Source organism: Haliotis cracherodii, unplaced genomic scaffold (genome assembly GCF_022045235.1).
Source record: "Haliotis cracherodii isolate W230 unplaced genomic scaffold, xgHalCrac1.p SCAF_7, whole genome shotgun sequence".
In the NCBI taxonomy this organism is placed as follows: Eukaryota; Metazoa; Mollusca; class Gastropoda; order Lepetellida; family Haliotidae; genus Haliotis; species Haliotis cracherodii.
The window spans coordinates 8107647-8179735 of record NW_027266330.1 but is presented as its reverse complement, the minus strand read 5'-3'; the positions used below and the strand labels follow the sequence as shown (position 1 = coordinate 8179735).

At 41.8% G+C, this 72089-nt stretch overlaps 2 protein-coding genes across 2 annotated transcripts; one reads left to right on the top strand and one right to left on the bottom strand.

Moving 5' to 3' along the window:
* Positions 1-19871: 19871 nt before the first annotated feature.
* Positions 19872-26860, bottom strand: LOC139448373 (uncharacterized). Its single transcript, XM_071229912.1, has 3 exons — positions 26726-26860; positions 22310-22499; positions 19872-21259 (listed from the first exon to the last, which is right to left on the bottom strand). Exons 2-3 carry the CDS (start codon positions 22445-22447, stop codon positions 20243-20245), a joined length of 1155 nt encoding a protein of 384 aa, XP_071086013.1. The 5' UTR covers positions 22448-22499; positions 26726-26860; the 3' UTR covers positions 19872-20242.
* A 3037-nt stretch (positions 26861-29897) lies between these two features.
* On the top strand, positions 29898-67320 carry LOC139447175 (uncharacterized). Its single transcript, XM_071228377.1, has 14 exons — positions 29898-29992; positions 42901-42953; positions 43801-43855; positions 44204-44260; positions 48207-48267; positions 50572-50659; positions 51750-51839; positions 52461-52496; positions 55510-55588; positions 57878-57925; positions 58497-58579; positions 59456-59532; positions 62003-62073; positions 66286-67320. Exons 1-14 carry the CDS (start codon positions 29900-29902, stop codon positions 66424-66426), a joined length of 1032 nt encoding a protein of 343 aa, XP_071084478.1. The 5' UTR covers positions 29898-29899; the 3' UTR covers positions 66427-67320.
* The last annotated feature ends 4769 nt before the right edge of the window (positions 67321-72089 follow it).

The following is a 72089-nucleotide window of genomic DNA, read 5'->3' as shown; positions in this document are numbered from 1 at the left end:
TTTAACCACTGGGCTACCCGACCACCCTATCATGATAGTAAGGTTGCAATATGATAAATGGAACTGTACATGAAAACACAACACTTGCCCCTAACCAAACAATGTTTAGTTCATTTGAGCTTATAGTTTAAAAACTAGCTTCAGACCACTAAAATGTATTTATATACTGCCCATGAAGATCGGGGTTAGAATAGGTCTTCAGCAACCCATGCTTGTCATAAGTGGCGACTTATGGCATCGGACGCATGGGATCGTATCCCAATTGCGTCGATTGATGCTCATGATGTCAGTCACTTGGTTGCATGGTCCTGGTTGGATTATTTTCAGATCGCAGTCATATAGCTTTAATAGTGTTGAGTGCTGCGTTAAACAACAGAGAATAAATTGTACATACTGGCAAAAATTAGTATTTTGCAATTAATTTTCATAACTTACACATATCAGGCTTAAATATGATTGAATCATGTTATATTGATGCATAGCTCTACATGAGAATTGTATAATGGTACAATGTTCTGAACGTTTAGTTACCGATTCACCCCTGATGACCATGCCCTGAAGAATGGGGGTAGAATAGGTCTTCAGCATCCCATGCTTGTCGTAAAAGGTGATTATGCTTGTCATAAGAGGCGACTAACGGGATCGGGTGGTCAGGCTCGTTTACTTGGTTGATGCATGTCATCGATCCCAATTGCATGAGTCGATGCTTATGATGTCTATCACTAGATTGTCTGGTAAAGACTTGATAATTTACAGACCGCCATCACATAGCTGGAATATTGCTGAGAGCGGCGTTAAACAACAAAACAGGCTTAAACACAGCTATAAATACTGGCACACAACACCTTCATACATTAATGTGTCATCAATATTTTATGTCATGTACTTGTGTATCTTGCTGACTGTTGTGTATATAATTATGTAAGCATGTTACAGTGCTATGTTTGTGGTGCTAATGGAAGTCCCTATTGTGTGTTTGAGTAAACAACACAAATGTGTGACAAGTAAACGTGAGCCTACTGGCCAACAGGACAACTAGTCAAACCGTCATCTGTTTATTAGACGTGATGAAGCAGAGTTACCTCCCTTCAAATGTGTTAAACAGGCTCTATCCCAGCATTAAACACCTCCGTTCCTCTCCGGAAAAGTTCAGAGAGCACCCAGAATGGGCTATCGCTGTGAGGAGCTTGGAGTATAAACATTGATCAAAGTTACCACAATGTGCATATTTCAATCTCATTAAAATCAGATCTTAGTTCTCGCTAAATTTTTATGAGATTGAACATATTTAAGATCAACTTGTTTTTATTTAATGAATAAATCAGAATTTGGGGATATTTTTGACAAAAAAGGAGTATTTGTGCCAAACACAAACTGTTTTATTCCTATTCATGTAAATAATTGTATATTGAAGTTGTGTTTATATTACTGACCAATTTGAATTATCTCCCCTTACTATGAACAAATATTAAATGTTTTCATTTGAGGATATATTAATTCCACAGACATACATGTTTGACCTTATGTTTGAGGGTAACACTGTCTTCCATTTTGTGATATATTTATTTTGCGTTTTCAGTGTTTTCAATAATGTGTCCCTCTTCAGGTGTGTAATTGTACGGTGTTGAAATAATCAAATTACATCATATTTATTGTATTAAGATCTAAAAACATTTTTTTGTTCTTCAAACGACTGAACAGACAATCTTGATTGCAGACGTTGAATGTATATGATGAATATGGATGTATGTTGAATGTGACCCTCATTTTGACCACAGTGAAAATTTGTTTGTCTGGACCCTGTCTATCAGGACACCTTGTATTGTGGACAATTACTGTTTGGAATGAAGGTAAAAATACAAATGTTAATTACTTGTACCAGTAATTTGTTAATCCAGAAAATTGTTACATGGATGGTTAAACAGAAATATTTGCAGTCCGAAATAACGAGGTTTCACTGTATCTTCCACGCCTGACTGGTGTCAGAGCTTGTAATGAACACTCAGCCATTCTCTAATACTGAGTAATTGGTTGTTTATCTATTCAATTTTGTTTTGTTGATTTTCTCACTCTAAGGTGCACACTCTGAAATAAAAGTCATCTCTGTTTACAGGTTGTTTCGCATTGTATGTTGTGAGTGTGTTAATATACATCCCCTGCTCTGACATTGAAGACAAATATGTGGGTGCTTCTATCCTTCTCTGGTCACTGTCGACCAATGAAGATCTAGGGTAGAATAGGTCTTCAGCAACCCATGCCGTAAGAGGCAACTGATACTTGTAAGAAACGACAAACTGGATCGGGTGGTCAGAACCACTGACTTGGTTGATGCATGTCATCCTATCCCAATTGTGTGGCAGTCTGTAAATAATCAAGTCTCGACCAGACAATCCAGTGACTGACATCATGAGCATCAATCCAAGCAATTGGGATACAATGACATGCATCGACCAAGTCAGCGAGCATAGCAATAAAAGTTTGAAGGTGGTACTTGTTGCTGTGCCCACAATGACATGCATCGACCAAGTCAGCGAGCATAGCAGTAAATGTTTGAAGGTGGTACTTGTTGCTGTGCCCACAATGACATGCATCGACCAAGTCAGCGAGCATAGTGAAGGATGTTTGAAGGTGGTACTTGTTGCTGTGCCCACAATGACATGCATCGACCAAGTCAGCGAGCATAGTGAAGGATGTTTGAAGGTGGTACTTGTTGCTGTGCCCACAATGACATGCATCGACCAAGTCAGCGAGCATATCGAAGGATGTTTGATGGTACTTGTTGCTGTGCCCACAATGACATGCATCGACCAAGTCAGCGAGCATAGCGATAGATGTTTGAAGGTGGTACTTGTTGCTGTGCCCACAATGACATGCATCGACCAAGTCAGCGAGCATAGCGATGTATGTTTGAAGGCGGTACTTGTTGCTCTGTCCACAATGACATGCAACGACCAAGTCAGCGAGCATAGCGATGTATGTTTGAAGGCGGTACTTGTTGCTGTGCCCACAATGACATGCATTGACCAAGTCAGCGAGCATATGGATGTATGTTTGAAGATGGTACTTGTTGCTGTGCCCACAATGACATGCATCGACCAAGTCAGCGAGCATAGCGAAGGATGTTTGAAGGTGGTACTTGTTGCTGTGCCCACAATGACATGCATCGACCAAGTCAGCGAGCATAGCGATGTATGTTTGAAGGCGGTACTTGTTGCTGTGCCCACAATGACATGCATCGACCAAGTCAGCGAGCATAGCAATAAATGTTTGAAGATGGTACTTGTTGCTGTGCCCACAATGACATGCATCGACCAAGTCAGCGAGCATAGCGAAGGATGTTTGAAGGTGGTACTTGTTGCTGTGCCCACAATGACATGCATCGACCAAGTCAGCGAGCATAGCGATGTATGTTTGAAGGCGGTACTTGTTGCTGTGCCCACAATGACATGCATCGACCAAGTCAGCGAGCATAGCAATAAATGTTTGAAGATGGTACTTGTTGCTGTGCCCACAATGACATGCATCGACCAAGTCAGCGAGCATAGCGAAGGATGTTTGAAGGTGGTACTTGTTGCTGTGCCCACAATGACATGCATCGACCAAGTCAGCGAGCATAGCGAAGGATGTTTGAAGGCGGTACTTGTTGCTGTGCCCACAATGACATGCATCGACCAAGTCAGCGAGCATAGCGAAGGATGTTTGAAGGTGGTACTTGTTGCTGTGCCCACAATGACATGCATCGACCAAGTCAGCGAGCATAGTGAAGGATGTTTGAAGGCGGTACTCGTTGCTGTGCCCACAATGACATGCATCGACCAAGTCAGCGAGCATAGCGAAGGATGTTTGAAGGTGGTACTCGTTGCTGTGCCCACAATGACATGCATCGACCAAGTCAGCGAGCATAGCGAAGTAGGTTTGAAGGTGGTACTTGTTGCTGTGGTATGGTATCTCAGTGGGCTAGCACATGCAACTATCATAGTCCAGACTAGTTCAAGCAGCTACATAGACGTGCATGCAGGTCGCTATATGAGTGAAATAGTAGTGAAGACAGCATTAAGGTTTGAAGGTGGTACTTGTTGCTGTGGTATGGTATCTCAGTGGGCTAGCACATGCAACTATCATAGTCCAGACTAGTTCAAGCAGCTACATAGACGTGCATGCAGGTCGCTATATGAGTGAAATAGTAGTGAAGACAGCATTAATCCCAATTTCCCCTTACCAAACCAAGTAAATTTCAGAATTCAAAAATTCAAAACACACGACCCCTCACTCCCACATCTTTCAAAAATCCTGGCCGCGTGTTACCAAAAGACGTTAAAGATGGTACTTGGTTCGGTGTTAGTTTACTTTGTCTGAGTGGGGTATTCATGTTATACTGCGGCAAGGTATCTCAGTGGGCTAAAACAAGGACTAGTCGGCTCGGAGTCGGTATACTGTGTGAGTGGGGTATTCATGTTATACTGCGGCAAGGTATCTCCGTAGGCTGACTCTATAAAATCGGCATCAGTGCGTTCTAGTACAAGCACGCACGCACGCACGCACGCACGCACACACACAAAAACAAAAACAAAAACATGTTGCTTTAGGAGTGCAATAATCTTGGACGCAACATTAAATCACATTTCACCTCGCCTTCATTGCCGACGTGAGATTAATCATAAGATCTATCTTCAGGACAGGGATGCCGGCATCGTTGTTGACGGTTCTACGTTTCCAAGAAGGAACATTCCGGGGTTGGTCAACTGCGTGGGCAAGTTTCACGGACGTCTCTCTCGTTATACTTCGGATGTCCTGGGCCAAGGAATGTGTAGCGGAAATACCACCTCCGACTGTCGGTACTTGATAACGCATCACCCACAATTGCTAGAGGTTTTAGTCAAACGGTCGTATTTGCTTCAGTTATCCGCACAATTCGATGTCCCGGTCCTCAGCCGTTATTTGATTATTATGTAGTTGTACTGGGATAAACATTTGAAATCCGATGTCCCTTTCCGACACAGTATAACGGATCATAGCTCATGCTGTCAATCAAGATCCGGGGTAGAATAGGCCTTTAGTAACCCATGCTTGCCGTGAAAGGCGACTGTGCTTGACGTAAGAGGCGAGTAACGGGATCGGGTGTTCAGGCTCGCTGACTTGGTTGATGCATGTCATCGTATCTCACTTGCGTGGATCGATGTTCATGATATCAATCACTGGATTGTCTGGTCCAGACCGCCGTCATTTTGGTGGATTATTGCTGAATGCAGCGTTAAACAGCAAACAAACAAACAACTCATGATGTCAATCAATGGATTGTCTGGACAAACCGGCGTCATATAGATGGAATATTGCTGAGTGCGGAGTTAAACCACAAACAAACAAACAACTCGTATATTCTTGCAAAAAATAGCATTTTGCAATTAATTTCCATACACTTTCACATACGACGACCTTTCATCCGACCAATCAGAGCATTGCTTACCAGATTATGAAAGTGACAGTCGGAATGTGATTTCTAATCATGCAACCTCGAAAACTTTAACTCCGAACGATAGTTACGGGTTTAACGACTGAATCCATGCAATCTAGACCATCTATTAGCAATTCCAGAATGTTCTTTTGTTCAGGTTTCAAACTTGTAATCGAGAATTTGTCAAAATATGTTTCGAAGCCTAGTCGCCAATTTGAAATTAGTGCCGTAAAGCACGAGTTCGCGCAAGGTCGGTCCGATCCCGTAATGGGATGTCCACAGATCTTTGTTTAGCGGTAGCGAGAACTAAGATCTGATTTTAATGAGATTGTGCATCAATACAACATAATTGTATCATGTTGTATTGATGCATAGCTCCACGACATGATACCTGTATCATGGTACAATGTTCTGAACGTTTTCGAGTTACCCATTCGCTCCTAATGACCAGTCTAAAACACGGCTGTGCAGACTGGCATACAACACCTTCATACGTTCGGGTCGTCAATATTGTATCCCCACATGGGTACAATGTGTGAAGCCCATTTCTGGTGTCCCCTGCCGTGGTTGTGCATGAATATTGCTTAAAGCGACGTAAAACCATACTCATTCAATATTTTATTATGTAGTGATATTTTCTGACTGGTGTGTATATAACCATATAACACACATTAAACACACATTGAGCTGACACCGCAGGACATAATTGAAATTAAGTCCTTATCAAACACCATTACCAGGATGGAACCCAAAATACTTAAACTAATGAGTCATATTTAAACTTTGCAATTTTGTCTTTTCCAAGTCACATTCGTTGCAGTTTATAAAAGAGTAAAAGATTAAACAATCATAAACAGGATTTACAGTTCAAATCAATACATATTTTCCACCTCTGAAAGTATACTCTGCAAAAAAGAAACGCAAAAGTAGTAAAATCGTAAATATCTCACAGAATGTTGCCGACATCCATACAAAAATTAATGCTGAAAATGAATTGGTCATTTCTGCATGGATTGGGATTTATTTGTGTGGAAAGAATGAGGTAAGGCAATAATTTAGTGAAAAGATCGCTAAAACACAACTACGCGAGAGCTTGGCACCGAAACACACCAACATGATAAGCTCGCGCAACATCACTTATTGAGCTATAAAAATGTTGGGTTTTCATTTGCATGCCATCACAATCTTACAGCAAGTGAACAGCGAAAACATGCCACGACTGACGGAAGCCCAACGCAACAACGCCATCAGCCGACTTCAAACAGAAGAATCATCTTTAACTGTAGCCATATGTTTCCACGTAGCACTAAGCACCATGAAAGACTGAGACTATCACAACGTTAGACACACGTGACATTCCCAGATCCGGTCGACCACTAGTCGCTACAAGAGCTCAGGAAAGATTAAAATGGCTACGTCACTTACGTGAAAGAACCACCACGGCCACCTCTACAACTACGGCAATACCTGGATTGCATTGGATATCAGCCCAGACAGTGAGTAACCGTTTACGCACTAAAAGTATTCGCGCTTGACGACGAGTTCGAGGTGTCATTTTGACGGATCGCATCGTCGGCTGCAACAACGCCCGACCTTTACACGGCAAGATTGACAACAGCATTTGTCACAACATCCAGGTCTCTAGATTTCAATCCAGTCGAACATTTATGGAATACACTGGATCAAAGACTGCAAGCAGCTCACCAACAACCGCAGAACCTCCGACAGTTGGCACAGGCACTGCAGGCAACATTCCCTAGGCCTCAGTTCGAGATCTGACTGTTTCCATGGGACGACGTTGCCAGTCAGTTTTGGTGGTCATACAATATAAAAAGAGAAAAGATTACCTTCACCTTAAAACAATTTACTGTTCCATGTGTGTCATATGGAACCTGGTACAATGAGAATAATTTGCAAATTCTGTACAATCGATTACCATCTGTTGATTATTTATGTGACATATACATCTAAAATCACTCACGCCGAAGACCCGGGTTCGATTCCCGACATGGGTACAATGTGTGATGCCCATTTCTGGTGTCCCCCGCCGTGATATTGCTGGAATATTGCTAAAAGCGACGTAAAACCATTCTCACTAACTCTAAAATCACTTTTGCGATTCATTTCTTACACCTAGTTACATTTTACTCTGAATATGAACACCAATATGATTATGAATCCTTTGCAAATTGTGTTCACTTTCAGAAGGTTCGCTGTGAAGATGAGGGTTTTTACAATTAACTTTTTGGGGTCGGTGACATCTCAAAAGTTACCGAATTAAGTGATTCATCCTCCATTGAATCTATGGACGGCACGCTAAATGTCTTTCGTGTCTCCCAGGCCAAGCTTTCCTCCCACATAAAGTTGACACACTGTTATCCCACTGGCATGTTTATCAAACTCACAATTCATACCATGCGTGATTTAATGCTAAATAGTTTTGACCAGGCCGAAGTTACAACATATGTGTGTATTGATTCCTGGAGCCAACGTCATCCCTCCTCTTTTTCTCTTTGCAACATCTCAAGAGTCCTTTAATGAACTGAGCTGAAACGGATGCTGACAAAAGAGGGTTGAAGTTAGCAGGGGGCATCAAAGTCAGAAATCCAATATAAATGTCAGTGAACATCTTCAAAGAAAGTTTTCTCGGGAGGCAATTAAGGGCCTACAAAGCTCAATCCAAGGGAACAGATTCTTACTACATCTTCTTATGCAGGCGTTATCTCGATAACAGTTGTTGGGAGCATCTTAATACGTTCAGTTTGTTACAAGTCCCCGTAATTTTAATAGTCTTGTTAAGGATTTCTATGTAAAAAAATACATGAAGGCGGGAGGAAAAGATTTTAAAATTCAATGACCTGATATATAATTGCATTGTAAATATTACAATATTTCGTGTGTAGAACACATCCACTTTTTGTGGTTATGTCCTTTTGGAAACATATAAGTTCATTTCTTAAAGCCATTGTTGGCGGAAGCAGTAGATAACGAACAGTCCAACTGTCTTAACTCTACAGTGTAAGACAAACTTTTATTTCCTGTTGCGGAGTTGTAAATGGCTCCAGAGTGACGGTCTGGTGTGCATAACACGCGATTAACTCGGTATTAAAATTAAATTGAATGAAAATAAGTAGTAGTTGTATTGTCTGAGAATATGCAAATATTTATGTTTATGGAAATTAATTTTTTGGGTCATAAGCTAGTTCACATGAATCTTTTAAACCTGCTAATTAATTTGTCAAAACGAATCATTTACTACTTTAGAAATAATAAATACCTACCAACTTTCAAATTTATAAGGACCTCACTGAATTTTATAAGTAAACAAAGTATACTTCCGTCATTAATTGTAACATAGATCACTTTATTAAGCTTTGGTCAAGCTGTCATGCTATATTTCTTTGGATACATTGTTATTCAAAACCCTGTAAATGCTTCAGAAAAAATAAACCAATTATTAAAAAAAAGTAAAACCAAATGGTAAAGAAAATTAGTTTTGGTCACTCGCTCAATCGTATAAGAAGGGCTAGTTTCGAGACGAGGACATGTCTGATAAGTTTCATTCAAACATTACAGAGTTTCACGTAACGTTTAAAAGTTGAACATTTCTGGTGAGGCAAATGCAAAGTTTTTATACCACATCGTCTTTATGTCCATATTCACCGAACCGAACACTACTCATGATCAGGCAATACACGCACGGCGTTGTCTGGCAATGTGTTGGCTCACATGCATACATTGTTATTTAGCGAGTAACATGATGTGACTTGATCCAAGATATCTGACAGTCGAAATGCTTATCACGAACTACGGTTATAAGGAACTAACAAATAGTGGTCCCTTTGAGGTCGTTATAACCATACTTTACTGAACTTTTGACGAGGTTAATCATTTGCCCTGATTGGTAGGAAAATAATTATTAATCCAATTAGAGCTTGGCCAAAAGGTTCCAAATGTGATTGTCTTCGACCACTATAGCATTATTGACTTCATTAATGTAAGGCAGGTCTGTTTCCCTGGCAACCGTGTGGCATTAGAGAATCTATTTTGACCACCTGCCTGCATATGATGCAATGGCTTGATGAAATTAAATGTGTAGCTGAGCACATGTACGGGATATTATGCGGGTAATGGGTTTGTTTACGACGACACAATAGGTTGAGATGTGTACACCTACATTCAGCTTAGCTGTTAATGCTATGTTTTTTACTAGATAAACAAATAATTCGACCCGTGAAGATCCGGGGTGGAATAGGTCTTCAGCAACCAATGCTTACCGTAAAAGGCGACCATGCTTGTCGTAAAAGGCGACTAACGGGATCGGGTGGTCAGGCTCGCTTGGTTGATGCATGTCATCGATCTCAATTGCGTTGATCGATGCTAATGATATCAATCACTGGATTGTCGGGTCCAGACTCGATTATTTTACAGACCGCCATTATATAGCTGGAATATTGCTGAGTGCGGCGTTAAACAACAAACCAACCAACCAACAAGCCAACCAACCAACAAATAATTGACAGATGTAGGAGTTTTACCTTTTTGTGTGCAAATCAAGAAAGACATCTTCATGTACTATGATAGTACAATGTGTATATCTCTCTCTGTGCAAAACTGACTACTTCTACTCTTTCTGGTCAGTTATGCATACACTCCCAACCAGAAAGTCTATATTTCTAAAACAATTTAGATAAATTTGCTTTTGTTAATATTGTTTTAGGCTTTATTGTATCTGATTTTCTATATATAGAATAATGTAAATATATAATTGTACACTAGTAGAAATTGTCTATATCTGATCATGTTGTTATTTGTGTCACTCGAAAGGTGAATGTAAAATAATCAATATTTACTATGAATATCATAATGACATCATACCATGTCTGTACCAAGAATTAAAATATACCGGCTCGGAAATAGAAATAAATATCAAACATTATGAATACATTGTATTATTCTAGCGTAATTCGTATTTTTGATATTCCTAATATATTGTTATTTACGATACGAAAGCACACGAGAGTAACAATCTCTTTATCTTATAATGTCGTTCTTCAAATAATCGAAGTTAAAGATAAATTGAAATTAACTATCGTAGCTTTAGAAAACGCGTAGGAATATAAATCCTGAGTGAACCGCCCGATGTATGACATAGTGCCAAATGATCTGCAGTCAGGGCTGTTTTTGTAAGCACTAACACATCAGAAAACTACCATCTAAACATTTATAAAAAAAATTGCAATTTTGTTTGGAAGTAACACCCACATCTATGTACAGAGCTTCCTAAATTTGAATAGATGATCTCATTGGCACATTCATCGGATCGTGATACCAAGTTTATCGGATTGGTTTATCGTATCATGGCACTATCCATTTTAAGCCCAAACCCCGTACATACCTCCACTTTCATTCAAAGTTCACGTGTTACAATGATGAATGATGGGTGGAATACAATTATCTCCACCTTGTCCCAGCAGTTGGACTCAATATGCTGATTCAAAGTGCTGATCCGGTCAATTGTGAAGCAAACGTTACGCTTCATAATACTTATGCAGACCAGCCAGCTGACTTGTATGTGTTTTTACTAAAAGTGGACTCGTAAAGATCCGGGTTAGAATTCGTCTTCAGCGACACGTGCTTGTCGGAAGCATCTTCCCGAGGCAAGGGAGTTAACTGACTTTAAAAGCGGAAACTGGACTATCATAGCCAGTTAACTCACTTACACAAGATGGTCGTAAGAGGCAACTAACGGGATTGGGTGGTTAGGCTCAGTGACTTGGTTGAAGCATGTGATCCCAAATGCGTGGATCGATGCTCATGATGTCAATCACTTGGTTGTCTGGTCAGATCGACTATTTTACAGACCGCCATCATGTAGCTGGAATATTGCTGAGTGCGGCGTTAAACAACAAACAAACAACGAGAACATTAAGGTGCCAATGTCAGCGAGATGTGAATCATAGCTATTGTGTTTGTGTTTTCTTTTAAGATATCTTTGACTTTGTTCTCATCTCTTTGAACTATATTTTGTTTATTTCAAATTCTCCAAAACTCAAGGATCATCGATGTAAGAATTGCATCAGTGTGTTAAACCAATGGCTGTCTTCGTGTTTCTTGAATCAACTCAGACTGGGGTTGATCGTAGCTCTAACTATAGGTCAGAAAGGTGTTTGCTACATACTGTATAAGTGCGCAGACAGCAGTAATTAACCTGCCATGTTACAGATAAGCATCGGCTATTCGAACAGCCCATGCTCCATGTCTGAATGTAGTTTGCAGACTGCTGTGATTGAGTCTATATATTGCTGATAATTGCTTAAAGCAGTACTCAAACACCCCAGGCTTTAGTAGACGCTGCTGTGATAAAGTTTTTGCTGATTATGACACAAAGCAGTTGTCACACACAGTCCAGACTTTACAGATTGTCATAAACCTATTGCTACTTTGGTATCAGTCAGCACTCCCTTTCTCGCCACAGGATTAATCAGTTGTAGGCTGATATTGGTGACTACGTGAGAAACCAGGATTGCTTCATTCTGTGATAAACAATTGTTGTTTCTTTCTTTGTTTTGGGTTTAACGCCGCACGCAGCAATATTTAAGCTACATGCCGGCAGTTCGTAAATAATCGAGTCTGGACCAGACAGTTCGATGATTGACATCATCTACCGGTCTTCGCAATTGGGATACAACATGCATCAACCAAGTCAGCGAGCCTTATCACCCGATCCCATCTTCCCGAGGCAAGGGCATTAACTGACTACAAAATTCCAGTGGAAACTTTTATATCCAGTTAACGCACTTGCCTCGGGAAGATGCCAGATCCCGTTTGTCGCCACTTACAACAAGCATTGGTTGCTGAAAACCAATTCTGACCCGGATCTTCACGGGGCTAAACGGCGTACAGGCTGCTGTAAAGGTGTAAAGTCGCCCTTGATTGGAATACACAGGTCGCCATCCTTCAGCCGAGTCGTGCTGACTCCCAGATAACAACATGGTGACCTCAACCCTAAATCATCAGTGGCCAAACACAAGGCTGGCGCCATAATATCTCCAACTACACTCAATGTTTCCATATCAGTTTCGTGATTGAGTTATATTCGGGCTGGCCGGCGGTAATTGTATAAGCCAGCTGGAGCGATGTGCAGTATTGGATTAGTCGCCGACAGTCTGTACACAGTTAAAGGTCGCGGGAAGAACGTATGGGGACTTGTTACGCTGCTGTGCCAATCGATGGGGGGCTTGCTTACCCGTGAAACTGTTCTGGTAGATAGTGAAGTGAGATGAGCTGAAATGGGGTTTGACGTCGTGTGTAAGCGTGATTTGTGTGTGTGTGTGTGTGTGTGTGTGCGTGTGCGTGTGCGTGTGCGTGTACGTGTACGTGTGTACGTGTGGTTGGTTGTGGGTCTGTGTGTGTGTGTGTCCGTGCCAACTGGCAATGTGGCACATTTCATTTTAAATATTTATGTAATATAAAAGTAGAAAACAAACATATTATGAAAACAAAACTAGTGATTTGTTTTCACAACAATGACTTCCTGAAACATAGTGGTATACATACTACAGTTGACATTGATGTATCTACAGTTATAAAGTTATTAATTTTCAACATTAATCATTTCATAGTAATAGCTTAGACAAAATTGAAACACGCAACGTTGTTAGAGCGTTTGTTATTTTCAACCATGAACCGTACTTCTGTATGAGAGTTACCTCCCTTATGGTAATATGTTTGATCCTGTTGCCTGACACTGCCCAATTATTCACAATTATTCACACTGCCCAAAAGAGCTAATATCTCGCTACATGGAAACAGGGTCGACTTTTCCCGCATTACGATATGCGACAGGCATGTCCCCGACCCTCACCACAGGCAGACCCCGCTTCACGGAAATGCCTCAACGTTACCCGCATAACGATATGTTTTAGGCCTGTCTCCGTCCCTCTCGACAGACAGACCCGCTTCATGGAAATGGGTCAGCGGTTCACCGCAGCGAAAGCTGTATGGGGAAATAGGTCGGATAAAGCTAGACTGGCACCCTGCCCTTCGCCTCCTAGCGGCTGCAAGGGAGGAGCGCAAGCGCTCTAGAGCAGGTAAACCAGTCTAGGACAGGACTTGTTTAGTGTTAAATTTACAGTTCGAAATGTTTTAAACATACATTTTCATAATTATTTATGTTTCGTATACATATACGCATATCAGAAAACATATGTAAGACAAAAACAACTAGTTTTTAAAGTCTGGTTACATCTTTCCAACTATTACTCATCCCTGTGTAACTGCGCTGTTAATTGTTACGCACAAATATGTAATAGTTGTCTGGTAGTGCACAAGCACATTCAGCTGTAACAATACCACACATCTTGCTTGTGGCACATGGTATGTGATGTACAGTAAACTACTCTATAAAACGAACACGCCTATAACGACGCATATAACGAAATGTGTTTTGATCCCGTCCATGTGCTGTATATATGCTTGTAACGAGCTACACTTATAACGAACTAAAATTAGTGGTCTCTTTGAGTTCGTTATAACCGTAGTTTACTGTACTGTGCATAAAGTACTGTCGGAAATGCTAACAAAACGCTTTTTTGGCTTCATTTGATAAATACGAGCCACAGGACTATAAAAAGAGCATATATCAAAATAACGCAAATTGCCCTAATCTAGCCTGCCCTAACTGACACAGTGATTACCCTTGAAATGTACTTTTACAGGTAAAATTATGATCAACTTGGAAAATATTCCTGTGTCATGCATGCATTTGTTGTTCTACAGATGGTTTCTTGAGGTAGCATTTATCTCCGCTGATGACGTATATGAATATGTACTTTTGAATGTTGTGTTATGTCTTGCCACGAACCCTTTACATTTAGCCAAGATAGACACAACAGGGCTGAGCTCACAATGTCTGAACGGCGTACGAAAGACAACGTGACCATGTTGTGCCGCCAGCACGTGTGTCCTGTACTTTACAGGGTTCTTATTCAGCCGAATTTTCTCCATGAGTTGAACTTTCGTCTCATATGGTCTGAAGTCGACAATGTCATATATCCTGTATGGTCGCATTCAGACTACTCATGGTTTCGGCGACAATATCTGATTCCCGGACGTTATATTAACTCGCGTTATCCATGACAATGACACTGACGTTGTCTAAAATGGACAGTAGCTGATGTTCCAACCAATTTATGAACACATCACCTCCTATAATTTCCTTATGAAAATCACCAGTTTTCCCTTTCGCCTCGAAAACCAGCACACATCCATCAATAAGCCCCATACCATGGGTTGCAGAGTGCAAAACAATGACACGATTACCTTTACCTGATGGTCTGTGGGTGTTCTTTGTCCATCTGCCGATAGCAGATGAAATGATTCATCAAGGTAAATTATCTGGACGCCCTGACTGTGATAGTTATGAATGGTTCGGAGACAATGTGACCTCATAGACAGGATGGAATATTGTCCCCTGAAAACTGCTTGGTCATCGCCACGCTAGTGTATCGAAATCCCAACTCTTGGAGAGCAATAGTAAGTGCAGTTAACATTAATTGTATCTTTATTTCCTCTCAAATTCTCCTACAAGTCAGGTTTAACTTCTGCTCATAAGGCTTGTACACTATACGTCTAATCACCCTGTATCAAAGCTGTCTAATATCCTTTTACGTCCAGGTTTTGTTTTTGAGACCACTCCCATACCTGTTTTGTTTTATTTATCATTCAGTAGACTTGATGGTATGAATTAAAAATCCAATAGCTTTGGCAGTTCGGTAATTCACCCTATCTAATTTAATAAAGTTTCCCGCTATCTCTCTAAAGTGTAAAGAACTTGTATACATTTCACAATACAGACTCCATATCGTGTACCATGGTTATGGCGATGCAAGTGTAATGTAACATGCATCATGGGAGCAATGTTAGCAAAACAAACGCAGCGACATTTTGTCATTTTAGAAGATGCACATCTAGAACTTCCTCAAAATGATTTTTGTGTGTGAATTAGATGTTTTATGAAGACTACATTATTATCATTATAACGGAGTCGGGGGCACGGATGGCCCAGTTGTCTGAGGCGCCGCACCATACCCGTGCTCGTGGGTTTCACCGAAGTTGTAAACGTCCGAGACCTGCATCACTTCGGGCTTTCCTCCCACATTAAGCTGACACGCCGTGATATAACTGGAATAATGTTAAAAGCGCGGTTAAACCCAACACACTCACTCACTCACTATAACGGACTCACGTACGCATATTTCTATAGTTCGTTTCAGATTGCCATCATTGTACTGAGAATAAATGTGAACTTCCTGTTTTCGTTCGAAATACTTCAAACCATGTGTTCGATCGGTAGTTACTCGATATTTCAATAACAACGGTCTGTGAAAAATTGTATCCTTTTTGACAGGAAAAAAGCCGTTTTCTAGCATTTCCGAAATGTTGCTTACCATTTGAATTATTGAACTATTCTTTCGGATGGCCTCTTGAAGGCAATTCTGTTAAAAGCAGCGAGCAAGCCTCGCTATTCATTGACTCTCGTGCGACTCGAGGGGGCGTGGCGCGGAGGTATTGACTTGCCGAAGCTTAATGACTCTGTGGGTGGCTATTTCGTTGATAGCCGGAGAACCCAATGCTTGTAACAAGGAATGGCAGGCACCAACAGTAAAGATCTAGTTATTACTACTGCAACTCGTGAAGAAAGACTTTATTGTGCCCCTCGTGGCCGTACTGACTATTGGAGCTATATAAACATGTCAGGATCACTCTTTCTTCAACGTTGACATGGAACCACGGCCTTACATAGGTCCGTGATGTGACCATGTGTTTGTATGCAGACACAGAGATATGTATATGTACATCTCTGAATGTTATAAAGAACTGTTATATGAAATAAAACCATTCCCCAAGTGTGTACAGTGCCGTAGCGAATGTTAACTTGAATAAAAAATGAATAATCTTCAATGAAAATTTTGATTTCGGAATCTGATTCTTCGTTTACATCCTCTTATAAGTATGAGAGATATATTATCAGCTCGATATACCATCGTGGCGAATCCTTCTCCCAAGGAGAATGATGATTGTATGACATACGAACATTCTACAAGTAAACATTTTCTAAACACATTGGACAGTGATACTTGTACAAATACCCCCCCCCCCCCCCCCCCCCCACACACACACACACACACACACCGTCAAAAAAAGTTAACTACGGCCTTGGTGTACCATGGGCTTGCAGACTTCTGAAATAACGACACTACTTAGGGAAGAAATGGAGGAATGATACTGAGTACGTGATGGCACTTATCCTTATAGAAAATATATCATGAAGGCCTGATAAAGCTTATTTACGGCGAGAGAAGATTTATAATCCATGGCTTAACGTTCATTATCGGTTTAGCTCTGTACCTTCTAATTAGTGTCTCGTGTGAAACTGAGCCACTGTGTCGTTATCTTACCATATGTATGAATGTTGGATCCTGATTGTCTGAGCCCCATTCTATTTTTTTCAATGTACCCCGCTAGCAGGTAAGGTACATTTCTTATGGCAACCGTTCAAATTGCCAAACAGTTGTCACTACATTTGCAACATAACAACCGCCATTTTTGTTTTATCTCAAATTCATTATGCATAACTCTATTCTCCGGATGTTTACGAAATTTTCCAAATGAATTTTATCTAGGGGGGATAACTCTCATTTTATTTCTGTCGGCTATTTTTCGATAAATGAGAAAAGATATGAACGAAGTGGAAAAATGCAAAACTGTTGTATTATTACCATTTCAGACCAACGATACAATTAGGTTGGCAATAAGATAAATTCGTTGTCCAACTGTCCGCCAGGTGACATCGGTTTGTGGACCCTCCATGTTAGTTTATTTCCCCCCGAGCCCTTTGCATACCGCCAGGCAGTCACGCGAAATCACTCGAGTAACGTGCTGCCAGTGTGGTGGCCTACTCCTTTGAAGGTGTGCTTGTTAATTGGGTTCAACTGGATATTGGCATGACTGGTAAGTTTGACGGATGTGAGGACGTGTTTTCTTCCATCTGTTTTGAGTTCTCTGGGGAGTTTTGAGCTTAATTTGGGAGTCTTGGAGACAACCAGGAATTCGACACATCCATTTCGATAGATCCGAGTATGAGTGATGATAAATAGAGAAGGAATTCGCAGGGACCCGTAAATGAGCTCGAGACATCCGGGAATTCGACACAACGAGATTCGACTGTATTTTGAGTAGACGTCAACCGTTATAGTGACATTCCTCATAAACTTCGAGGTAGCAGGACAGTCAGTGTTTGAGCAATTTAAATCCAACTTGCGTGGAATGTCAATATGTCTCGCCTTAAATATATATTAGGCATACAGTTTTATATCGAACAAGACTGATATAAGAGTCATGACTGCTGAGTTGTGTAAGGCTAATATCGCCGTGCAGAGCTGCGCCCCCAAAGCGTGACGGAAAGCCATTATATTGGGTTCGAATCCCGCTTTGTCCTGTAGGTTTGCCTGCACCATACCCGCTGTCTTGGGTTTCAGCGGTAAATATCTAATCCCTGCAACACCTTAGACTTTCTTTCCACATTCCCCTGACACGTCGTGACTAACATTCTGTTCAAAGAGGCGTTGAACCACTTTCACGAATTGCCGAATGTCAGAATAACATACGAGGTCTGTTTCTGTGATATAGATTTAAAATATTCATAGGCAATGCTGCGTTAGTCATAACAGCTGTGTTAATCAGAAAGTTGTCATGGGGATTTTACACCCCATCCCTGCTAATCAGAATCAAGTATCCTCCAAATAAATCAAAAGGACGCAATCATTTCCATATTCATAAGACATCTCTGCTAAAAGCAGGTCGACTGTATGATTCCGACTTTATACAATGAGCATGTGTTTATGAATCGTTATCAAATAGTGATGATACCAGGTGTTCGCGAACATGGGAGCGTATCCTGCCCCACCGGAGGCACCCACACAAACACACGCAAAGGCAAGTAAATTAGAATTGTAAATCTTGGTTATCCAGCATGATCCTTAGATTTGATTGCAAACGAAGAAGCGACACAATTCAAAATATAAAGGAGTATATTTTGTAAATCAATAATACATCTATTGATGTCTATAAACTAAATGAATAAGCAATGAATATCATGAATGAATAATCGGGCTCCACATATTATGAGCTCTATACGTACTTTGGCTTGGTAACCGGTGTCGTGGTCGAGTTAAATCACAGCCATTTGTTGAGTATTTTTGGAGTATATCACAATCGGTATAATCAAAAAGACGAAGACAATAACTACTTTTTAAAAAGTACCGACTATTTAATATCTGTGTGGGATGGAAGGTTGTGGGACGAGAGACGGGCCTGAAAGAATATGCTCTGAAAGAGGAAGCCGACCAATCTTTCTTCCATCTTTTCTGAATATGAAATACAATATCTGAGACACAATTATACTTTTCCAGTGTGTTATGATACAATTTCAATTGTTTAATAAAATGCCCAGACGCTCCACCAGAATATTAAACAGTCGGGGCTTAGTGGTACAAGAAAAAAAAAAGTAAAATGTAACTGTATACAGATTTCAAGGTAGGATGAATGGGAAGTTCGGAAGATACACCTGAAGGCACTTAGAACCAGAATATATTCAGTGGTACATACTCCACGTAGCATTAACATGTCTTAACAGCCTGCGTCCATCACGGTCCCAAACGTTTCAACATACAGTAAAGTGCGGTTATAACAAACTCAAGGGGACTACTAAATTTAGTTCGTTATAACCGTAGTTCGTTATAAGCATATATACAGCATAACTGCAGCAAATAGTCCGGACCAAAAAAGTAAGTTCGTTATATCCGTCAGTTCCTTATAAGCGTGTTCGTTATATCCGTAGTTTACTGTACATGTATCACTGTAAAAAGTAACGGTATAAATATTTCAAGGAAGGAGAACGTCTGAGATAAATGGGCAGTTCACATGACACAGCTGAAGGCACTTAGGACCAGAATATATTCAGCGGTACAGATGTAAGTTCCAAAAGGACTCTTATCATATTTTGGCCTTTATCAATTCAAAAACATATTTTTAGAACAATTTGAGGATAACATTCTTAATATATGTAATAGCTGTTACATGCCAGTATAAATGTAAGATTAATTCATTGTCACATTAGAGAACAGTTTCTTTATAATCCTTCACATAAATCCTCGAGACTGATATACAGAAGCAGTGTCTGGCCATTACACATTGAGATAAGTCCACATCAGGAATGATGCTGCTGTCACAGATAATCCAGCGTGTCTAACACTACACAGAAGATGCAAGAGGATAGTATACGTCTTGTCCTCGACAAATCCAGCTGCAATAATTCTGTCTATTCCTGATAGAATGTAAATATAAAACGCCAGTCTCGATTATCCTCTGAAGCTGATTACATTGGACGTAGGAGGCGGTGAAAAAATATGTATGGATCACTGGACATCAGTGATGACGCCAGGTGTTCGTGAAGAGGGTAAGCATGTTCTGCTTTACTGGTAAGACATGGCACTTGTCACCACCAGGATACCTTTCATTGAACCAGGGTATCTGGTGGGGGGAATATTGTGATCTGACTGTGGACTTTGGGGTCTTGTTCCTCGCTGGTCCAGGAGTTGATCTCCTCCAGGTTATCTACTATTAGACCAAGGTATCTGGTTCAGCTGGGTCAGACGATACCTCGAGATCTGACTGTGGACATTGAGGTCATGTACCTCATTTGTCCAGGAGTTGATCTCCTCCAGGTTATCTACTATTGGACCAAGGTATCTGATTGAGCTGGGTCAGGCGATACCGCGAGATCTGATTGTGGACATTGGGATCATATACCTCATTGGTCCTGACGTTGATCTCCTCCAGGCGACGTCCGATGTCCGTCAGTGCTCCTTGGTTCCGTCTGACCTTGACCTGTTCCCTGTTGTTCTGGTCGAGGAGTTCCTTAATGGCTATCTCCTCTCGCTTCAGGATGGTCAGGTTCTGCTCGTTGGTGTCGCTCTGGTTTCTGAAGTGGTCGTGCAGGTTCAATAAGGCACCGGGAATGTCGCCAGTCGATACTCCAGCCATATCTAAGGGCGGTCCTCGTGGTGGGTCCCTCATGCCGTCGGAGAATAGAGCCCCAGGGGCTACCTGGCCCCTAAATCTCCCACTCCCAACGACCCGCCTACTGTCACTAAGAACACTTCCAAGATTCGCAGGTGGCGTTTTATTTTGCAAAAGCGAAAACTGCGATCTATCATATCCACAGCCGCTGGTTCGATCCCCAATTGCTAACCTGCCTCCACCAAGTACAAATCCACCCCTCTCTCTTCCAGAACCACTCCTCTCGAAACCCCCACCGACAAGGCCGCTCCTCTCGTAACCCCCTGATCCAAAACCTGTCCCGTGGTATCCCTCATCACCAAGTCCTCCCCTTTCAACCCCTCTCAAACCCAACCCTACATCCCCATAACCTCCCCCAACATCCCCACCCCGTCCTCTCAGATGTGCTGACGTCAGTCTCATCCGGGCATGTTCAGGGGTCATTCCATGTAACCTTGACCTTTCGCCTACAAGACCTGACCCCTGTCTGAAGTCTACTTGTCCAGCTTGCCCATCGGTTGATGCGATTTCTTCATAACTGAGTGCCTGCGACCTCAACAGAACGTCCACCAGCCAGCCATGACCCGTTTCTCGAAGAACTGCCAGAAACTTTCTGAATGTCAATAAACCGCGGTCGCTAAAACTCTCGATGAGGCAGGGAACTTGTTCATCTGTGTCCTTGAACTGAAATTACATACATAATGCCAAATTTTACTTTCAAGATGTCAAAGAAAATGTACCATTGCACAAGCACTGGACAACGGTCGCTCTGGCGCAACAGCAACACAAATATGCCAAGGTAATCGTCTTAAACAGTATATCGTCTAAAGTGATATATCGTGTTAAGCGGTATGTCATCTAAAATGGTATATCGTCTTAATTAGATGCCATCCTAAATGATATATTGCCTGAAATGATATGCGTCTTAAATGGCATTTCATCTTAAATGATATCTCATATCAAGGGTTTGTTTTTTTGTATGTTTGTTAATTAACTCCGCTGTAAGCAATATTCCAGCTTGATGACAGATACCTACAAATAACCGGGTCTGTACCAGATAATTCAGTGATTGATATCATGAGCATCGATCCACGCAATTGGGATACGAAGACATGCATGAACCAAGTCAGCAAGCCTGACCACCCGATCCCGTTAGTCGCCTCTTACGACAAGCATAGTCGCCTTTACGACAAACATGTATTGCTGAAGACCAATTCTAACCGGATCTTCACGGGTCTAATAAATGGTACATCATATTAAATGGTATATTGTCTTGAACAGTATTTCGTCTCAAATGGTATATCGTCTTAAGTGACATATTGTCTATAGCGGAATATCGTACTAAACAATATATTGACTTAATGAGTGTATTGCCTTCAATGGTAGGTCGTTTTAAATTATATATATATATATATCGCCTTAAATGGTATGTCATCTATTTCATCTTAAATGATATATTGCCTGGAATGATATCTCATCTGAATTCGTACATCATTTTAGACGGTACGGGTTCGTTTGCCCACGTTGGCACAAAGTGTGAAGCCCATTTCTGGTGTCTCCCGTCGTGATATTCCTGGCATATTGATAAAAGCGTCGTAAAACCATATTCACTCACTCATATCGTCCCATACGGTATATCGTCTTGACAATATATCGAGTTAAAGGAGTTTGAAAAAAATGATATTTTACAGAATCACTCTCGGGGTTACTATATGTGATTATTTTCACACTCACCGCCAGCTGCCGCTTGACGTATTCGCTAATCAGGCCATTCTCTTGAAGCTTCTCCAGAACTGTGGGCGACAGGACAAGATGGCGGGACAGGAAGTCACTGTTCTTCTGCAATACGTTGCTTACTATTCTGTTCTCCATGGCTTTTGTCTTCAGCTGCTGACGATGTCCATAATATTTAACTGCCGGTCGGCTGTAATCAGAAACATCCCTGAACAGTGGGGTTATCAAGCTTTTGGTCAGTCGGGAAATCCGCCTGTGGTCAGAGTCGGGTTTGAAGATCGCGATCGGACGCCATGGAAAGTGAACACTTTTCTTCATTGTGATGACCTCACTGACACCGCTGTGGCATCACGAGTGTGATAAGTGACCATAATAATATGATAGTACCCTAGTTACAACAATTTGATAAACTCCTGTGTCGGGTATATAACAATATGGCCCATACCTCAACATGTATAGCGAGAGCGTGAAGGTAATTTAATAGTCCTGCGTTTAGCTTCACGTCGAGGGTCTTAACGGGTGGGCAATGTCTATGGTTCAGGAGATTAACATTGCGTATTTTCAGATTTGCGGGTGTTATTGATTATTTGATTCCGGAAATTGCATTTGGAACCGGCGGCGTCTCATTTCACAACGCATTTCATCAAATACGATTGCAGCACACGTTCCATTAAATTTGTAATATGCGGTTATACAGGTGAGCGACAAATATATCATATTTTCATATTTGAAGGTGTTATTGAGTATTAGATATCCGGAAATTGGATTTTGAACAGATTGTGTCTCATTTAACTGCGGATTTCAACTAACACGATTGCATCACACAGCAATTTAGTTTAGAGTTTAGGTGATACAATTATCGACTCGTCAAGTGTTTCATTTGTCCGCTATTTCCTGAACCTATCCATTATAAACAAATTGTCATAATCGCATAGATATATGAGGTGAAACACAAGTAATCAACACATTACAATGGTGTATAGTAATAAACATGATAAAAAATAGTTCATTGACATGCAACTACTGTAGAAATCATTGTACTGTGTTGTTAAACGATCAAGTTACATATTTTAAGTGACCGCCTCCGTGGTCTAGAGGTAGAGCGTCCGCCCGAAGAGCTGAAGATCCGGAGTTCGATCCCCGGCCGCGTCATACGAAAAGACGAAAAGATGGTACTTGTTGTTACCCTATCTGGCGCTCGGCATAAAGGGGCTTAAACAAGGACTAGTTGGCTCGGAGTCAGATTAATGTGTCTGAGTGGGGTATTCATGTTAATCTGCGGCAAGGTATCTCAGTGTGCTAGCACTATAAATCGGCATCAGTCCGGACTAGTACAAGCAGCCACACACACAAAAACACACACACGTGCATGCATGTCGCCATATAAGTGCAATAATCTTGGATACGACGTTAAACCCCATTTCACCTCACCTCAACACTATTTTAAGTTGACATCGTGTGCTTGAATGTAATATTTGTGTAACTACTGAGAGCACTAAAATATCAAGTCAATTGTTTAATTTGCTATATGCGTTCTGGTGACGTGTGCAGAAAGGGGATTCCTTTCGCGTATCGTGGCCACGTGATACTGATGGTGCCATACTGATGGCCTTGAGGTACGGCTCTGCCTTCATCTGAAGGAACCAAGGAATCAAGGCACTGTGTAGTTCACAGGAATATTTATCAAAACGATTCTAGTGAGTTCATAATACATGGTGATGACTAAAGGACTAAGTCGCGGTATTCAATCACCCGGCGCCCTATATTTAAGCAGGCTGGTTAACGAAAATGGTCTGGCTATGGCTGTTCATTTGGGATATAGATGGATTCATTTCGGGGTTCTAATTGGAGTCTACTGTTATAATCATTGCTGGGTTTGTTCATGTACCAGAAGACAATACTCATACAGCAGAGGTCAAGGTAAATCGTCTAGGTGTAACACCGTGACATTCACGTCCTAATGACTTCCTCCAACCCCCCTTGGGTCTACTTCAAGCCTTGGTCTAGACAAGGGAATTAATGGCCAGTGTGTGACTGAGAACATTTCTGTTTTTACGTGAGAAGTTGTTGTTAGATAGAGCTTGTGTGAACAAACGAAAGGGGTGGTCCCCAGCGGCTTGGTTAAGTCGCGACTATTGTTTGTCTGTGTGTTTGTTTGTTTGTGTTTATGTTTGTTTGTAGGAACAGGCCAAAACACAGAAAAAATGAGAATATTTTAACTAAACAAAGTGTGGAAATGCGATAATGCGACCAATGTCTTGTTGTGTTGTCGCATTGGAACTGTTTTTGTAGTATTTTTGTTTATTTTACCAACGCGACCATGTCCCTTTTTGTGTTCCATAGATTACAAATAGACGTACCTAACCTGCTTATAACAGACCATTGATTAGTTGCATGAGTTGTTTGTGTACAGGCACAGTATGGCGTCGAACACAGTGGTGGTACGTCCTACACTCCAGCCTGTAGCCTGCAGGTGGTCAAATATTTAACTTACATTTGTGACCCGTGAAGATCCGGGGTAGAATAGGCCTTCAGCAACCCATGCTTGTCGTAAAAGACGAATATGCTTGTTATGAGAGGCCACTAACGGGATCGGGTGGTCAGACTCGCTGACTTGGCTGATGCATGTCATCGTATCCCAATTACGTGGGTCGATGCTCATGATGTCAATCACTGGATTTTCTGGTCACGACTCGATTATTTACAGACCGCCGTCATATTGCTGGAATATTGCTGAATGCGGTGTTAAACAACAAACAAACAAACAAACAAAACTTGCATGTGTATTGCATGTATTTTTGTCATGTTATTCGTGCCCAATTTTGATTTTTCATGGGGTGGTGGTTGGGTTTGTGTCCAGAGATATATACGAGCCCTGAGAAAAAACCAGTGGTCGACAGCATGAGCACAATGAGCAACGGTATACGGGGCACGATGACACATGCCCTTGATGTTGTCAGCGATATCTCGATCGAATCTTAATCCTGCAAACCAGTGATTGACATTATGAGCAGCGATCGTAAGCTGTCGGGGCGGGATGACAGAGTCTAACGAGTTCTCACTACCCAGCATTATTAAGGATCCCGAGGGCCTATTTAGCTCCGTTATTTCCAAGGAGTCAAATAGGGGAAGGATCGAAACTCGTTTTAGAAACAATCTTCCCGAAGCAAGGGAGTTAACTGACCATAAAAGGTGAAACTGGACATAAATATTCAGTTACATTCCTTGCCTCGGGAAGATGGCTACAAGCATTCAAAACCTACACTCATTGCTTAAAAAAACGCCACAGTAATGACAGGGGATCAGTGACACCTTTTAGCCATCTCGGAATAGCTCAACGCGTTCACACAAAGCCGGGAATATCACAACCTAATTATCTGTAGGTTCACCCACCCCTTTGGCCCCTCATCGTATATAACTCCGTCCCATGCCGTCGAACTGATCAATACACTCAGGCATATCAATTGATTTTTATTGATCTAAGGCTTTCAACGCTACTCAAGCGTAATGCGCTCATTGGAGCACTAGCAAACAGGTCTAAAACACAATCCCTGTCTCATGGATACCGCGTCTTGCGCTGTGTCCGAGAACGTGAAGTGCTTGCAATGTCAATATTGGTTGAACTTGACCAGTTTTTACTTTCTGTATGATCGGTGACCGTGTTTAAGACAGGTAGTTTTGTTGATAATATGTCATGGCGTATCACGCTTGACGTGAAACAACGCCATCATTTAGAAAATGATTTTTTTTTGATCGGTTCAGTCATATAATCAATAATTGTAATGTTAACGGAAATTAAATGCTACTTTTGGTGACAAATGCCATATGCCACATCAGTGCTTCTCATGACATGCCTGCTATCATGTATATCTGCCTAGATACTCAAATATATGTCTGTTAGCCGAGGACCGTACACGCAGATAATCTAAACGAACACGCACATATTAACATTGCGGCGCTGTTTGGGTACTTTCAATTTATTGATATTACTGTCCGCATTGTTCGATTGGAGTGTACCCAGGGGATTGGAATATGAGAGTACATAATACCTCTGTCACTAATAAAACGATATTAAAGAAGGCTGTTCATATTATATATTCAACACCCAATTAATATACGCTGCCCTTATGACCTACCATTGTATCGACGTGACTTTTTGTTGTCCATATGCGCATATAAGTACTAAAACTCCAGTTTTTGTTTATTTATGGACATATTCAAGAACCCATGTACTTGACAATGGGGATAGAGTTGACTGTTAATAGCTGTCGCTCTATCTGCAGTTTCGAGGGGTCTTGCGTTTGTGGTTTTATTTAAAGTTAGATAGATATTTTATCTACCGTTAGGCAGAAAGAGAAAGAGTGTGACCATTTTGAAACTAGGCCAGGAATGGACTAATCTATCTTGACCACATACCTCGTCAAAAGTGTGCGATTATCCACTAACTGTCCCACAAAACAAACGTAATTTTTCACATGTCCCTGTCCAAGGTGGATATTCAATATGGCGGCGATCCGTTTGTCGCCAACCACAACAGTGTTGTCGCCGAGTATATCGATAAGCAGTGTGTGGAGAAGGCAACGGGTACCGTGTATGCGTGTGTGTTTGTGTTGTTGTGTGGGTTCATTCATACAGTTGAGTTCGATCTATTTACTGTTATGATCAGGCTCAACATGTCCGGACACAGCCGACGACCTACAGGCTGCTTTGTGGAGGTGGTCAATAGTAAGGCATGGAATACAAGGGTGATAGGCTTTAGCGATGGGTATAAGAGCGACATTAAAGAGGGGGTAAGAATGGGGTATGAGCGTGATATTGGTAAGGAAAGAGCGGGATAAGGAAGCGATGAGAGTAGGGTATGGGCGGGATATTGGTAGACTATCGTGAGGGAGGAGCGGGATAAGGGAGCGATGAGAGTGGGGTATGGGCGGGATATTGGTAGGCTATCGTGAGGGAGGAGCGGGATAAGGGAGCGATGAGAGTGGGGTATGGGCGGGATATTGGTAGACTATCGTGAGGGAGGAGCGGGATAAGGGAGCGATGAGAGTGGGGTATGGGCGGGATATTGGTAGGCTATCGTGAGGGAGGAGCGGGATAAGGGAGCGATGAGAGTGGGGTATGGGCGGGATATTGGTAGACTATCCTAGGGAAGGAGCGGGATAAGGAAGCGATGAGAGTGGGGTATGGGCGGGATATTGGTAGACTATCCTATGGGAGGAGCAGGATAAGGAAGCGATGAGAGTGGGGTGTGGGCGGGATATTGGTAGACTATCCTAGGGGAGGAGCGGGATAAGGGAGCGATGAGAGTGGGGTGTGGGCGGGATATTGGTAGACTATCCTAGGGGAGGAGCGGGATAAGGGAGCGATGAGAGTGGGGTATGGGCGGGATGTTGGTAGACTATCGTAAGGGAGGAGCTGGGTAAGGGAGCGGCGAGAGTGGGATACGGAAGGCCATAAGATCTAGATAAGAGAGGGGTAAGAGAACAACAGGGGAATAACAGGGTGTGTGTATGGGATTAGAGGTACAAGCGGTCTAAGGGCCGGATAAGAGTTGGGTAGAAATGGGGAAAAGGTTTAAACTGGATAAGAAAGGGCTATTATATACAGGGAAAGTGATAAGAGGGTGTGAAGTAAGGTGATTGGTAGGAATTGGATAAGCGAATGGTAGGATACTGGATAAGAGGGACATAAGAGCGGAAAAGGAAGGCGATAAGATAGCTCGTCAACAACTTTTTAGGTTTTCGATTTTTAAAGAGACAATTTACACTTGTATAGACTAGCACATTTGCATATTCCGTGACAAATGTTATTACCCCGCAGATTGGCGGAATTTATTACTGATTTTAAAGAGACAGATCTATCTTTCTTCGCAGGAGAAAGTCTATTTTGGAACCATGCATTATTTGTCAAGTATGTTTTGGCAAGGTCCTAGCATGCGTATCTAAATATAATTTTAAGGACATCCCTGTGGTAAGAAAATGTCCACAAACATCCTTTGTAAGAAATGGTGAGATTCCGAAAAACAAAAAGCAGAACACTGTGGCCTTACATATAGCAATATTGTCTTGCCTTCTTGTTATTACAGCCCGAGTATCAGAGATCAGTCACTACATTAACTACCCCGACAGTTAATATCATGTCCGTCTGTGGACAAATTGTGGAAAATTGTCTATATGCTCTATCCATAATTCCAATAATATTTATCATGCAAACATATATCACCCGCCCGCAGAAATCTGTGTGTTTGCAGAGTCTGGATCGCAGCGACCTGGAAGAGGCGAGACCCGTCGCCCACAGCAGCCTCACGGCCATGTACAAGTAGATGAGCATGGCCACTCTAGGGTGACATAAAGCGTTTATTTCCCGGGAACTGGTAGGGACAATTATTTTGAATAATTCAGCAGAGAGCAATTACGGTCATATTACGTAGATCAAAGGATGGCAGGCCATCACCTAATGCTTGATCGGCTCCCGTTTTACTCCCTCGTCAGATCCTGTTGGTGTCGTGTTGAGAAGAGTATATATACGTTGTGTATATAGGCATTGTGTGCGAACTGGCGATGCCGTGGCAGCTCATCGACATCGCCGGTAGTGTTTATTTTCCAAATATCACAGCTGATGTAAGGAGTTAAACAGCTTTGAAAATTCATAGCAATGTTGTCGTCCCGTAAATAATATTGAATTTGGTTGTCCCCTTATTCACGTGGCCGTCTTATCGATTCCAGTGCCATCAAAATCGGAATGCTGTGGATTTGAAAGGCATGTTCCTCCCCCAGAACAAGCCAATCGCGAAAAATGATTCGACTGAAGGAAATAATCATCTGCCTCTGTCCGTGATTAATTTTGACATTTTGGAAATGAATTGCGATTTCCTCAGTCGCGGTGCCAATTAATGGACTTAGTGGGATAATTACTGGATTAATTCGCAGGCTTTCGGCGATATCCTGAAAGCAATTTATCATAGCGATGGTGGACAAGAATATCACAGATCACGTAATGCAGGGAGAGATAAATTGATCGATTGCAAGTTGGACATCTCGTAAGTCGGGCGAGTTGGTTGAGAGTGGAGTGTCTAGACACGAGTCTAATATCAAAACGAAGTGTTTCTTTGTTAATGCACTAATGACTAAGGAAGTCACATATATTTCCCTTTTGGAACTAATTACCACGACGGCACTAGCCTCTGAAGATATAGCACTACCTTGAATGTGTACCACTCGATTCAAATGCGTAGGCATGTTTCATTGGCCATGGGCTGAGTGATAGTAGAACTACGCTCTGAGTCTCATGGATGATTATATTAGCCCGTACTTTGAGTTACTGGGAGACGTGCTTCGACAGAGCAGTGAGGAGTAGCATGCTGGCTCATCGTCGCATTAGTTCAAGTTGCTTTGCTTTCGAAAAGAATATATACGCATTTGAATACGTTAGTACTAATAGCGGAGGACTGTCCATTTTGAATGGAGTCCTATGGGACTCGATCCTCTCAAAAGAAATCTGACGCAGGCATTATGAATATTGATTTCATTTCAGAGTTGCCTCCCTTTGAGTGTATACCCGGAAGTGTCAAATATTCCGGGAGATCTAAACATGGCGTCTAGGGAGTTACTGGCTTCAGAGATGAATACGTCCAGACTAAGTTTAAGTCGTTGCCCGATGTTCCCTGATGACCCAGATCATTGTGTAAGTATCACGAGTGTATTGAGATATTTCTTCCTTTTATAGATCTTGTCTTATTCTCGTTAACATGTTGAACATGTATTCAGTCGGCGATGATCAAGTTACAACGTATAATAACTACAATCTACATACCTACATTTCGCAATGATACGGACTTATGCGTTGGTTCTATTTACGGAGGTTACACAGAATGCGTACATATTTACAAATACAGAAATTGATGAGGTATTTCTTATCAACCTGCTTATTTATTCATATATTAGGCCTATATAAATGAATTTTGTTCAAATTAATAAATAGGTATATATTTTCTACGTTCCTCATGGGTCTGAACTGTTCATGTTAGCGTTAAAGTTCATTCTACCATGAATTGGGAAATTACTCGATTCTGATTGGTCAATCAGAGGCTATTAAATCACAATAAACCCCCTCTGTTTAAAACAGCTGGTTTGACACAAATCACCGCGGAAGCTATTAGATCTATTCATAGAAAAGAACTTTTTTTAATCATTGTCGGTAGGCATATTGAAATAATTATACCTACAATTACAGGTTACAAATTGCAAAGTTACCATTACTACAAAATTCAAAGGATGTGTGGCAATACATTTTGTGCAGAAAAAAACAATAGAAATCAACAAAGAGAGTGTATTTCAAGTTTTGGGGACAACAGACAGACTAAGAGAGTTTGGAATTTGACGCTTTTCTATATACGACTGTGATGTCATATCTTTTGCGTCACAATGAGTGGTATGATGTCATAATGGTGACGTTCGGTGTAGAACAAAAGCTTTGCAAAGCTTGCTTAGTTTTCTTTAGGGGTGCCCACCTCATGTTAGCTTTCCAAGTTGCCGTGATTAAATGCTGTAAATGCCTGTCACATGTTCAAGTAAAGTATTACAGTGTTAACAAACTGGGAATATACAGCGCCTTATTTTGTTTTTAGGCTGTTGTCGGGGAATCGTAATTCAGATCGATAACCCACTCAAAACATTGGACTCATCCCATGCCACTTCACTCAAAATATTAAATATTATTTGCAAGCACCAAACAGTTCACGTTTTATTTAGTCATGGTAGAATGGAGATAAACATACTGTGTTTTCAATGTAGAGCTAGGTTACCCGCAGATTTAACCGCGCTAAATTGAATTTGGAACTGAACGCGCAGCGTGAGGTTTCAAATGTTAAATTTAGTGCAGTTAAATCTACAGGTAACCATGGGTAACCTAGCTCTACATTGAAAACACAGTATGTTTATTTCCTAATTCATGCTGTTAGGGTTGTTGAGACAGATAGTAAAGAAACATAGTTTAGTTTACATGCAACAGAATTTACTTGAAAGCCAAATTGAAACTGAGTTTGTGTATTGTGAAAACAGTCTCATCCTGACTCTAATGCTGTACACTTTACCAACCGAGGGTGCATTTGTGTATACCTTAAGCAGAGACCACATATGGTCCATGCATTAAGCTACCTGAGGTATGTTTCTGTGGTACCTGTGATGACAACAAGCCCTATAGCATTATTCAGGCCTAAAATGATTGTTTATTTCCCTGAAAGACATGTGGCCTCCAAATGTTCATTCCTTGTTACTATCTTAAGGCGCCAACACCATTTCACGTGGAGAAAAATTCATGTCTGACAGCGATGTAGCCATGGTATCCTCAACCATGTTAACACTCCTACAAGGCATTGACTAACCGTGACATTAACATTAACAAGCCTGTTGCCATTATTATCCACCACCACGAAGTGCGTTGGAGTATATAGGAGTCGAGTTTGTCGGTCCGTCCGTCCAGTTCTCAAAGGGGACAAATCTTCTCAACATACTCAAGAACTATTTTAGTCAAAGAATTGAAATTTTACACACTGATGTTACTTGTCATTATCTTGGATCCTATAAAAAATATATTTTGTAAGTATTTTTTTTGACGGAGTTTTTACCCTTTCAACTTTGTGCATACTGCTTGAAATGGGGACAGGTTTTCTCAGAAACTACTGAAATTACTTGAATGAATGTTTGCTAGCTTATCTTAGAGATACTTGTCAATATTGAGTTCGAAAATATTTCTGTAAATCTTTTTACAAAAGTTTGCCCTGTGACCAATGTTCTTTTAATCAGTGCATACTGTGTGCAATGGGGGGACACGTTTTCTCAGAAACTACTGAAGTTACCTATCGAGAGATACTTACCAAGATTGAGTTATTTATCACAGAGAAGGGTTCTGTTATTCAACGTTAGAAATAGGCACTTGTCCTGTAGTCCTTGCCAAACTGCCCAACAGTCAACGTATCCTGAGGCCTAAAGTACTGTCGGAAATGCTAGAAAAATGCTTTTCTGATTTCATTTGATAAATACGAGTCATAGGGCTTTAAATAGAGCATATATCAAAATAACACAAATTGACCTTATCTAGCCTATCCTAACTTGCATTGTGATAACCCTTAGAATGTAGTTTTACAGGTAAACACATGGTAAAATGATGACAAATTTAGAAAATATTCGTGTATTGTCATGCATGTATTAAATACTGTAAACAGGGAATTTTTTGCAACCGTTTTATTATTGTGAGTTTTGCAAACGAGACTCAATCGCAAAAATTAAAAAAGCAAAAATAAGTATAAATAATACATACATACTTTATTCATTGCAACACGTCATCAAATGTTGAAATCATCAACCAGAACCACACGTTACTCAATAAGTTACCTCACAGTAATCCTGCCTTCTTCCAACCTCTCTTGATTGCGTCAGTGTCCTTTGCAATTTTGTCCACAATTTTGTTTGCATTCAAACTCACAGTCATGACACTGAGTTTAGTCAATTATCGTATTTGATAATTGGTCGCAATCCCTTCCGGTCAACTTTCCGGCCAACTCAGATTAACTAGCTTTGGAGAGAAGCTGTCTATTGTTTGGTAATCGAGAGGTCATCTCAACACGGCAACTCGCAAAACGAAAAAATATCTCGTCGCAGTATTGTCTTTGGTGTGGTATTCGCAATATTTTAACGGCACAGAAATAAAGCTGTTTACAGTAGCCTATTTCGTGAGGTCCTGACCTCACAGCATCCCGTATATTCTCTCAGGTGTAAATGTCACCGGAATTATGTGAGTTGGGGGTGGTCTCAAAATATTGCTGTTATTGACATGTGTGTTGATGGGGTAGCAATTTAGGATATAATCTGCATTATATTTGCTTGGAAACATGATGGAATAGTTAAGAGCTATGAAACGGGATGAGTTTTGGAAGGTTGCGGTTTTGGAATCAAGAGGTATTTGTTGTTCTACAGATGGTTTCTTGAGGTAGCACTTACCTCCTCTGATGACGTATATTAATCTGTACTTTTGAATGTTATGTCTTGCCATGAACCCTTTACAAGATAGGCACAACAGGGTTGAGCTCACAATGTCTGACTGGCCTACGTAAGACAACGTAACCGTGTTGTGCCGCCAGCACATATGTCTTGTACTTTACTGGATTCTTATTTCGCCAAATTTTCGCCATGAGTTGAACTTTCTTTGCAGATGGTCTGAAGTCGACACTGTCATATATTCCTGTATGGTCGCCTCCGTGGTTGGTGCGACAATATCTGATTCCCGGACGTTATATTAACAGGAGTTATCCATGACAATGACACTGACGTTGTATATAATAGCTGATGTTCCAACCAGTCTATGAACACATCACCTCCTATAATTTCCTTATGAAAATCACCAGTTTTCTTTTTCGCCTCGTAAAATAGCACAAACCCAATAAGCGCCATATCATGGGTTCCGGCGTGGAAAACAATGCCACGATTACCTTTACCTGATGGTCTGTGGGGGCTTTTTGTCAATCTGCCGATAGCGACATATAGTCGGTGAAATTATTTATCGAAGTTAATTATCTGGATGCCCTGACAGTGATAGTTTTGAATGGTCCGGAGATAATGTGACCTCATTGACAGGATTGAATATCGTCCCCTGAAAACTGCTTGGTCATCGCCACGCCAGTGTATCAAAATCCCATCTCTTGGAGAGCAAAAGTTAGTGCAATCTTAAATTCCTACCAAATTTTTACTTCAAGTCAGGGTTACCTTCTGCTCATAAAGCTTGTACACTATACGCCTGATCACCCTGTATCAAAGCTGTCCAATATCCTTTTACGTCCCGGTTTTGTTTTTGAGACCACTCCTATCATGCCTCTACCTGTTGTGTTTTATTTATCATAACATAGACCATGATAGGCTTGAAAACTCCTTAGCTTGGGCAGTTCGGTAATTCACCCAATCTAAATTAATAAATGGTTTCCCTCTACCTCTCTAAAGTGTAAAGAACTTGTACACATTTCCCAGTACAGACTCCATATCGTGTACCATGGCTATGGCAATACAAGTGTAATGTAACATGCATCATGGGAGCAGTGTTGACAAAACAAACGCAGTGTCATTTTGTCATTTTAGAAGATGCACATCTAGAATTTTCTCCAAATGATTTGTGTGTGTGGATTAGATGTTTTATGAAGAATACATTATTATCATTATAACGGAGTCACATGCGCATATTCCTATAGTCCGTTTCAGACTGCCATCTTTGGACTTCCTGTTTTCGTTCAAATTTGTCTCCTGTAAACTTGTCGATAGGACTCCTTGTGACTGAAATACTTCAAACCACAGGTAGCTTGATCGGTAGTTACTCGATATTTCAATAACAATAGTCTGTGAAAAATGATATTCTTTTTTAGCAGACAAAAAGCATTTTTCTAGCATTTCCGACAGTACTTTAGTAGAAATTTGCCCTTTTTGGGGGGTTTTGATATGTTATCATTACAAGGACTAGTGTTAGTTCCTATCGCTATTATGTTTTTTAACTTCGCATTTAATAATTTTTTCTGATGACATAAGTGCCCATCTCTTCTTGAGGCTTTATAAGACTTATCTTATAGTTTATATTCACTACTATATTCAGGAACAAACAGAATTCTCTTGTGCCCCATGGTGGGGGATAGTGATATCGCAGTTTTCTTGTTTGCAAGTCAGCCTTAGATAATTGGCACGAGTCCTATTATCCTTGCCAAACTGCCCAATGGTAAACGTATCATAAGGACTAGTAGAAATTTGCCATTTTTAAGTGTTTTGCTATATGTTATCATTATAAGGACTAGTGGCCGAAAACTGTTAGTTTGTAACCCTGCAAGTATATCTGAAATGCAATATATATTTAAGTTCATGGCCTCTCTGTTGTTCTGGTGTGTCAAATATCATGACCAGTGTATTGAGATACATATCGTATTGTGACCTTCCATATCATGGCCCTCCTACATCAAAACATGTTACTTTCTGATGCATCAACCAGCTCCGAAAGAGTTATTTTGTAAAGTCCCAGTGTGTTGGATTGGGGATGGAATTATAAATAATTGAAATTGTATTCATCTACAGGTTTTGAGAGAGTCCCCGAAGACAATTTCCTGTTAAAACATGGGCGAGAAACTGAAGATATGCAGTGTTCTATCCCAAGATTCCTGTTTATCCATTCAGATCTCAACATTTACCATGTTTCATTATTCATAGCTCAGACATACGGGACGTAACGGTTCCACGTGTTCCAGACTTCTGGCAGTTCACGGTGGGGATAGTAATAATATTGGTTAGTCAATGAAAACAGTATTCCATCTGAGGCTTGTCCGTTCCACCGGCCATTGGCATCGGAATAAACACATCTCTTTGAATTTGTATACATGTGCCAACCCCCCCCCGTCATTTGTCTTGAACATCTGAATATTTTACCTGGTAACTTCAATTATTCTTGCAATTTGTGGGGTCTTTGCCATGTGTTGAGTCTTTATCAACACTGGGGGTGGGGTGGGGGATCCATACCCCTCTGGTGGTGTTAAATCCAATGAAATCATTTATATCATTGAATTTTCTGTCCTTTTTGACAGAAATGTACTTGACAAGATTAAGGAAAAAACATGGCAAATATGCAGACCTCGCTTTCGAAATGTCATGTTGGCATCCCAAGTACCAGACCCGTGAAGATCCGGGGTAGAATAGGTCTTCAGCAACCCATGCTTGCCATAAAAGGCGACTATGCTTGTCGTAAAAGGCGACTAACGGGATCGGATGGTCAGGCTCGCTGACTTGGTTGATGCATGTCATCGATCCCAATTGCGTGGATCGATGCTCATGATATTAATCACTGGATTGTCTTGTCCAGACTCGATTATTTACAGACCGCCGTCATACAGCTGGAATATTGCTGAGTGCGGCGTAAAACATCAAACCAACCAACCAACCAAGGTACCAAGTTGTTCAACTCCCCCTTGTTCTCGGTGCCTTAGATTTGGTACCTCCCAATCTGTTGACTGACATCGGGAGAGTACCCGGGTTTGCTACCAGGAATACATCCCTTCTGACAATCTGGGTAATGCAGAAGGCTGCAGTGTTAGGGAGTCTTCACATTCTCCGAAAAGTTCTGGTTGGGTTTGACTAGGCAGCGCTTCCTGAGAGAAGTCCCATTCGCTGTCTGGGCGGCGTGTAGAGAGGGCAATGGCCCTGAGCTGATGATGAGCCTAACCAGCCTGACTGTGCCAGGATCACCCAAACCCTCTTTGCTGCATTTTATATTTTAATCTGCAAATAATAATAATAATAATAATAATAATAATAATAATAATAATAGGTGAATGCTTTCAGCACTAAAAACATTATTACTCTGATCAATGGATCAGTTTTCTCTCGATTTTCATTCTCGGCTCCCTGGGTAGTATACAGTTAGTTAGTATCAATCATAATAGGTCCACAATCATGGTAGTAAATTAATTATAAGATTATGGTCCCTGATCGCCTGACTACCAAACACCGGATATAGTTTGATTGTCCCCAAAGTACATACAGACTAAGAAACTGTTATGCAGGGCACAATGTAGCCATATATAACATACTCACGTGCAATCTATTATTGAAAAGTGCAACCTGTTATTTGTGTCTCTTACTTGTACCTGACTACCCTTACTAAATAGATCTTTGAGCACGCTCAGTACCTCTACAGTTTATTATCATACTCCATCACCAATTGTTACTTGTAATGTGTCATGCCTTCTTAGGCTTTTAATGGTGTTTCAGTTAACTTTAAGTTATCTTCTGTTCATGTGTTCCCCCAAGTGTGTCACCTGTCTCCTAAGCTCACAACAATGACACACGTCACAAGCGAGACATACCGTATTCGGTGTAATAAGCACCTGGGGTGCTCTCAAAATTAGAAATAGGGGGCTTTTATTAGAATATAATTTTGGTGAGAAAAAAATGAGTTGAAAGATTGTAAATTTCGTAGTTTTTACTGACAGCCTGAAATAATACAAAAAAAAAGTATGTGCTTATCATACACGACAGATATATTTTCCAGAATTTAATTGCCCATAATTGCAATATAACACACGAGTGCGTATTATTCACAAATAAATAAGTCTTGTGTACATTGATCAATTGGTAGGGGTGCTAATTGGGATTGTTCACTAGCCAATATATAAGCAAATATCGCCATGGGTGCTTATTAGAGCGGGGTGCTTATTACATCGAATGTGGTAATCCGTTTGTTCATTATTCACTGACATCGTACAATGACAAACAAGTAAAGGCATCTCAAACATTAAGCTGTTGAAGTTTGGTAGGGCAGTAGTTGAGAGAGATCCCTTGTGTTAGACTGCCAATGCAGAGATTATCTAGACTTGCTCAGAGGCTGCTATTAGCCACCTAATCTGCAGAAATTGACAATAAATACTCCCAAATTGGAATTAGAAATTTCCCAATTCAGTAAACTAATAACTAACCTGATGGCTATGTATAGGTGATTTTTGTGTCACTGAACAGTTTCATCTTCCTGAGGCAAGGGAGTTAACTGACTGTAAAGGTCCAGTTTCCACCCCTTGCCGAACCAGGCTGGAATTTCTGGGCTTGATCGTACCACCACCTGTGGCTATAAGAGTTATGTCCCTTCTATGTGAGACCCGTGAAGATCTGGGATAGAATAGGTCTTCAGCAACCCATGCTTGCCGTAAAAGGCGACTATGCTTGTCGTAAGAGGCGACTAACAGGATTGGATGTTAACATGGTTAAGGCTCGCTGACTCGATTATTTACAGACCGCTGTCATGTAGCTGGAATATAGCTGAGTGCGGCATTACACAACAAACCAACCAACCAACCCTTCTATGTCCCTCCTATTGAACAATCAGATTCCACCTCTCATATCACTTGCATTTGCTGCACACAAAATGGCGGCGCTCAGTCAAGACGTTGTGATTGATAATCAAGGTCTAATTTACAATAAAATGGGCCGTACTTCGAAAAGTGCATCAAATCACATGAGCACCTTCATTAAAAAGCTGAAAAGATTTGAAGACTATATGTTGATGCTAAGTTTATGGTATGCATGTTTTGCAAATCCTGCAATCGACTGAAATCTGTACTGCATTTTACTTTGGGGATGTCGATTTGGTTAAGCAATTTTGATTGGACTGTACATAGACTCATTAGTCCAGCCAAAATATAACACCATGATTCCAGCCTAGTTCTGCAAGGGTTGAAACTGGACTTTTTTCGTCAGTCAACTCCTTTGACCAATTGGAGCAAATTACCGATTTTTTCCCAAATTGCCTGCCAAGTGTACTTAGTAAGAATCCTGGTTAAATCCCTGGACATGGAGAGATTGTTACAGAACGGTTAGAATAAGCCCGGTCTAATACCTGGTTTACAGTGCTAGCCCTCTGAGATGCCGTGCTGTAATTTAACATGGATGCCCCACTCAGACACTGCATACTGACTCCAAGCCGACCAGTCCTTGTTTTAGCCCACTGAGATACCATGCCGCAGTATAACATGAATATCCCACTCAGACACTGCATACTGACTCCAAGCTGACCAGTCCTTGTTTTAGCCCACTGAGATACCATGCCGCAGTATAACATGAATATCCCACTCAGACACAGCATACTGACTCCGAGCTGACCAGTCCTTGTTTCAGCCCACTGAGATACCATGCCGCAGTATAACATGAATATCCCACTCAGACACAGTATACTGACTCCAAGCCAACCAGTCCTTGTTTTAGCCCCTTAGTGTTAATGCCGAACACGAGGCAGGGAAACAACAAGTTCCATCATTTAATGAGATGAACTACTTACCTTGCATTCTCCAGACAGACACTCCGTCCATTAGGCCATGGAGGCAGTTCTTGGACTCCGAATGGCCCACTTCATCTTCCCGAGGAAAGAGCATCCACAAGCCTTTTTATCAAAGTCTTGTTTCCACCTTTGCCAAATCAAGCCCACTTTCCTGTACTAAATATGTTTGGACTATCACACATATCGATAGTACAAACAGAGAATGTTTCACAAAATCCAAATCCATGATTGGTACACCTTAGTATGAAAGTGATTTACCGCTGCCTGCCTTACAGTGATCTGATTGGGCAACACAGTTTCATTTACAAGGGGCACAACTCGTGATCTATGCGAGGTGGCGCCAGGGTCGAGCCAAGAAACTGGCCTTGATGAGGCAAGGGTACAAACTAGGCTTTGATACAGGCTAGTGGACACGCTTGCCTCGGGGAAGATGGGCCCATTTTGGAATACTGTATTTTGAACAAGCATACCTTGTGATATTTGTTTATTGTGAGGAGCCAGCGATAAATGTACTTTTGAGCAAAGAACTGGACAAACATGAAAAATAAACAATGATACACTCTTAATGTATATTATTAATAAAAAATTGCAGATTCGGAATTCATATAATTTTATCTATTATATTTGCCTTAATTATGTGGTCAACATCAGTTGAAGAAGATGTGTGGTTATCCTGTGCCGTGAGCATCACAATTCTCTAGGGGCGGTGGGGTAGCCTACCAGGTAGCAGTTAAAGCATTCGGTCGTCACACAGAAGACCCAGGTTCGATACCCTACTGGGGCGGTCGGGTAGCCTAGTGAGTAGTAGTGGTTTATTTCAGTAAATCAGGCCACAGCCCCATTTTACAATATGTATTCAAGCATTCAAACATGTTGCGCCTCAAGTGCATGTAGTAATATTGATACTAATCAGTACAAGTGTATCTGAGACCATATACATATGGTGGTAGAATTAATAGTTTATATAATGGACAACTGCTTGCTCCTCATTTTAAGAGCAAAGAATGTAAACTTGGAAAGATTATTGATTGTGAAAGCATTACTGGTCGGGTAGCCTAGTGGTTAAAGCGTTCGCTCGTCACACCAAAGACCCGGGTTCGATTCCTGACATGGGTACAGTGTGTGAAGCCCATTTCTGGTGTCTCCCGCCATCATATTGATGGAATATTGCTAAAAGCGATGTAAGACCATATTCACTGACTGACTCTCTCACTCACGATTGTCTCGGCCGAGTCGTGTCCCGTAGTCGTACCAGGAGCTGCTTTGTATCTGATGTTCACCCTTGGTTGGTCACCTTGGGCCTTCCTCCCACACTAATCCAACATGCCATGATATACTGAACAAAATAAGTTAGGGATCATGAATATTTTTGGGCATATGTTTTTGTAGTGTATTTATTCTTCATCAAGTTTAGCAACGTAAAACTCGCACCATCGCAACAGATCATTGAAAAGTTCGACCTAATATTTATGCCTACATGCACAAAAAAAGATTCAAATTTGTGTATGACTAACAAGGCTTACCTTTATATTTCCACACAACAATACCTCAAAACTTACTTTACCAAAATACATCACTAATCCTTGTGTTGTGTAACGTGTCATGCTTTCTTTGGCTTGATGTCATCAAACTGGGGGTACGTCAACATAGTCAAGATTATGTGAAAATTTTCCAATTACGTTTTGAGGCAGTTGGGTAGCCTGGTGGTAAAAGCGTTCGCTCGTCACGCCGAAGACCCGGGTTCGATTTCCGACATGGGTACAATGTGTGAAGCCTTTTCTGGTGTCCCCTGCCAATATTGCTGGAATATTGTTAAAAGTGGCGTCAAACCATACTCACTCACTCCAATTATGTTTTACAGCAATACATTTACAATTTATGGAAAATCATGAGTCGTCAGAGATCTGAGATTGTATGTATCTAAACAAGTTTATGCATCTACGTTTCAACTTTGTTTAGTTTAAGGGACCAGGGTGCAGCCTGGTTTAGTCTGGTGCAACTTGGTTTAGTCTGGTGCAACCTGGTTTAGTCTGGTGCAGCTTGGTTTAGTCTGGTGCAACCTGGTTTAGTCTGGTGCAACTTGGTTTAGTCTGGTGCAACCTGGTTTAGTCTAGTGCAACTTGGTTTTCATGTCAACATGCGACTGGTGCAAGTTCCTTTAATCAAGCCCTGATAATTCTATCTGTTTGTTGTTCAGTATACAACTGAAACACAGCCAAGCATGTTGAACTCAAGTGCAGAAACAACCCAGAAACATGTTCTAAATGTGCTTTTGATCACAAGCACGCAAAAAACAAACAGTGATAAAGCGTATGATTAAAATCGATTTCCAACATGTGCATCCATGCACGACATGCAATCAATCGGGGAATAATTAGCATTGATTTGTTTGCGTATCTCACAGCCCAGGCAGTTGTGCACTTGTTAGCAAGGAAATAACTGGCCACACCTCACTGAGTAGACAGCTAGTTAGGTGGTAATGGATGTCGTCCTGACCATTATGTACCGATCTGCAGATAAGCTGCATTGTTGTATAAAATGCACAATAAATCACTGTTCCCCAATAACTTGGAGTTGCTTGCGTACAAATCTGAAAAAATTGACAGTCAAACAGTGTAACAATCTGCGTGTAATTTCCAGTGCATACCTCTAGCATGTTTAGTACAGATCTTGTTTACTGATCAGTATATCACGCTGTGAGGTTATTATACCCACTTGAGGAAATGAATATTAGAGGAAACGTGAAATAGAATTTTTAACAGAATTTTTTGTTTGTAAACTCCTCGTTCTTCTGACTGCTTAATAATGCCCATTAGATTGGACCCATCATGGGTAAAAGATATTTGAATGTTACTATTTTTTAAAATTTTGAATACTTTTGTCAGTGTTCAGAGTTAAGCATGAAAGTCAAAGGGGCCTTGACATAACCCCAGTGTTAACAGTTAAGAATTTATTGGGTCCTTAGATACTCTAGGAGAAGACCCCGGGGGACCCTACTTATTTCAAACTTGGTTATTGGGTATAAAAGTTGAAACTTTGTGTGGAGTCTCGCAACACTTCAGTTAGTGATTATTGCTGTGTCAGCTGCTGCTACCATCACTGGTGGTGGCCCCGTCGTCACTACAAGTAAAATTAGGTGCATAAAAAAGTTACATGTCCCAAGGGATTTATACAAGTTGTTCAGTCAAGTACTATTGATTAAACTCTGCAGTGTGGCAGTCAGCTTTGTCAGAAGCAAGGACATTGGTATTGGTAAACATGGTAATTAAAGAAAAGAGTAAGCATACAAGTAATTACTGCTGTTAACATACCATTACAATAACAACAGTTACTGGAAATTACTACAGTTATGTTACCTGTGATTACTACAGCTATGTTACCTGTGTTTGCTACAGTTATCTTACCTGTGATTACTACAGCTATCTTACCTGTGATTACTACAGTTATCTTACCTGTGATTACTACAGTTATCTTACCTTTGATTACTACAGCTATCGTACCTTTGGTTACTATGTCTCACTTACCTGTGATTGCTATAATCAGTTCCTGAAACATAGAGATATTGGTCTGAAAATAAATTGTGAATACGTTACCATGTTTGTTGCCAGTCGTGTGGATCTGTTTTGCTTTAATTTATGTGGTATGTTTTGTACTTACATTTTGATATTTTTCTTGTTTACCCCCTCTCACACTCCCTCACTCACTCACTCACTCACTCAATCACTCATGTATATTTGATTTCTGTGCAGGATACTGTGGTTCTGGTGAGGAAAGTGGCGGCCTCGTTCTCCTTCATTGGATGGTAAGTCCTTTACCATGTTTGCTCCTGTCATAAACTGGAGGCAAGTATCGGGGATACACCCAGGTCGATATCTGTCATTCTGTCAGTATTATATGTGTTAACATTTAACTCAGCATGTTATTTTGGGTAAATTTTGAGGACAAATTATTTTGTTGTTCTTGGGGATAGGGAGAAGGACGGTGGGGACATTTGTTTATTTCCGTCAACTAAAGTCCAATTTCCCCTTATCCCTTCCCCTGAGTATTAACTGGTCAGTCCCTATATCGTGTTTATACAAGCTTCTTCACTCTGAAGCCAGATGCTATGATAGAAGCAGAGTGCTAAGTGTTGACATGAATGGCTTTCCTGCTGGACAGTCCACCAATTATCACAACTGGTCAGTCTTTGACCACAAACTCTTGTATTGTCACAGGATTTAGGATGGTCCGCCTTATCACGTCTCAGCCAGCAAGATCAATATGGACAGGTTTTACAAAGTCATCTAGCTCACTTGATGGTATTCAATTATCGCACTGATTCCATAAAATAGAGAAAACCTGACCTTGTTTCATACCACAAACTTTATTGTATGTCTGAACTATATGCACTGTGTTAGGCCACATCTTTTGTGATTTATGGATTTTGCTAAACAATCATCTTGTGTCGGTCGAAAACCGTCTGTTCAGACCACTGACATGTGCATTTGAAGACCACTATTTGGTATCGACCACCAACATTGTTAAGAACAAAACAATATTCCTTAAACCAACCTAAAAGTAATAAGTTGCCAAATTGAAAGTTGCGATGTTTCACCCTGTGTACTGCTTGTTCCTGTAGCTGTGTTAATGGTTACCTTGTTTTCTTGCAGTGTCTTCATGATCTTCGTCATCTGGCTCTTTAAGAAATACATCGTGTTTACACAGGTACTGTGATCAGAATATTTCAGGTTTAAGCTTAAACCAACAAATCTGAAAACATATTATGTTTATTTCCTGCTTGTGATGTCAATCAAAAGAATGTTAATTGTTTTTGTTTGGAAACTCAATGAAATAAACATGCTTTTGCTTGAAAATATTTGTTATTTTGATATTGTCTTGACCAAAAACTCATACATAACTCTCTTATTTGTTTTCATGAAAATATAAACATCTGCAGTGAGTCTTGGACTCCCAGTTTTCAAAGGCAAGGAAAAATACCCTGGTTCACAAAGTGGGTGTTTTGGACCCTTAAGTTACCGCCCTTATAAACCAAGATGTCTTCCTCTGTTGCAGAGGTTGATCCTGTACTTGAGCATCAGTGCGCTGTTGGACAGCATCTCCTATCTCATGGTAAGCTGCGTCTCCTCCATGCACTGGAACTTACCGAGTTAATGATATCAGAGTGTGACATTCGTGCCAGGCTAATAGATGTAGTCACATTCTCTGCATACCAGTCAGTTAACTGTTGCTTCAATTATTTTTTTCCCTTGAACTTCTTTAATGCCAGTCAACAGAGTAAACATATAAACTGTGTGTTGTATTAAGGAAAGCACTGTTTTATTGTTTTTATGGAAATGCTCTACTATGTGCTAATAAGCGATGGGGGGAGTCAATAATATTGAGTCGCATTTTTGGCTAGGGGTTGGTCAGCAGTCGTATTAACTTTGAGATGTATTAATTTCAAGATTTACAGTATCAGGTTTGGATTTTGATGCTTGCATAGTTTGTGACTTGTCAGACAACATCTCTTTAGGACTTTACCGATTAGAAATTCTGTTTGTTGAGGAATGTCAGTCTAGATGCATGTCTAACTACTCTAACTAATCTGTCTCTTCTTCATCCTCTCTGATGCTTTCAGGAACACACAGAGGTTTGTAGCTGTTCATTGTGTGCCCCAAGCCTTGAACCATCTACCCCCATGTCCCCCAAACTTCACTCCACCCACCTTCAGGTGCCCCAAGCCTTGAACCATCTACCCCCATGTCCCCCAAACTTCACTCCACCCACCTTCAGGTGCCCCAAGCCTTGAACCATCTACCCCCATGTCCGACAAACTTCACTCCACCCACATCCAGGTGCCCCAAGCCTTGAACCATCTACCCCCATGTCCCCCAAACTTCACTCCACCCACCTTCAGGTGCCCCAAGCCTTGAACCATCTACCCCCATGTCCGACAAACTTCACTCCACCCACATCCAGGTGCCCCAAGCCTTGAACCATCTACCCCCATGTCCTCCAAACTTCACTCCACCCACCTTCAGGTGCCCCAAGCCTTGAACCATCTACCCCCATGTCCCCCAAACTTCACTCCACCCACCTTCAGGTGCCCCAAGCCTTGAACCATCTACCCCCATGTCCGACAAACTTCACTCCACCCACATCCAGGTGCCCCAAGCCTTGAACCATCTACCCCCATGTCCCCCAAACCTCACTCCACCCACATCCAGGTGCCCCAAGCCTTGAACCATCTACCCCCATGTCCCCCAAACCTCACTCCACCCACCTCCAGGTGCCCCAAGCCTTGAACCATCTACCCCCATGTCCCCCAAACTTCACTCCACCCACCTCCAGGTCCCCCAAGCCTTGAACCATCTACCCCCATGTCCCCCAAACTTCAATCCACCCATCCTCCAGGTGCCCTAAGCCTTGAACCATCTACCCCCATGTCCCCCAAATTTCACTCCACCCACCTCCAGGTGCCCCAAGCCTTGAACCATCTACCCCCATGTCCCCCAAACATCACTCCACCCACCCCAAACCTGGATCTAGCCTCCCATCCTGTGCCCCACACCTCGACGCATCCACCCGCTGTGCCCCAATCATCCACCAACCCCCGTGCCCCAATCATCCACCAACCCCCGTGCCCCAATCATCCACCAACCCCCGTGCCCCAATCATCCACCCGCTGTGCCCCAATCATCCACCAACCCCCGTGCCCCAATCATCCACACACACACCCAATACATGGATGCCTGGAAGCAGAAGGATGCAACTCTGGAAGCTATGGTCAATGACATTCCCATCCTGGTTCACCCCCATTATGTTTCTAGGTTTGTCAGCACCATACCTGTGCTTGTCAAACTGTTTGCTAATTGGCCCAAGAATACCCAGACATCCTTCATTTAGCTTGGGAAGGCAAAGTTTGCTCAATATTCACCTGACGTAACCAACCTCCTTTGAGAGGATGTCTGATTTTCATGCCAAAAGTTATTGCATCGGAGTAAAAGATCTGATATAAAAACGTAACTTTGAACCAAAAGTTTCCCACTCACTCCTACACATCAGCCCCTGCCACCACTGCCCCTGCCACATCAGCCCGTGCCACATCAGCCCCTGCCACATCAGCGCCTGCCACCACTGCCCCTGCCACCACTGCCCCTGCCACATCAGCCCCTGCCACCACTGCCCCTGTCACCACTGCACTTACCACATCAGCCCCTGCCACCACAGCCCCTGCCACCACTACCCCTATCACCACTGGCCCTGCAACCACAGCCCCTGCCACCACTGCCCCTGCCACCACTGCCCCTGCCACCACTGCCCCAACCACATCAGCCCCTGCCACATCAGCCCCTGCCACCACTGCCCCTGCCACCACTGCCCCTGCAACCACAGCCCCTGCCACCACTGCCCCAGTCACCACTGCCCCAGTCACCACTGCCCCTGCCACCACTACCCCTATCACCACTGCCCCAGTCACCACAGCCCCTGCCACCACTGCCCCAGTCACCACTGCCCCAGTCACCACAGCCCCTGCCACCACTACCCCTATCACCACTGGCCCTGCAACCACAGCCCCTGCCACCACTGCCCCTGCCACCACTGCCCCTGCCACCACTGCCCCAACCACATCAGCCCCTGCCACATCAGCCCCTGCCACCACTGCCCCTGCAACCACTGCCCCTGCCACCACTGCCCCTGCCACCACTGCCCCAGTCACCACTGCCCCAACCACATCAGCCCCTGCCACATCAGCCCCTGCCACCACTGCCCCTGCCACCACTGCCCCTGCAACCACAGCCCCTGCCACCACTGCCCCAACCACATCAGCCCCTGCCACATCAGCCCCTGCCACCACTGCCCCTGCAACCACAGCCCCTGCCACCACTGCCCCTACCACATCAGCCCCTGCCACCACTGCCCCTACCACATCAGCCCCTGCCACCACTGCCCCTGCAACCACAGCCCCTGCCACCACTGCCCCAACCACATCAGCCCCTGCCACATCAGCCCCTGCCACCACTGCCCCTGCCACCACTGCCCCTGCAACCACAGCCCCTGCCACCACTGCCCCTACCACATCAGCCCCTGCCACCACAGCCCCTGCCACCACTGCCCCTGCCACCACTGCCCCTGCCACATCAGCCCCTGCCACCACTGCCCCTGCCACCACTGCCCCTACCACATCAGCCCCTGCCACCACTGCCCCTGCCACATCAGCCCCTGCCACCACTACCCCTGCCACCACTGCCCCTACCACATCAGCCCCTGCCACCACTGCCCCTACCACATCAGCCCCTGCCACCACTGCCCCTGCCACGTCAGCCCCTGCCACCACAGCCCCTGCCACCACTGCCCCTGCCACCACTGCCCCTGCCACATCAGCCCCTGCCACCACTGCCCCTGCCACCACTGCCCCTGCCACATCAGCCCCATGCCACCACTGCCCCTACCACATCAGCCCCTGCCACCACTGCCCCTGCCACACCAGCCCCTGCCACCACTGCCCCTGCCACATCAGCCCCTGCCACCACTGCCCCTGCCAACACTGCCCCTACCACCACTACCCCTACCATCACTGCCCCTGCCACCACTGCCCCTGCAACATCAGCCCCTGCCACCACTGCCCCTGCCACATCAGCCCTTTCCACCACTGCCCTTGCCACCACTGCCCCTGCCACATCAGCCCCTGTCACCACTGCCCCTGCCACCACTGCCCCTCCCAAACTTGTGTTCACCTTGTCCTGACAAAATGCAGAATATATTTCACCAAACATGACCTCGTCCCATCCCAGTGATGATTGTGTGTCAAGTCTGTTCAGTGTAGATGTATTCCGTGTAAGACCATTCCTACAGCTCAGCTAACATCCAGTGCAATGAATAATTAACCATTTCTAACACAACTGTTGCTGCTTTCTCAGTCTCTGTAAAGAAATTTCAGTCTTCTGAAACACCAGTAACCATGGTAATTTTCAGCTCTTTGCTGTTTTTGTCAATGTCAGTTGTTTCTCATAGGAGAAACAGAATATGTTTGAAGTTTGAGCTTAACCATGTGAACTGTCTTTTCTATTTTCAGAGTGACATGATCCCTGACAGTACACTGTGCAACTTCTTGGGATGGTGGCTGACATTTTTTGGTATGTTTAGTTCGGCTGCTGTGAGAACATTGTTGCAACCTCTATTCTAATCATACTGATATGTACTCACAGGGTGTATATTGTACCATACTCACTATGTGCATATTGTACCATACTCACTGTGTATATATAGTACCATACTCACTATGTGCATATTGTACCATACTCACTATGTATATATGGTACCATACTCACTATGTGCATATTGTACCATAGTCACTATGTATATATGGTACCATACTTACTATGTGCATATTGTACCATACTCACTATGTATATATGGTACCATACTCACTATGTATATATGGTACCATACTCACTATGTGCATATTGTACCATACTCACTATGTATATATGGTACCATACTCACTATGTATATATGGTACCATACTTACTATGTGCATATTGTACCATACTCACTATGTATATATGGTACCATACTCACTATGTATATATGGTACCATACTCACTATGTATATATGGTACCATACTCACTATGTGCATATTGTACCATACTCACTATGTATATATGGTACCATACTCACTATGTATATATGGTACCATACTCACTATGTGCATATTGTACCATACTCACTATGTATATATGGTACCATACTCACTATGTATATATGGTACCATACTCACTATGTGCATATTGTACCATAGTCACTATGTGTATATGGTACCATACTCACTATGTGCATATTGTACCATACTTACTATGTATATATGGTACCATACTCACTGTGTATATATTGTATTGAGTCTTTGTTGGCCTGTATATGACTGAATCTGACAATACAGTGATTGATATTGTGAGCAGCGATCCACATCGTTGGGGTATGATGAAACACAATCAACCAAGTCACAGAGTGTGACCATCCGCTCCATTGTCACCTCTCACGACCAGCACAGGTTGCTGGGGACCAAGTCTAGCCCAGAGTCCCCTCATGTTCCCAAATAAGTTGCCTCTTCCAACTAGAGATGAGTGTTGGGGACACAGTCTAGCCCAGAGTCTCCCCATGTTCCCAAATAAGTTGCCTCTTCCAACTAGAGATGAGTGTTGGGGACACAGTCTAGCCCAGAGTCTCCTCATGTTCCCAAATAAGTTGCCTCTTCCAACTAGAGATGGAGTGCTGGGGACACAGTCTAGCCCAGAGTGCCCTCATGTTCCCAAATAAGTTGCCTCTTCCAACTAGAGATGGAGTGCTGGGGACACAGTCTAACCCAGGTCCCCATGGGGTCTGGCTTTATAAGATGACCCCTATGGAGGTCCAGCACATCTTTCTCTTATATTTCACGCCTGTTTCCGAGGTTCTGGATCAGTCCTAGGCAGCCCTTGCTCGTTGCAAGAGGCGACTTGAGGGAATGGTAGGTCTATCTCTGTGATTTGGTTGATTGTGTGTCCTTGCACAACACAGCATGGGACCATGCACATGATAGAACAGCCTGTCTCAAAGCACCTGTACCATAGCATTTTCTCACCAACCCAGCCTTTTCTGTACTTCTGCAAGTTTAGATTCTCCTATCTCACTGGAGCTCCTTGTCAATTTAAATGGAGTTTTTTGTTTCTATCAAAATTATAAAGAGACAGACTAAGTGTTAGTCTGATAAGATCAATCACTGGTTAAGCTGGTCCAGACTTGATTATTAACAGTCTCTTATTACAGTTGGAATATTCTGAATCATGTGAATGCAGCGTTAATGCATTTTGTACAGAGTTATGTCCCTTGCTCTGTGCTTTTCAAATTATTGCATACTGTATGAAATGGGTACAATTTTTCTCAGAAACTACTGAAGTTACATGAATGAAAGTGTGCATGCTTATCAAAGAGATACTTGTCTAAACAGTTCCAAGATTGGTCCTATCAATGATTTATTCCCCTTGATCCATGTTATTCTGCTTAGCATGCTTAGTGCATACTGTGCAATGGGGACGAGAATTCTCAGAAACGACTGCTGTTAGCTTATCTAAGAGATATTTATCAAGACAGTGTTATTCTTTTCGGAGAATAGGCTTTTTGTTTGCATTAATTTCACATTTAATCATTTTTCCTGATGACATAAAGCGGCCCAAGTGCCCCCCTCTTCTTAAGGCTTTATAGGACTTTTTTATAGTTTATATTCACTACTGTATGAACAAACAAAATTCTAATGTGCCCCATGGTGGCTATTTTCTTGTTTTATTGTCTTTTGATGAGAGGGTTGTGGAATAAGTGAATGCTTTAGTTTGTCTGGTCACAATGGCTGACATATTGATGACGTGACTTTTACCTCACTCACACACTCCCTCTCTCCCCCCAGACTGGACGGTGCTGCTGTGGGTGGGCTGCATCACCTTCAACCTCTACATGAACGTCATCAGGACCACCACCACAGCCAGGTTTGAGTGGTACGTGCTTGGCATCGTTGTGTGCGCTGTTATACCAGGTGTCAGACTGGGCAGGGTTAGACAGCAGGGTTAGACAGTCTGAGCAGGGTTAGACAGACTGAGCAGGGTTAGACAGACTGGGCAGGGTCAGACAGACTGAGCAGTCTGCAGGGTTAGACTGACCGAGAAGGTTAGACAGTCTGAGCAGGGTTAGACAGTCTGAGCAGGGTTAGACAGACTGAGCAGGGTAAGACTGACCGAGAAGGTTAGACAGACTGAGCAAGGTTAGACAAACTGGGCAGGGTTGGACAGATTGAGCAAGTTTAGACAGTCTGAGCAGGGTTAGACAGACTGAGCAGGGTTAGACAGACTGAGCAGGGTTGAGACAGACTGAGCAGGGTTAGACAGACTGGACAGGGTTAGACAGCCTGAGCAGGGTTAGACAGTCTGAGCAGGGTTAGACAGACTGAGCAGGGTTAGACAGACTGAGCAGGGTTAGACATACTGAGCAGCTGCAGGGTTAGACACTTGTCCTCAAACTAGATAGAATAGGACCCCTGCACTCTATTGCTCGTCTTAAAAGGTGGCTTAATTGGATTGGGTGGTCCACCATGAATCTGGGAAATACTCTATTCTGATTGGTCAGTCAGAGGTATCAAATCATAATAACTTCCACTGATCACTGCAGAAGATGATCTTTTCATAGTCACTGCACCCTGCTGAGATGGCACTGATTCTGTGGTCTAGTGGTAGAGCGTCCGCCCAGAGAGCGGAAGGTTCAGGGTTTGATCCCCAGCTGCTTCACACCCAAAGATGTTAAAAGATTGTACTTGTTGTTACCCTGCCTTGCGCTCGGCATTAAGGGGCTAAAACAAGGACTGGTCAGCTCAGAGTCAGTATACATTACCACAGACCACCAAATGGATGCTTAAGGAAACAAAACACAACCTGTTCACGTGCAGCAGTGAAATATTGGCAAACACCTTTTTTAGTGGGTACCCATAAAAATGCACATGCAGTAGTGGTATAAATTACATTGGATTGTTGCCTCATCTTCATGATTTACTTGTGTACTAGTGTAAGTGTTTTTTTGTTTTTTTTTATATTTCAGGGCCTACCATATTTTGTGCTGGGTGTTTTCATTTGTGGTGTCCTGCCTGCCTTTCATCAACGACCGCTACGGGCCTGCTGGAGCCTGGTGGTGAGTAGACAACAGTGTCAGTTTCAGGCCCGCTGTTGTGTGTAGACAACTGTGTCAGCTACAGGCCGCTGTTGTGGGTAGACAACTGTGTCAGCTACAGGCCGCTGTTGTGGGTAGACAACTGTGTCAGCTACAGGTCGCTGTTGTGAGTAGACAACTGTGTCAGCTACAGGCCGCTGTTGTGGGTAGACAACTATGTCAGCTACAGCCCCGCTGTTGTGGGTAGACAACTGTGTCAGCTACAGGCCGCTGTTGTGGGTAGACAACTGTGTCAGCTACAGGCCGCTGTTGTGGGTAGACAACTGTGTCAGCTACAGGCCGCTGTTGTGGGTAGACAACTGTGTCAGCTGCAGGCTGCTGTTGTGGGTAGACAACTGTGTCAGCTGCAGGCTGCTGTTGTGGGTAGACAACTGTGTCAGCTGCAGGCTGCTGTTGTGGGTAGACAACTCTCTGTGAATATCTAATACACGCAAACTGATTCCAAAATGGCGTGTCATTAATGTTCCATCGAAATACATCACAACTCTTGTATATTAAATACAATCTTCTCATAGTAAAACCATGACCAGGCTGAAATACTGTCAATTCCATTTAACACCTTGTCACTTATTCACCTTTCAGCTGGATTATCGAAGACTGGAAATGGAGGCTAGGCATGTAAGTTATATCTGTTGCCATAGTAACACTAAACAGTGCTCACAGCATCAGTCACCCTGTGGGGATTCCGGGTTAGAATTTGGTCTGAGTACACCGTGCTCGTTGTATGCGGCAGTTTCATGAATCGTGGGGTGGCTTGTTTATGTTTTTGATTGCATGTCATTGTGCACCAACAACATGGGATGTTGTTCATAATATTGTTCACTGGATTGCCTGGTCCAGACTTTATTTTTTTTACAGGCCTCTATCATATGCAGCAAACCAGCACTGTTACAACTCTAAAATGTTTTGTTTCAGTTTGGGTATGCTCGTTTATAGTAGAAACAGACACGGATTTAAAAATTCCAACTGAATTTTAACATAATTAAGCTACCTTCCTTAAACATATGTGCACGGCTTCTACCCAATTCCAACAGAAATCTCCTGCTTTTGATCTGCTCTTAAACCATTTTGGCCAAACATTGGACAATATGTGAACTCAGGTCTGAAATACTCTAATTGAATTCCAACACAAAGTTATAGAAATTGATTCCTCGAAAGGCTGTAATACCAAGAGGCTAGGTTGCTGAACATTTCTGTAAGAGTGACAAGGAGAAACCACTTTCCCTTGGGATTACTTGAGATTGTAAACCCTGACTGGAGGGAAAGTACCTAGGGGCCTCCAGAGCTCCGGATAACTTTTTGAGCAAATGAGTTTTTACTCTAGGGTGTCTATTTTAATTGGGTTATTACATTTTTCATTGGTTAACCAATACTTTTTCACTCACCTATTCATCATTCTATTGGGTTTTTCCTAAAATTAGTGAACATTTTAAGATTTAAAAAAATAATGAAATAATGTTTTAGGTGTATATAACTGTTCTAAATATATAGGCTTGACTTGGAAAGTAAATTAGCTCGTAATTGTGTTACGGAAATTAGCTCCGTTCATTGGGTATTTACGCGTGCTGTTTTTATACATTTGAGTTTTTCATTTCATGCATGCGTTTTTGTACGAAAGTTAATTGAAAGTAACTGGGTTTTGAATATTTGGTGGTGGGGGGGGGGGGGGGGGTATTTTTCTCAAGTACCCTGCTTATCTGTGGCTGTGGGCCTCGGTGTGTTTGCTTCTGTCAGGGTTTACAACCTCAAGCAATCCTGAGGAAAAGTAGTTTGTCCAACATATAAATCAACTCCTCACATGGATAATATAAAACCTTGAGGTACCTAAAAGTGAAACAGTACAATGGGTTGCGGTGTAAAAGGAATCCGATCAAAGCATTTGAGAGAAAAAACACATGCAGCATGGACCAACTGAATTCATATGATGTCAAATTGAACAACTTTTCAGCACCTACCCCGGTGGGAAAACAGTGAGTTACAAAACTAAACACGATATGCGAGGTTGCAGGTTTGATTCCTATTATCCATAATGAAAACTTGCATTTCTTGTCTTCGATTTTGGAACATTAGACGTTTGAAACACCAAGTACAAATTTATTTTAATAGAAGTATTAGTAACTCTCACAGGAGAGTTTACAACCATTGTAAACCAGACTGCAGGGATTACATCTAAACTAGTGCGTTCTATGGAGGAATTCAACCATTTCGAAAAACCCTGTGGTTACACAAACAGGTAGGAGGTTTATAAACCTCACTCTGGGATGAGGTTCAACAAGGAAAAAGTAAAACCTCACTCTGAGATGAGGTCCAACAAGGAAAAAGTAAAACCTCACTCTGAGTTGCATTCTGGGGTGGGGTCTAACAAGGAAAAAGTAAAACCTCACTCTGAGTTGCATTCTGGGGTGGGGTCTAACAAGGAAAAAGTAAAACCTCACTCTGAGATGAGGTCCAACAAGGAAAAAGTAAAACCTCACTCTGAGATGAGGTCTAACAAGGAAAAAGTAAAACCTCACTCTGAGATGAGGTCCAACAAGGAAAAAGTAAAACCTCACTCTGAGATGAGGTCTAACAAGGAAAAAGTAAAACCTCACTCTGAGATGAGGTCCAACAAGGAAAAAGTAAAACCTCACTCTGAGATGAGGACTAACAAGGAAAAAGTAAAACCTCACTCTAAGATGAGGTCCAACAGGGAAAAAGTAAAACCTCACTCTGAGATGAGGTCCAACAAGGAAAAAGTAAAACCTCACTCTGGAATGAGGTCCAACAAGGAAAAAGTAAAACCTCACTCTGGAATGAAGTCTAACAAGTCTTACCTGTAAAAAGTAAAACCCTCTTATAATGAGGTTGTTAGGTGAAACAAGTACCGTCCTAACCACTGCTCAATGACCCAGATAGGTTTTAAGCATGAAGCCATCGAGCTCAATTATGTCAGGAAGAGTTGTGTCCCTTACCTTCTCACGCTGGGTTTGTTCTGCAACCAGTGCATGTGGATGTGCACACTGCACTGCTGCATGAGTTGCAATAAAAGACATTTTCTAATATGGGGCTTTGGTGTTCAGGAATCCCCAGCACTAGAAATAAGAAGGTGTAGAATATTAAAATAAATTGCAAGCAATATCATTTTGCATTTATGTTTCTGTAAAACTGAAAAAACATTAGTTCATGTCCACTGGCATCTGTCTCTTGATTGGCTGATTGTAGTGTCGATTTGTTTTGCGTTATTATGCTAAACGACATCATCGATATTGTCAACTTTTGTTGTATTTATTATGAAATAACTGATCTTTGAAGTTATTATTGTTGACTTATTTATTTAAAAGGATATACTAGAACCGCATGTTTATGGGTTTTTTTTATTGAGATACAAGAATCAGATATACTACTTTCTTTTCTAACCCATAGTGAAAATGTCAAGTGGTTAGACTCGCTGACTTGGTTGATGCTTGTCATGGTATCCCAATTCGGTGGAGTGACGCTCATGTCAATCACCGGATTGTCTGGTCCAGGCTCGATTATTTACAGACCGTCATCATACAGCTGGAAATTTGCTGAGTGTGGCGTTAAACAACAAACAAACAAAGAAAACCTACACAGACAAGATTCCTATGATATTGTTGATGATGTGTTTCAGCTGGTACGGGCCTCTGTTCATCATCATTGCCTTGCTGTTTGTGGCCTATATCTACATCTCCGTCATGCTTCACAGAAAGGTCAGTACTGCTACTGCCAGTTCTTCAATAGTTAACGGGGGCACGGGTGGCCCAGTTGTCTAAAGTGCATGATTCACTGTGCAGAGTTGCGTCCCTTGGACACGCCAGAAACCTAGGATTGTGGGTTCGAATCCCGGTTCCCCCCGATTATGTTTCTAGGTTTGTCAGCACCGAACCCGTGATCATGGGTTTTACCGAAGTGGTAAACGTCTGAGACCTGCATCACTTCAGGCTTTCCTCCCACATTAAGCTGACACGCCATGATATAACTGGAATACTGTTAAAAGCAGTGTTAAACCCAACTCACTCACTCACTCACTCACTCACTCACTCACTCACTCACTCACTCACTCTTCAATAGTGCCAATCCTGCGGGGTTCCCGGGTCGGAATAGGTCCCCAGTAGCCAGTCTTTGAACACATTTTAAAACCCATGGAATGGCAGGTGACCCATAAATGTTGCCTGCCCATCTTCAAAGTTACCTGCCCGCATTCTGACATAATTCTTGAAAAGTCAGAAAATATAAGAGACAAATTGCATCTTGATTCAGTAGAAATAATGCAAGCAGTTACTTGAGAATCTTCAAGGAGTTATAATAAAACTGAATACATAAGAAGTTTTAAAATTATCGGCCAGACATTCGGCAGGTGGAGGAAAATTTCATGCAGCCTGACAGAAAAGTTGCCATTCACAGGCCAGTGGGCAGGCAGTTATATCGGACACTTCCAGAAGCCTTTGCTAGTAGTAAGAGGTGACCAAATGGATTGGGTGGTCAGGCTCAGTGACAATGTTGTACACCGACAACATTGATTGTTGCACTTAATATTGATCATTGGATTGTGTTTGATCGAGACTTGATAATTTTTAGTCTGCTATCATATAGCTCTAATATTGCTGAGTGTGTCACGATACATCAAACCTGCAAAACAAAAAGAGCTGTTTGGTCTGTTAACCCCATGGAGATTTCGGGTCACAATTGGTTGCTTAATGGATCAAGTTGTCATGCAGGTTCATTGACTTGGTTAATTTTGTCTCAATGTTCCTCAATGACTTGGATCATTAATATCAATCACTGGATTGTCTGGTTCAGACTCCATTATTTACAGGCTGCCGTCATATTACTGCAAGTAATTTTATGAAGCTTGATCAATGACACCTGATGGCCGGTCGGGTAGCCTCATGGTTAAAGAGTTCGCTTGTCTATCGAAGACCTGCATTCGATTCCCGACATGGGTACAATGTGTGAAGCCCATTTCTGGTGTCTCCCGCTGTCATATTGCTGGAATATTGCTGAAAGCGGCATGTAACAATACTCACTCAATCAATGACGCCTGTGGAAATTTGTCAAGATAGGAAAAAGAGACATCTGCAATGAGTATTGGGTGGTCACAATGTGCGACCCGATTGATTGTGGGTCATTGTAGCATGCTTGGTTTGGTTGTTGTTTTACGCCACACTAAGCAACATACTAGCTATATGATGGCGGTCTGTAAATTAGTCTGGACCACCCAATTCCGTTAATCGCCTCGTACGACAAGCACAGTCGCCTCTTACAACATCATTGTTTGCTGAAGATCTTCAGGGGTCTTGTAGCGTGCATACCATCAAACACTGGCTTGGTTATGTACAGGCCACCAAGATAGTGGGAATATTGTTGACTGGTGTAAAAGAATATTTGCACACTCTTACCTTAGGGTTTCAGATCAGTTCATTTTCTAGTAGAGTGACCATGTTTACTGTCATCCAAACCATTTTCTTGATAATCATATGCATTATCAACAGTTGAAAAGATAATGAAACTGCCCTTCTGGGCCCATCTTAGCGCTTTGATTATCGTTATGGGAGTTACGATCATCTTGGCGCGCAGATACTGAATTCCCTAAGCAGAGTTGTGTCCCTTTGGCATATCGGAAACCTGTGATCAAGGGTTTGAAACCCATTTAGGCCCTGCTAACTTTCTAGGTTTGTCTGAGATCTGCATCACTTTGGCCTTTTCTCGCACATCAAGCTAACATGGCATGATTTGACTCACATACTGTTCAATCAGTGCATGACTGTTGTGTATTGTAGGTAAATGTTTTCGTCAGTTTAACTGTTTGGATAATAAGCATCAAAATAGCTTTAAAGTAAACTCACTCACTCACTCACTCACTCACCCAATGCTCACTCACTCACTCATCAATATGAGTATAATTAAAACTTGACGCATGTAGATCTATATTTTGCTGTAATGTGTGAAGATAATGTAACTATCCATCACAGTATTGTCAACACTTGTTTTCATTACAGGCCAACACCTGGGAAGGAACATACGATCCTGACACAGAGCGAGAACATGTAAGAACAACCTCTCAGGAACAGGAACACAAACTGAAGAAAAAAACAAATGATCACGGAGAATGCCTTTTAAAAATCATTTTGTTATTTAATTTTCAATTTCAAGTGCGAAATTTGAGGGGTCCTTGTCATAAGCTGTCTCCTTGGTCTAGTGAATAGAACATCTGTCCAAAGAGCGGAAGGTCAGTAGTTTGGCCATGTCATACCAAAAGATGTTAAAAGATGGTACTTGTTGTTACCCTGCCTGGTGGTCGGCATTAAGGGGCTGAAACAAGGACTGATCAGCTCGGACTCGGCATGGTATCTCACTGCGCTAGCACTATAAACTCAGCATAAGTTTCAGTACAAACTGATTTGCGATATAAGTGCACTAACCTTGATTTGTTCTTGTTTGTTTGACTTGTTTAACGCCGCACTCAGCAATATTTCAGCTATATGACGGCGGTGGAATGCAATGGAAACTGGACATTTACAGTCAGTTAACTCTCTTGCTTCGGGAAGATGGGGTCAGGGGTACCCAGTGTGGTCTGTTCCAGCCGTTGTATGATGACAGCTGTTCTGTGTGTTTCAGCAAATGCTGAAGGAGGATATCAAACCACTGAGGTTCTACCCCTTTGTGTACCTGGCCGTGTCCATCTTCCCCCTCATCAACAGGTAAGCATCAGTGTCACACCCTCGTCAACAGGTAAGCATCAGTGTCACACCCTTGTCAACAGGTAAGCATCAGTGTCACACCCTCATCTACAGGTAAGCATCAGTGTCACACCCTCATCTACAGGTAAGCATCAGTGTCACACCCTCGTCAACAGGTAAGCATCAGTGTTACACCCTCATCTACAGGTAAGCATCAGTGTCACAGCCTCATCTACAGGTAAGCATCAGTTTCACACCCTCGTCTACAGGTAAGCATCAGTGTCACACCCTCGTCAACAGGTAAGCATCAGTGTCACATCCTCATCTACAGGTAAGCATCAGTTTCACACCCTCGTCAACAGGTAAGCATCAGTGTTACACCCTCATCTACAGGTAAGCATCAGTGTCACACCCTAGTCAAACAGGCAAGCATCAGTGTCACACCCTCGTCAACAGGTAAGCATCAGTGTCACACCCTTGTCAACAGGTAAGCATCAGTGTCACACCCTCATCTACAGGTAAGCATCAGTGTCACACCCTCTTCAACAGGTAAGCATCAGTGTCACACCCTCATCTACAGGTAAGCATCAGTGTCACACCCTCATCTACAGGTAAGCATCAGTGTCACACCCTCGTCACAGGTAATCATCACAGTAAAGTGTCACACAATACCATGTGAATCTCAAACCCAGGCCTTCATAATTAGCTAATGATTACTAGTTTATTGAATTCAAAAACATTATGACATGAATGTGCAATTGACAAATCTACTACCAAAAAAACATACTTACAAACTCTCTTGGTCCATCAATACCCCAAAGTGAAGTCTCTCATGTCAAGCCACATAAAGCACGGTGCCATGACCATGTGCTGATGTGTCTGGAACTTGTGTTTCAGGATTCAGAATGCAATATCCCCCCATAACCATGTGTTTGCTCTGGTCCTGCTGGCGTCTATATCAGCTCCACTACATGGTATGTATTCCATCCTATTCTTTTCTTCTTCCAACATTGGGGCCACAGGTGGCCCAGTCGTCTATGGCGCCGCCATTCCCTGTGCAGAGCTGCGTCCTTAGGACACGACAGAAACTTATGATTGTTGGTTCAAATCTCGGTTTGCCGTATTCTGTTTCTAGGTTTGTCATACCCATGAGTTTCACCGAAGTCTTAAAGGTCTAAGACCTGCATCACGTCGGTCTTTCCTCCCACCTTACTTTACAGGCTGTGATATAACTTGAATATAGCTGTTATAGTGTCGTTGAACCCTACTCACTCTTCGAAAATCATCTTTGTTTATTGTTATGATCACTGTGTTTATTAAGCCAGTCACCCCCTTCGTACAGTTTAGTTTATTATCCCACGTACATTGACGGGTTGTGACTTGGGGAATGAGTGAGGTCCCCTTTAATAGTAGCTTAACAAGCTTCATACATGCAGATGTTAGTTATTATGTTACCTATAAAGTTATTTTCACCTTTTCATTCAAAAGTGTCGGGGCTGTCGGGTAGCCTAGTGGTTTAAGTGTTCGCTTGTCACGGGTTCGATTCCCGACATGGGTACAATGTGTGAAGCCCATTTCTGATGTCCCCCCGCCGTGATATTGCTGAAACATTGCTAAAAGCTGAGTAAAACCATACTCACTCACTCACTCACTCACTCAAAAGGGTCACCAGTTACTGAAACAGTTTTATAAAACATTATAAGCTCATTGAGACATTGTGGACTGGATCCTAAGTGTTAAATTCCTTTTCTGTAACTGCTAACTGGCATTATGTGAATGAAATGGTTTTGGACATGTTTTCCCCTGCTATTACCTGTGTGGTCTAGTGGATAGAGTGTCTGCCTGGAGATCAGAATGTCAGTGTTTCAATCCACTGGCTGCATCACAAGAAAAGATGTTAAAAGATGGTACTTGTTACCTAGCCTTGGATGGGATAAAACTATAGCTGGTCAGCTCTGGGCCAGTCTACTGTGGCGGAGTAGGGTATCCATATTAACCCGTGTCATGGTATCCACATACACACATGGATGCATGTCGCTATGTAAGCGAAACTATCTTGAACATGACATTAGACCTCTTTTCACCTCAACTCATTGAACACACAATGCCATTTACCGGTAGAATATTGTCAAATGTAACAAATGTTATTTTTGAGATGACATTATCTTTGTAAAGTATAGATTCTTTTACTTCTGGGGGTTGAGTCCTGTCCGTTACTTGAACCCACACTGACAGAGTGAGGCACCTAATCGCCAGCACACAAAGTCAGCAATCTAACCCACTCAGCCACCGAGGCTTCCACAAAATGAAAGTCTGACAACTGGTAGTCTTGATCACGTACTTTGTGTACCCCTCTGACAAGTGTAAATTGGCATGGCTCCCATGTCCAAAAGCTATGAAAACAAAATGTCATTTAGAAAGTTGAGGCACCTAATTGCCAGCACACAAAGCACGAGAATCTGTACTTTACAAAGAAAGCGTTATCCACAATACTGCAAATTTGGAAATTAAATGCATCTCCATATTAAGACGACTGCTGACTCCTAGCCAAAAATGCTTTTCATTATCAATGCGACTCCCCCAACCCCATCCCCAGTGGAATGATACATATCCTTATCTGAACCCAATCAAACATCAAATAGCGCTGAGTAGAGCACTTCCGTAAAAACAATATACAGTGTTTTCCTAAAAACAACACACAGTTTATATGTTTACTCTGTTGACTGGCATTAGTGAGTGAGTTGGGTTTAACACCACTTTTAACAGTATTCCAGTTATATCACGGCGTGTCAGCTTAATGTGGGAGGAAAGCCCAAAGTGATGCAGGTCTCAGACGTTTACCACTTTGGTGAAACCCACGAGCATGGGTATGGTGCTGACAAACCTAGAAACATAATCGGGGCGAACCAGGATTCGAACCCACAATCATATGTTTCTGGCGTGCCCAAGGGACGCAACTCTCCACAGTGAATCGCGGCGCCTTAGACGACTGGGCCACCCGTGCCCCCTTGCCTGGCATTAAGAAAGTTCAAAGGCAATAAAATAATTGAACTAAAAGTTCACAGATTGGCATGCAGAGAAGGTGTCAACAACGTTGACACGAATGGGTAGCACTCTTGACCCCAGCAGTGATAACTCACCGGATGCCCATTGTGTAATTCCTATTCTTTGAATGACATTGTTATATACTTGTTACAACTGCTGCTCAATAAACCGTGGTTGTGTTAATATTCAAGTTGGTATTTCCTCTATCCAAAGTGTGCAGTGAGGCCGTCTTATTGTTGAATGTCATTTTGGAGACCTAAATGCGAACTTTATTGATGCGAGCAAAGACCACTCGCATTTTTCGCATTTAATTCATGCATGCATAAATTTCAAGATTTACAGGATAACATTTTTTACCGCGGATTGTCATGTTCATGTCTTCTATTGCTCCTGTTGCAGGTGCTCTGAATGCTATTGTGTTCGGTATGGACAAAGAAACGTTACACAAGTTGAAACCTGCACAAATACGCGTGAGTAAATTCGGCTTGAAACACAAGGATGTTTCATGATCTCTCAAACATAACACATGTTCTGAAAGTCTATCTGATAGGTTTGCCTTGACATGCCCTCAATGGAGACCCAGACAAAGAATCTTAGCGCTAAGATGACTGTAACCACAACTCTATAACACAGACTTATCACAATATCAGCACTATAATTATTGAGGGGTTGTGACCCAGCATTCAATTGCTTGTATTAGGAGGTGACTAAATTGGATTGTTTCATCAGTGACATGGTTGATTGCTTGTCATCATACCGACTCTGATGCTCATGATATCAACCACTGGTTTATCTGTCCAGTACTGATTATTTAAAGCCTGTCATCATACTGCTGGAATATTGCTTACTGTGGTGTACGAGAATTAACAAAGAAATTACCCGACATGAATTACCTGACATGAAGACAAGAATTAAGATATGTTTCCCCAAATACTACTGTATGTAATAAATGCATTCTGTTTGAAGGAGATTATGAAATATCCTCCATATCTATCATATAACAAAATGTATTAATAAAAGCACTAGTTCTTCAAATATACTTAATGTGTTCAGTGATGTCATCGGTGGCGTCCCTGTTTTTCCGAGATGATGTCATGAAGAATGCAACTACTAAAAATCGGTAGAGTTCTAAAATTTTGAATTATAAATTACAACTTTTAAATGTTGCACAGAATAATATTTCATTGTTCAATGTGAATTATATTTAGGATATTTCTTGGCCAAGTGAATTATCATGTTCCTCGCATCTCGTGACAGGGAAAAAAAGATATTTCACAGACACATGCAATATCCAATTTATTATATACTTTTTATAGGCAGAACAAACAGAAAATATTTTGGGTCACAGAAGTTCTTTGTCATACATTTGAATATGACAATATACAAAATGAACTTGTACAAAAAATATTCTTGACATCTGCGAGATGTTGGATTCAAAGAATACACGTAGGTCAAAGTAACAACAATGGCGCTTTGCAAAAACGAACAGTCTCGAATGACGAGTTAAATGAAACATTTACAGTTTGTAACAAAAGATTTTTGAGAGAATAAAATGCAGGGAGGTAACTCTTGTATGACAATAGTTCCGTCCTTGTGTTATTTTCACTGCAATGAAAATATATATTTTCTCAAACTGAAGTATATAATAAATACCAATATTATTGTGTCCCAATTGGGACACATTATTCTTCAACGCTCATGGAGCCAATAGACTTGTTTTCTAGTGTTGGGTTACCTTTATTTGAGTTTATGTCACAGAAGTGATTGGTAATTAACTATAATTAAATATACAGGCCAGTATGTAAAATGTATGCTTCATCGGCAACTCTGTGCCCATCTTCTTTCAGGGCATGCTCCTATCAACTCACACAATTTATTTCAGTAGATTCGTAATATTATAATAAGGGCAACAGTTAGAATCAGATTGTCTGATGGCTGTAATATGTTTCTGGGAGTTTGGCGGAATGGTTTGGGGCAGGTGGGTGGGGTGGGTACATTTAGTTAGAATCACATTGTCTGATGGCTGTAATATGTGTCTGAGATCTGTTTCACATGTCAATTCCATTTGCTTCAAATAAAATGACGTCACCTTGTGAAGGCATTCTGATCGATAATCAAGATCTATATTGTAATGAAACAGGTCTTTCTTCGCGAAGTGCATCAAATCACGTGAGCACCTTGATTAAGGACATGAAAAATACTTGTTAACGCTAAGTTGTTGGTACACATGCTGTGCAGATCCTGCAATCAACTGAAATCTGCATGGCAGCTTACAAAACAAGATGTTGATTGGTTACGTGATTTTGACTGGACTCGTTAGTCCAGCCCAAATATAACTCCATAATTACAGCCTAGGCGAGGATTGAAACTGAACTTTTATAGTCAGTTAACTCCCTTAACTCAGGAAGATGCATGACCCCAGAATATTGCCCTTGTTTGGGACACATGAAGTGAAGTAAGGTGTCTGAGTTTTGTCGGGGGGCACGGGTGGCCCAGTCGTCTAAGGCGCCGCGATTCGCTGTGCAGAGTTACATCCCTTGGGCACGCCAGAAACCTATGATTGTGGGTTCAAATCCCAGTTCGCCACGATTATATTTCTAGGTTTGTCAGCACCATACCCGTGCTCGTGGGTTTCACCGAAGTGGTAAACGTCTGGGACCTGCATCACTTCGGGCTTTCCTCCCACATTAAGCTGACACGCCGCGATATAACTGGAATACTGTTAAAAGCAGCGTAAACCCAACTCACTCACTCACTGAGTTTTGTTATATATCATTGCTTGAAATGTACTCCCTTAAGGGACCTTATGGGTGCTAGGATACAATTGTGCTCCAACGTCATAAACACGTTTGACGTCAACTTACTTCAGTGAAGATAGCCATGTGTGATGTCATGTATCTCTGTAATGAATTTGAATTGAAGCTTGTGAATTGTATTTTCGTGTTACTGTAGTTTTAAAATATAATGAAAAGTCAAAATAAGATTTTTCACCCACAAGGTCCCTTGTCTCATGGTAGGTCACTTACATTGCTGGTCTAGTCTGTGTAGGAGGGTGTGGAGTCATCCCTCAGATGGCATCCTGACCTGGACACAGGACTCCAGTCTTCTATGACCGCTACATCTGCAAGATGGGTGACTGACAAGCTTGATGTTAAAGCAGATTCAATGCTGATATCAAGGCTGACACTAAAACTTACCTTAACAGCACAGCATTGTGCTGAATATTAGTTTACCTGTTCAAATGACTATGGAAATGTAAACCAGTTATACAAGCATGTGAGAGGTCACATTCTCAAATTATTCAGTGAAACATCTAATCCAACTTTTGAACTCCATGTGTGTTGGATTCAGAAATGAAAACTATTATGATTTTGAGCCTAACATTACGCTTTTACGCTTTTCCTCCACTTTTTGTAATTTTTATCATTTTCTTACAAATTACTTACAAGGCGAACATATCATAGAGAGCAAATTGTTAATGCACAGGTGACATGAATCATTCTGTAGCAAGACCTTGTCAACCAATGAAAGCAATGCTTTCATTTCACATTGTGTTAAGGTATTCATTACTCCATGATATGAGGTCTCTGATTGGTTGTTATGTTAAAACAAACTCAATCGGTCTTTGCAGGACAGGGGACAAATGGTTCCGATAACATTATTCTCTTTCACATGAGGAGGCACGGGTGGCCAAGTCGTCTAAGGCGCCGCGATTCGCTGTGCAGAGGTTCACCCTTGGGCACCCCAGAAACATGATTGTGGGTGTGTTTCTAGGTTTGTCAGCACCATACCCATGCTCGTGGGTTTCACCAAAGTGGTAAACGTCTGAGACCTGCATCACATCGGGCTTTCCTCCCACATTAAGCTGACACGCCGTGATATAACTGGAATACTGTTAAAAGCGGCGTTAAAACCAACTCACTCACTCTTTCACATGAAATTGTTCTGCTTTTTTACCCACTGATTCCTCCAAAGCTTCAATGAGGGTTGGTGTCTCTGCAGATTTGCCATTGTATTGGATATTAATCCTCAACCAGTAGTTTGTAGTTTAAGGAACTAATTCTTGTAGTTTTGTTTATGTCTATTGGTGTAATATCTATTTGTCATGTGCATACTAATTTTCTAATTTTCTTCCATCTCACTAGCTTATGGGCAGAGGTATTTCTGTTGCATAAAACTGACCCAAAGCTTTCACAGACATCCAAAGTCAGCAAGCAATGGTTTGACCAGAGCTGTTTAGGGGAGATACAATCTGTTCTTGTGTAGCCCAAATTTGTATGTTTCAAATCTCACAGGTTATGTTATGCAACATAAGCCAGAAACGTCTGATTGTGAGTCTGTATCCTGAATCGCCCTGATTACGTGTCAAGATTGACAACACCCTACGCTTTCTCGTGGGTTTCACCAGTGATGTCATGTCTGAGACATCAAGGTGACATGCCGTCATATAACTGGAATACTGTTGAAGGCGGCATTAAATCCAACTCACTCACTCCTGTGGGCAGAGTACACTTGTTGACCCACTAATCATGGTTTCTCTCCCCCTGATCAAAACTAGATGCACAAAGTCTACCAATCGTGTAGAGATATTTAAAATAGGTTTTGTTCAGTTTGCACTAATACATCATCCTGCTCATGGCTTCTTGCTAATTATCTCCCTTTCCTTCCTCTCTAACCACTAGGTGGCGTTTCAGAGTCACTTGCATCATCAAGAAGTGCGAGAGTACCCCGTGGCGTACCGCTCCCCCGAAACGCCTCCCAGTCACAGCGTGGAGTCCCAAGCACCCCGATTCCAGCACATCTCCTACTCCAAACTGCATTAATACATTACTAATATGTGTAACATTGTCATACTAACTCTCTCAATGCTAGGAGCAACGACTAATACTAGATCCATAGACCCCCTCCGTGGTCCAGTGGATTGAGCGTTTGTCTGGAGAGTGGATGGTTGGTGGTTTGATCCCTGTCTGCATCATACCAAAACACATTAAGAGACGGTGCTTGTAACCTTTCATGCAGTAAGGGGATAATACAAGGACTGATCGGCTCTGAGTCAGTATATGGTGTCTCATTGGGGTATCCATGTTAAACTGCGTCATGGTATCTCAGTGGGCTAGCACTATAAAACTGGTATAAGTCCGGACTAGTCCTAGAAGCCACACACACACACACATGTTGCTATATAAGTGCAATAATCCTGAATGCGACATTAATTTCACCTCACTAGTTTCGTATATTATATATTAAGTTTATTGTTTGTTGACATTATGGTTTGATTATGTAAGAGTCTATCATAAGGGTTAATATTATTTTTGGTAAGTTGGTGAAAGATCGACGTGGTCTGGCTGTATTACAATATTTTATATGTTTGCATAAGCAGTGTTCCCTTTAACCGGTATATACCAGTCTTTAACCGGTAAAATTAAGCTTGGACCAGTAATTCATGTGCCTGTCAGTCCTTTACAAATCTTTGTTTTTGAACAAAACATTGGCTATATTCATATAAGTATATGTTTCGAATGAAGTCAGCATGTCTGTAAGCATCACGGTTTCCCCTTGTCTATTTTTCACATTACACTTTGCATTGAGGTTAACTATGCATTTATGGCAACTTCAGCTCGAAATATTAACACAAAAAAAGAGAGAAATATGTGACTGAACTTAATGTAAATTACATGTAGATTTAACATAGTTACTTCAGAGATGACGTCATTGCAAGTCAGATAAGCTTGTACTCTGTAGGACTTTGTAGGACTGCACAGAGTACAAGTCAGATAACCTTGTACTCTGTAGGACTGCATGGTGTACAAGTCAGATAACCTTGTACACTGTAGGACTGCACGGTTTACAAGTCAGATAACCTTGTACTCTGTTGGACTGCACGGAGTACAAGTCAGATAACCTTGTACTCTGTAGGACTGCACGGAGTACAAGTTAGATAACCTTGTACTCTGTAGGACTGCACGGAGTACAAGTCAGATAACCTTGTACTCTGTAGGACTGCATGGAGTACAAGTCAGATAACCTTGTACTCTGTAGGACTGCATGGTGTACAAGTCAGATACCCTTGAACTCTGTAGGACTGCATGGTGTACAAGTCAGATAACCTTGTACTCTGTAGGACTGCACGGAGTACAAGTCAGATAACCTTGTACTCTGTAGGACTGCATGGAGTACAAGTCAGATAACCTTGTACTCTGTAGGACTGCACGGAGTACAAGTCAGATAACCTTGTACTCTGTAGGACTGCACGGAGTACAAGTCAGGTAACCTTGTATTCTGTAGGACTGCATGGTGTACAAGTCAGATAACCTTATTCTCTTTAGGACTGTACAGTTTACAAGTTAGATAACCTTGTACTCTGTAGGACTGCACGGAGTACAAGTCAGATAACCTTGTACTCTGTAGGACTGCACGGAGTGCAAGTCAGAGAACCTTGTACTCTGTAGGACTCTGTAGGACTGAACAGAGTACAAGTCAGATAACCTTGTACTCTTCAGGACTGCACGGAGTACAAGTCAGATAACCTTGTACTCTGTAGGACTGCACGGAGTACAAGTCAGATAACCTTGTACTCTGTAGGACTGCACACTGTTATCAGTACACTGCACTATGTTTCAAGTAATGCATATTGCAATAATCAGTGTTCCAGTATATTGGGTAAAAAAGTTTCGTTATCCTTTGTATCGCTTAACCTAATGTCTACACAGAGATGCATTCATACATGATGTCTTTCCCTCGAATCTGACAAAATGACTGAAACACGAAAGTTTTCACTCACATTAATATCTACTTTGGTATGTAGAAAATAGGATCTGTGTGTACAAACAGTGTCAAACACTAAGCTCACAATATATCACGATACAGACACCTGTATCGAAATATATTGCAAAACCAGTTTTTTGCTAGTGCACAGTCCTACTTATTAAAAGAACAATCAATCCTGTTAAATTGACTTTCTTGATTGTGTGTCTGGTGGTTCAACATTTGTCATTCACTGTAATGTTGGGGGCACGGTTGACTTAGTCGTCTAAAGAGAAGTCTTTGTCCAAAGTTGTGTCCTTTGGGTAAACCAGAAACCTAACAATAGCCAATAAGCTGGACCCCATGGAATAGAAACATTTTGAATATGCATATGAACATACTTTGTGAGCAAATACTCAACAGCTCAAAACATTGTCGGGATGATAAAACACAGAAGTCACAATCAGCGTTAATTATGATACTATGTCTATCACAATACTATGTTTATCTAAATAAGTTAATCAAAATATGTTTATCACTTCTTTGAAAGGCATTTAAAAGTGATACACATAAGGAAGAGAATTTATGGATGTCAACGTTTCGGAGTATATGCTTACCCCTTCATCAGGTGAATGAATACTACAAGGCAGAGAGCATATATATGTACGTGTAGGAACAAGAAGACTAATTTGATGGAGGAAACTTAACAAGGGAAGCCAACACATAATTTGTTTCCACCTTTTGTTATCCATAAATTCTCTTCTCTTCCTTATGTTCATCACTATTCTACATTCATAACAAGCCTATGTTTATCAAAATACTAAGTTTATCACAATACCATACATATCATGATACAGGATGTCTGAGTGAAATTGCTTTTTGTAGGCCATATTGATACACTACAGGTCACAATTGTATTTTTTACAAAATCCGTTTTAGATGCCAAATGTTTTTGCTAATTTACCTCAGGTACTCCATAATATATTGTGAATATTCAAGTTAATTGATGCCAAACAAACAATCATTTGAATGGGAAAGCACTTTCCTTCTTGTATTAATCTGCTTGTGTTAACACACAATTTGTTTGTTTGTTACATAATGTCAGTCTCATTAATATTGCAGTTATATGACAGCAGTCTGAAAATAATCTGGACCAGACAATTCTGTGATTCATTGCAACCCATGCTTGTCCTTAGAGGTGATTGAATGGATCGGGGGGTCAGACACGGTGACAAGGTTGATGCATGTTATCGTATCCCAGTTGTGTTGATCGATGCTCATGATGTCAATCATTAGTTGTCTCCGGTCCTGCCTCAATTATTAACAGACCACCGTCATATAGCTGGAATATTGTGGTCGTAAACAACAAACAAGTTTTGTAAATATAATTTTTCATCTGTTCAGTTATTATCTAGCTTTTGTTCAGATGCTAGAGGTGAAAGTATCAGATGATTCATGATGCTACTATAGTTTCACAGTACTGTGAAATGATTGATGGATAGGACCAAAAAGATAATCATTTGGTGGCCGTCATGTGACCAACCCTTCCCAAGATGGCCTAAATAGTTTGTTTTTGTTATATATATAATATATATATTCAATGCCCATTTATACCCTGTCAAACCATGGGTACATTTTAAGAACTAGCACTGCAGGGCTAAGAAAAGAAACAATGAATGCCTATAAACAATCTGGAATTGAACATGTTGTTGATGACTTAGCCTCAGTGATTTATTTAGTGAATGCTGCATAGGTGTTGTGGGAATCTTTGGTAGATGGAAAGGTTCACAAGACGAAAGGGTTCACTAGATTAAAGGTTATCCAAATGAAAGGTTCTCCAGATGAAAGGTTCTTGAGATGAAAGGTTCTCTAGATGAAAGGTTCTTAAGATGAAAGGTTCTCTAGATGAAAGGGTTCTCTAAATGAAAGGTTCTCCAGATGAAAGGGTTCACTAGATTAAAGGTTCTCCAGATGAAAGGTCCCCCCGATGAAAGGTTCCTCAGATGAAAGGTTCTCCAGATGAAAGGTTCTCTAGATTAAAGGGTTCTCTAAATGAAAGGTTCTCCAGATTAAAAGGTTCACTAGATTAAAGGTTCTCCAGATGAAAGGTCCCCCAGATGAAAGGTTCTCCAGATAAGAGGGTTCTCCAGATGAAAGGTTCCTCAGATGGAAGGTTCTTTAGATTAAAGGGTTCTCTAGATGAAAGGTTCTCTTGATGAAAGCTTCTCCAGATGAAAAGGTTCTCTACATGAAAGGGTTCTCCAGACGAAAGGTTATCCAGATGAAAGGTTCTCCAGATGTAAAGGTTCTCCAGATGAAAAGGATCTCCAGATGAAAGGTTCTCCAGATGAAAGGTTCTCCAGATGAAAGGGTTCTCCAGATGAAAAGGTTCTCAGATGAAAGGTTGTCTAGATGAAAGGGTTCTCTAGATGAAAGGGTTCACTAGATTAAAGGTTCTCCAGATGAAAGGTTCTCTGGTTGAGAGGGTTCTCCAGATGAAAGGTTCTCTAGATGAAAAGGTTCTCCAGATGAAGGGGTTCTCTAGATGAAAGGGTTCTCCAGATGAAAAGATCCTCAGATGAAACGGTTCTCTAGATGAAAGGGTTCTCTAGATGAAAGGGTTCTCCAGAATAAAGGCTTCCCCAGATGAAACGGTTCTCAGATGAAACGGTTCTCTAGATGAAAGGGATCTCTAGATGAAAAGGTTCTCCAGATGAAAGGTTCTCTGGATGAAAGGGTTCTCCAGATGAAAGGTTCTCAAGATGAAACGGTTCTCTAGATGAAAGGGTTCTCTAGATGAAAAGGTTCTCCAGATGAAAGGTTCTCTGGATGAAAGGGTTCTCCAGATGAAAGGTTCTCAGATGAAAGGGTTCTCTAGATGAAAGGGTTCTCTAGATAAAAGGTTCTCCAGATGAAAAGGTTCTCCAGATGAAAAGGTTCTCTGGATGAAAGGGTTCTCTACATGAAAGGGTTCTCAAGATGAAAGGTTCCCTTGATGAAAAGGTTCTCCAGATGAAAAGGTTCTCTACATGAAAGGGTTCTCTAGATGAAAGGTTCTCCAGATGAAAAGGTTCTCTAGATAAAAAGGTTTCCCTAGAAGAAAGGGTTCTTTAGATGAAATGGTTCTCCAAAAGAAAGGATTTTCTTGATGATAATGAAAGGGTTCTCTAGAAGAAAGGGTTCTTTAGATGAAAGGTTCTCGCGATGAAAGGATTCTCTTGATAATGAAAGGGTCCCACGCAACCTGAATTTGTTTCTTACAAAACTTGAGCTTCGAAGTGGAGGCTGAAGTCCCTGCTGTTGCGGCATTAAGCAATATTGAGTCACTCCCAATTGATTCTAAAACCTATCAGGTAAAAAATGTTTTGGATATAAGTGGATACGCTTTTCAAGAGTCATTTTTAGCTGACTCATCAAAAGTTGGCCCATGAAGGACATCTCTCAATGTGATAAATGAATAATTTACTTTCCGTCCATACATGCTTGAATGAATGTGTTTGTTCAAGTAATTCTTTTCAATAAATTGGTATTGGATATTCATTTGTTACACAAATATATATGGTCTTTAGCAATTGATGATGCACACAGCAATGTCACAGCAGTTTCCAGCTTTAACCAAATAAAATAAGAAATTGTACAGCTTATGATTCATGTATATTATAAATGTATATTTGCTATTTATCATATTTATTTATCTATAATTGCCAGAATATTTAAGGATTGACTGTGCATTTTTCAGTTC

What these genes read in the sequence shown, in the direction of transcription:
- LOC139447175 (XM_071228377.1), top strand. Translation starts at nt 29,900, where the DNA reads ATGGCGTCTAGGGAGTTACTGGCTTCAGAGATGAATACGTCCAGACTA. An exon ending in CTGACACAGAGCGAGAACAT is followed by an intron (nt 57,926 to 58,496) that starts GTAAGAACAACC and finishes TGTGTGTTTCAG; the next exon opens with CAAATGCTGAAGGAGGATAT. An exon ending in ATCTTCCCCCTCATCAACAG is followed by an intron (nt 58,580 to 59,455) that starts GTAAGCATCAGT and finishes CTTGTGTTTCAG; the next exon opens with GATTCAGAATGCAATATCCC.
- LOC139448373 (XM_071229912.1), bottom strand. Translation starts at nt 22,447, where the DNA reads ATGGAGAACAGAATAGTAAGCAACGTATTGCAGAAGAACAGTGACTTC. An exon ending in ACGTCAAGCGGCAGCTGGCG is followed by an intron (nt 21,260 to 22,309) that starts GTGAGTGTGAAA and finishes ATGTAATTTCAG; the next exon opens with TTCAAGGACACAGATGAACA.